General features: G+C 44.2%; 2 protein-coding genes across 2 annotated transcripts in view; both read right to left on the bottom strand.

Moving 5' to 3' along the window:
• Positions 1-6,364, bottom strand: part of Cmtm6 (CKLF like MARVEL transmembrane domain containing 6) — a 21,675-nt gene extending 15,311 nt beyond the window's left edge. The window contains exon 1 of the mRNA XM_059268821.1: positions 6,153-6,364. Within this exon, the coding sequence (XP_059124804.1) occupies positions 6,153-6,290 (138 nt within the window). The 5' untranslated portion in view covers positions 6,291-6,364. The remainder of the gene's footprint in view (positions 1-6,152) is intronic.
• An 11,632-nt stretch (positions 6,365-17,996) lies between these two features.
• On the bottom strand, positions 17,997-50,910 carry Dync1li1 (dynein cytoplasmic 1 light intermediate chain 1). Its single transcript, XM_059268820.1, has 13 exons — positions 50,640-50,910; positions 50,389-50,462; positions 35,343-35,459; positions 34,445-34,675; positions 31,652-31,821; positions 28,633-28,726; positions 25,916-26,051; positions 25,297-25,408; positions 23,665-23,724; positions 22,215-22,259; positions 21,445-21,565; positions 19,732-19,884; positions 17,997-18,360 (listed from the first exon to the last, which is right to left on the bottom strand). The coding sequence occupies exons 1-13, from the start codon at positions 50,783-50,785 to the stop codon at positions 18,248-18,250; spliced, it is 1,572 nt and encodes a 523-aa protein (XP_059124803.1). The 5' UTR covers positions 50,786-50,910; the 3' UTR covers positions 17,997-18,247.
• Between the last annotated feature and the right edge of the window lie 21,179 nt (positions 50,911-72,089).

The following is a 72,089-nucleotide window of genomic DNA, read 5'->3' as shown; positions in this document are numbered from 1 at the left end:
TAATGAAGGAATCAGTGGGAGAGTTAGGCCGAGGTATAGTTGAAGGCAAATGGCGAGACTAGTCTAGAGCTCAGCAGAAGTGTGGCTACAGAGAGAGAAATCTCAGCATTTGGGAGGTCAAGAATCAAGAGTTCAAGGACAGCTTCGGCCTATAAGAGACTGTCTCAAAAAAAAAGTTATATCCAAAAAAGAAAAAAGCCCTGTGAAAGGTTGTTCAACTCCCAAAAGGGTTTGCAACCCACAGGTTGAGAACAACTGTTCTAAGGGAAACGTCCCACCTCACAACTAAAAACATTTTACGCCAGAACAAAAATAGACATCTTTGCTCTGGTTTCCTGTGAAGTTAACCAGACATAAAGTTGTTATGTGATATTTTGATTGTGTTCTGTCAAATAAAGCTCGCCTGAAGTCAGAGGGCGGAGCTAGCCACTAGGTGATCATAGAGGTTTGGAGGACTATAGACAGAGAGGAGACAGGAAGTAGTAAGGCACGGCAGAGAGAGGATCTTGGCCTTTTTGGACAGAGGAACAGTAGAGACAGGAAGCAACTGGCAGCTGCTCCCTGTTTCTCTGATCTTTCAGGTTCTTACACAGATATTTGACTCCCAATTTTTATTGATAAAGATTAATTAGATTAACACTTCATAAAGTAGACACCCCATCATGAACAATGTTGATGGAGTCATTCCCTACCATCAATCACATCACAGGATATGGAGTGACACACTGAGACAAATCACATGTAACTGTTTCCTTAACCTCCTGTGCTGGTAGCAACAGTGTGAAATTTCAGGATGAGAGTCCAATGAATCCTAATGGCTAAGGTTCTACTTACTGTATTTGTATATGTTAAGTTTATCCAAGTTTAAGAGTCTAGGAAATAAGCCAGGCGGTGGTGGCGCACGCCTTTAATCCCAGCACTTGGGAGGCAGAGGCAGGCGGATCTCTGTGAGTTCGAGGCCAGCCTGGTCTACAAAGCGAGTTCCATGAAAGGCGCAAAGCTACACAGAGAAACCCTGTCTCGAAAAACCAAAAAAAAAAAAAAACAAACAAAAAAAAAACAAAAAAAAAAACAAGAGTCTAGGAAATATCTGAAAAACATACCTACATGGGAGTGGAGAGATGTCTCAGAGTTAAGAGCACAGACTGCTCTTTCAGAGGACCCAAGTTCAATTCCCAGCACCCATACTGAGGCTCACAACTGTTTGTAACTCCAGTTCCAGGGGATCCAACACCCCCTTCTCGCTGTCCTGAGTACCAAGCATGCAAAAAGTACAGACATATATGCAAACAAAAAACTCATACACATAAAATAAAAATACACCTATGTGTATAAAAGTCAGTTGAAGCCAGGTTGGTGAGAACTCCTGTAACCCCAGCACCTGAGAAGCAGAGGCAGGAAGATCAAGAGTTCGAGGTAATTCTTGGCTAGAGTTCTAAGCCAGATGACTGAGAAAACTTTCAATTGAGGATTCTGTTTGGCTGCTCTTGACACACTCCTGTGAGAGCAGCAAGACAGTGATGCCTGACCTGCAGCACAGACACAGCGTGCCTGTCTGGAAAGAGGGCAGGACTGCTCCCCAGAAGCAGAGGGTCCCAGGCCACCAGGAGCCCTGCTCTATGTACTAACAAGAAGCATTCTTACTGACAAGAGGCAGGCTCTGCCTGGCCATCCTAGAAGAATGATGGGGTTCAACGTCCAGGCTAAACACTTATTAGTTCTATCTCTAGGTTTTAAAGGTCAAGAACTTAACATCACACACTACTGTCAATGTGAAACTCTCCTCCCTCTACAGTTCTTTTATAATCACCCTCAGCATTATTCCCTCTTTAGTACCGAGTATGCTTTAATACTATGCAACAACAGTGGGTATGAATATGAGCATGTAATGATAGAGCAACACAAGAAACAATAAGCAACAATGCTTTATACCACACAACTGAGCAGTCCTCGTGGAAGTTGACAAATTTTCAGGGAAATGCACAGAGTAGCTAGAGAAGGATGGATGAACACACAGGACTCAAACCAGGGTTGAGACACACATGAGTAGGAGAGGACATTCCCAGTTGGAGGAGAAAGGACAGACTCATGAGGGCAAAAACTTGCCCGGTGAGTCCAGAGGGGTACTGACCTAACTAGATGGGAATGGCAAGAAATTTGAAAGGAGTGGGTGTGGCTATGTGATGAGAAATACAGGACTCTGGGAATTAAGGGAGTTCCCCAGTTCAAGAGTAGGAGTTAAAGGGACTGGTAGTGGAGCATGCCTTTAGTCCCAGCAGGGGTAGATGCAGGCAAATCTCTGAGAGTTCAAGGCCAGCCTGGTCTACAAAGCCAGTGAAGGACAGCTAGGGCTGTTACACAGAGAAATCCTGTCTTGAAAAACAAAAAACAAACAAACAAAAAAGGGTAGGAGGTAAAAGAACTGAAGAGCACAGAATAAGTTAAGTCAGGATATGTTGGTTTTGTTTTGTTTTTAAAATAAAAAGGGAAACTTGTAAAGCAAGTAAAAACACTCCAAACAATTTACCCAACAGTGATGCCTAAGAGTGAGTCTGATGGGGATGTTTTATTTTATTTTAATCATATTTTAGTTGTTTGTTTTGGTAAACAGATACTTTCTGTATTAAATAAAGAAAAAGAATGTGCTCAATCAGAGAAGGAAGAATTTCAAGAAATAGTGGTCACCAGCATTTCACAAGTGGTCAGAGGCAGGAAGCAAGAGTCCCTATACAGCAAAGAAACAAATTCGATTAAAGGCTCCTCGCTGTTCTCTTGGTAAACACATCCATTACTAACAGCAAGCACTTATCATACCAGAGACTGTTTAGTGAGCACTGAGCCAAGGCACAATGCAGCTAGCTCTCTAAGCCTATCTACCTAGACATGACTAGAGGAAACAGCATTCAGAGCAGGGATCATCGGGAGAACAGTTTCCCATCTGGGCTTACAGAAGAACCTGAGCTAGTCCTGTACGGTGTAAGTCTGTCCCCTTAAACATCTTTAAGTGTCTGGCATTAGTTAGAAGGCATCAACCTCTATAAATTACATGTACTTAGAGAAGAACACACTATTAAAAAATAGTTTTAAGAAGCTGGGAAGAAGGCTCAGTGGTTAAGAGCACTTACTGCTCTTGCAAAGGATCTATCTGAGCTCAATTCCCAGCATCCACACAGGGTGGCCTACAATCACCTGCAACTCCAGACTCATGGGATCTGACATCTCTGACCTCTGCAGGTACCTGCATTCATATGCACATAGCCTCACAAAACACACACACACACACACACACACACACACACACACAGAGACAGAGAGAGAGAGAGAGAGAGAGAGAGAGAGAAAGAGAGAGAGAAAGAGAGAGAATAGAACTAAAAAGAAAAAAAATTAATAACATATAACTGAAGCCAGGCACAGTGGACATGCCTATAATCCCAGCACTCAGAAGACCAAGGTGGGAGGACACTGTAAACCTGAGCTACACAGCAAGCCTCAGGCTAGTCTGGGCTACACTGTGAGATCCTCTCTCAAACAAAACAAAAGCTGGACATGGTGGTACACCCTACAATCCCAGGGCTTGGGAGATAGAAGAAGAAGGATCCTGAGTTCAGGGACACCTTCAGCTATTTTCTGAATTAAGGTCAATCATTTAAACAGGGCTACATGAGACCCTGTCTCAAAACAAGAAAAACCAGTAAGGCTGTGCAATTACAAAGACCTAAGTTTGATTCCCTAGAATTCACATTAATAAAAAAAGAAAAAAAAGCTGCAAGCTGAATGTGAACAACTATAATACCAGCACTCAGGAGGCAGAGGCAGAATTTAAGACTGTTTCCCAGTTACATGGGGAATTCAAGGCCAGTCAGGGCTACACAAGACTTCGCCACCAAAAAAAAAAAAAAAAAGAGGAAAAGGGGGTACAGCTGCACCACCCAGGACCAGAGCCTGGGGAGGTAGAAACAAGCCCGCCAGTACAACCCAATCAGCAAACTTCAAGTTCCAGAAGAGACCTGTCTCCTTGAGGCAGACACCCAGCATTGACTTCTGCCTTCCACACACACAGCACATGTGGGCGCACACACAAACCAATATAGTTCACGCAGCTCACAACCACCTGTAACTCTAACTCCAAAGGACTTGTCTCGAAAAACAGAACACAACAACAACAAAAAAAGGTGTGTTTAAAGTTCTGTGTTAAAAAAAGCATGCCTGTAACATACAAGTTACCCATAACGAATGAATTTAACAGAGACAGTGTTTTGTTCTATCCCCATTTCTCCTTAGGAATGATGGCAAATAGCTAACAACCTTTTCAAGGCAAACTGACTTCTGTGGTCCAACTGTAAAGTTCGGGCAAAACTTCTGGTTGGGTCTCTTCTGAAGATAAAGAACTAAGGCCTGGTGAGTTAATAAAGTAATGAGAACTTTTACTTTGGCATTTTTTATTAGAAAGAAAAATCAAAGCAACTGAAAATAAGAGATTTAATGGACAGCAGACTCATAGGGATGATTTCCTTGGAGCAGCGAGAATGCTTTGGTGGTACAGTAATTTCTCTCTGTCCAAAGTCTCATTAGAAACATGTGCTTTCCTGCAGAGAAGCACAGCAGGTATCTAGAAAATATGTGAGGACTACAGAGAGGAAGAGCAAAAGAAAGTGAACCTGGATCTATGGGAATGGCTCAGTTGGTAGAGTGCTTGCCTAGCACACACAAGGTTCTGGGTTCAATTCTCAGCACCACATAAACTGCATGGAGCACACCTGTCATCCCAGCACTGAGAGGTAGAGGCAGGAAGATCAGAAGTTCATGATCATCCTCTACAATACAGTAATAAGTGTGAAGCTAATCCGTACTACTAAGACCCTATGAAGAAAGTGTGGGACAGATGGAGTGGGAAGAGGGAGAGAGGAGGAAGGGCAAGAGCAGGGAGGGAAAGAGGGAGACAGGGAGAGAGGATGAGGGAGAGAGGAAGAAGGAGAGAGGAAGAGGGAGACAGGGAGAGAGGAGGGAGGGAGAGAAGGGTAAAGGGAGAGGGAGAGGGGAAGGAGAGAAGGGGAGGTGGAGGGAGGGAGGGAGGGAGGGAGGGGAACAAAACCACACCCATCCGTGTAAAAGGAACTGGTTCTGTAAAGGAGCAATGCCAGGAGGGAACCCGGGTGCCTAGGAACCTAAAGGTGCCCACTGTGGCCATTCCAGGAGGGCGCGGAGGGACACACAGGACCAGATCCTCTAGGGTTGCACACACCCTAGAGGTTTTATCTCACTTGTCTCCACATGATTTCCTCCTCTCCCCAGCTTCTATCCCTCTCGCAACTAAAAACAGTGCCAGTTTTCTAACTGCTGTTTTTCTACTCCAGGAAAGTAGGTCAGCTGAGTTCCAAGAATGTTGAGTTCTGGTTATCAGAGTTTTAAGAATTTCAGATCTTCCCAAGGAAACCCATGGGCTGGTTTTTTGTTTGTTTGTTCGGCAAAAAATGGTTCAGAAAACAAAGCAAAAACCATAAACATTCTAAACAGTCTAGTTTCTCCTAGAATTGTCTTCTTGAAAAAAGTAATATCCATTGGCAGCTGAGTTAGGACCCTGAAACGCCACATGAGTATCAATTAGATCATAATTTAAATATCAAAGATGTCTGTATTTTCACACCTCGGCTTAACTGCCAAAAATAAAGAGAAGCATGCTGTAATCTAGTTCTGTCCCCGGCACACGCGAACCAGTAAAGATGCCCTTTTGACTCTCTACCTCGAACCCACTGTACAAGTTAAACCCAAACACAAATTGTCCGACAAGTTAAACTGGGCTAGCACCCGGAAAACCGCAAAAGCCAAAAAAGATAAACAGAAAGCACTTCGTTGTCTAAAACACAGGCTCTCACGGAGACAATGAAAGAGTGTTAGCTCTGAGAAGGGAAAGGAGGTTTCTGTGGATGGGGGAGATCAACTAGGGCCCGGCCACGGGAAGGAGGCGGACGGCAACGCCCCCTTCCCTACTGGAGAGGGAAGGAACTGCGTTGTGGAAACGGCTGCTTCCCGAACGACGAGGCCGAGCAGCAGCCTCGAGGCATCCTCCCTAGCCCACAGGTCCCGGCCCTGGTTCGGGCCCTGGCCCTGACCCGACCCCGACCCAGCGCCCGCTCGTCCGCTGTTGACCTCACCAGCTGCAAGCCCTTGAGAACGCGCTGAGACTTTGGGAGCCGGGCCAGGGTGAAGCAGGCGGCCAGGCCGCTGAGCGCGCCCCTGCCGGCACCCGGGGCCGCCTCGGTAGTGGGACCGTACACCGCTCGGTTCTCCATCGCCGGCTAAAGGTCGCCCGCTTAGCAAAAGTCTCCGCGGCGCAGCAGGGGGCGTCACTTCCTGGGACTCCGCCCCCGCTTCCGGTCAACTCCGCCCTCGTCACGCCTTTGCCACGCCCACTCGTTCGTCACACCCCAGCTCGTAGAAAGTCCCTTTGTTTGTCACGCCCCTTGCTTCGCCACACCCCTTGTTCGCCACGCCCCCTCCACCTTTCCGGCTCTCCTTTAACTCTTAAAGTGCTGGTAATTGACAGTTCCATGTTTTCTGTGGACTTTTTCTGTTTGTTTGGTTTGGTTTGGGTGGGTTTGTTTTTTTTTAATTACATTTATTTTTTAATCTACGTACTTAGTGAGGGGCGCCGTGTGGAAGTCAGAAGACTATTCAGGGAGACAGTTCTCCTACCCTTTGAGTGGGACTGAATCATCATTAGGAGTGGCTGCTGGTGCCTTTAGCTACCGAGCCATCTCCCTGCCCTGACTTTTATTTTGGTTTCGGTCTGATTTTTTTTTTTTTTTGAAACAAGATCTTATCTGCCCAGACTAGCCTAGAACTTGTAGTAGCTCCAGGAACTAGTACCAAACCTCTAGCCTTGATTTCTAGTGCTGGGATTACAGGCATGCACCCCTACATGCTCGACCTGTTTGGTTTTTAAAAGGTGCCAGGGTTCGAACTCAGGGCCTTCTGCATGCTAAAATCACACACCCCTGTTGATGCACCCCCAACCTCCTCCAATGGAGTTTTGATTTATTTCTCACTTCCCACTGTTGTGGGATATCTGTTCACTGTATGACGATGTATTTGCTGTGATTGATGTAATAAAAAGCTGACCAGCCAATAGCTAGGCAGGAGGTATAGGTGGGACTTCCAGGGAGAGAGAGGAAGAGGAGGGGAATCTAGGTATACCAGAGAAGCCAGGAGACATGGGAGAAGCAGGAAAGGCAGTACATGACAGAATGCAGATTAATAGAAAGGGGTTAATGTATGTGATAAGAGCTAGTTAAAAAACAAGCCTAAGCTAAGGCCAAGCTTCCATAATTAATGAGAAGTCTCCATGTCATTATTTGAGAGCTGGCTGGCGGGACAGAGAAAGACTTGCTACATCCCATGCTCGTCCATTTTTCAGATAGTCATCTTTTCTTTCATTCATGGGGGGTGGTGCACATGTGTATAAAGGTGCAGGCTCACGTGTGTGAGTGTGGAGATCAGAAGTCAACCTTTGGTATTAAGTTTACTGCCATGTGCCAACCAAAGACACAAAATCCTTCCTGGCAGGACACTAAGTAGAATAATGAAAGTTCCAAATTAATAAACAGATTAATTAGAATATCAGATATTGATAAATGACATGAAGATATTGACCATGCCAAGCTATAATGATTCAATTTTAGATTTTAACTTAATGATAGTATGGAATCCATACATATTCAGCAGAAACCACTTTTTGGACCTGGAAGTTGGCTCTTTTCAATAAATTATATGAGATAGTCAACTATTATTTTAAAAATTTGGATTTATTACTTGAAATTTTTCCCAAACATATGCTAATGTAGCTGTGTTTAGGAGTGGCTAAATAAATATACTATATTTAACAGGGTTAGACACATTTGCAACTGTTCATAATTTTTATGAAACAAATCATTCTATCAATCAACAGACTGCTGAACTGGCCAGACAATTCTCAAAAGAAAGACAAGTGGCCAATGAGTACTTGAAAAAGTGTTCAACACTCTTAACCATCAGGAAAATGCAAATTAAGACTGCTGTGAGAACCCATCTCACCCCAGTCAGAATGAGCATCATCAAGAAAGCAAATGTCGTGAAGGACTAGAGGAAGACAAAACTCTGTTCTCTGCTACCAAGAGTGCGAACGTGTTAGTCACTATGGAAATCAGTGTGGGGGTTCCTGACCACGTATACCATTCCTGGGTATACACAAAAGCCTCTAAGTCAGCGTACCACAGAGACTCTTACACATGTTCCCAATAACCAGGAACTGGAACCAGCCTAGATGTCTACCAACAGATGAACGGGCATAGAAAATGCAGTACATACACACAGTGGAATTTTACTCAACAGTTGTTGTTGTTCTTTTTAGTGAAATCATGACATATGCAGGAAAATGAATGCAACAGAGTATATATGGTAAATTCAAATATATAAGGTAAATTCGAAAGACGAAGACTATTATGGTCTCTTATAAGCAGATCCTAGATTTAAAATTATATAAATGGGGCTAGAGAGATGGCTCAGTGGTTAAGAACAATTTCTGCTCTTTTATAGGAGCTGAGTTTAGTTCCCAGCACCCACAGAGTGGCTCACAACCAACCTATAACTCCAGTTCCAGGATATCCAATGTCCTTTTTTGGTCTCCCCTAACACACCCATACATACATGCACACACACACACAGAGAGAGAGAGAGAGAGAGAGAGAGAGAGAGAGAGAGAGAGAGAGAGAGAGAGACAGAGACAGAGACAGAGACAGAGAAAGACAGAGAGAAATACAAAGAAAAAAGTGAAACAATAAAATTTTAACTTTAATGTTTGCCTACATGTGTATCTGTATACCACAAACATGCCTGCTACCTGCAGAGGTCAAAAGAGGGCATCAGATTCCCTGGAACTAGTGTTATAGTGCAGTTGTTTGTTATTTTACTTTCTGGCTCTTTGCTATTTTTTTTGGGGGGGGGAACACTCAGCTCCCAAATAAATACACATGGAGACTTATTTAAATGCCCAGCGTTAGCTTGGCTTATTTCTAGCCAGTTTTCCTTAACTTAAATGGGATCATTTACCTTTTGCCTCTGAGATTTTTCCTTTTCTTACTTCTGTAATCTTACTTTCACTCTTACTCAGTGGCTGGCTGGGTGGCTGGGTGGCTGGGTGGCTGTGTGGCTGTGTGGCTGTGTGACTGGCCCCTTCTTTTCTTGCTCCTTGATCTCTCTTGCTTTTTCTCCATTTATTCTCTCTGCCTGCCAGCCTCTCCTATCCTTTCTCCTGCCTTGCTATTGGGCCGTTCAGCTCTTTATTACACCAAGCAGGTGTTTTAGGCAGGCAAAGTAAGCAGCTTCATAGAGTTAAACAATGCAACATAAAAGAATGCAACACATCTTTGCATCATTAAAACAAACGTTCCACAGCATAGACAAATGTAATACATCTTAAAATAATATTCCACAACGATATAGGTAGTTGTAAACTGCCATGTAGGTGTTGGGAATCAATCCTGGGTGCTCTACCAGAGCAACAAGTGCCCTTAACCACTGAGCCATCAGTCCAGTCCCGAGATAATTTTTAATTTAAATTTGTGTGTGTGTGTGTGTGTGTTTACATAGCTGTATTTGTAGATCATGAAATTAGAAAGGGCTCATGAGAGGGAGGGAGATGCTGAGGGAGATAGGAGGGAGGACAATGGAGCGCACAAAAGCAGAATTGCAGCCTGAGGGAAGAGAGCGAGCCAGCTGAGGGGGAGGGGAATGAACGAGGCCCAAGTACAATGACATACATGTAAAATGCCACAATGAAAACCACACTTTGTATGCTGACCTAAAATATTAAGGTAGGGCTGGAGATGTAGGTCAGTTGGTAGTGCTTGCCTAGCATACATGAAGCCCTGGGTTGGATCCCCAGCTACACATAAAACCTAGTTGATGGCACACACCACTAATCCCAGCACCCTGAAGGAGGACCAGAAGTTCAGGGTTACCTCTGGCTACACAGCAACTGAGTTTGAGGCCAGTCTGGACTACATGAGACTCAGAAGCAAAAATAAATAAATAAATAGATAGATAGATAGATAGATAGATAGATAGATAGATAGATAGATAAATAAATAGATAGATAAATAAATAAATAAATAAATTAGTCCAGCAAGATGGCTCAGTCAGGAAAGGTGTGAAACCTCACAAGCCAGTGGACCTGAGTTGAATCTTTGGAACTCATAGTGGAAGGAGAGAACTGACTCCTAAAAGTTAACCTCTGTTCTTGGTTGCAGAATAATCTTTTTGTACACTGTAAGGATGCTGCGGGCTGCAGAAATATGAAGTAGGAATTCAGCTGACTATGACAAAGCTATACCTGGAAGAAGCCAAGGGCCTTCCAGAGGATAAAGCCAAGGCTTAAGGAGTCTTGGTGATGTTGGCTTTTGAATATTAGCCATTTCCTGCTATGAATTTCCCGTGTGCTATTGTAGCTTTTCCATTCCTAGAATAGTGTGTTTGATCATCCATTGGGCACAATTTCCCCTATACAATGAAAGTATTTGGATATACATCTCCCAACTGTGCGGAAAGCAGTCACACAGCCAGACCCCTAATTTCAGGCCTTTCTGTAATTATCTTTACTGGCAACACCAGCTAGGGCCATCTCTGGACAAAAGGATTTTATCTGAGATACCTCTCAGACTTTCTAAGGACAGACTGTAGATAAGACAAGCATCCAGACCACCTGCTGTCTCCCGAATTAAGGTAAATATCCATATGTAGACAACCGCTAAGGCCAGGAGGATGTTAGGTACAAACCTTTGCTTCTTGTGGAAATTAAGCTTAACCCTCCTTTCTCTCATAGCCCAAATGGTATCTCTAGACTTCCCCTTTAACAACTAACTCAGAACAAAAGGGCTTCACATACCAGGTGCATCAAGCTATGACACAGGCTTCCTAACTACTGAGCAGACTTGGCCCACCCAAGCAGAAAGAGGCAGGGCCAGAGAATTGTGGATTACATGTGTGTTTAAACTGGACTGGGGAGAGACAAAGATGGAAGGAATTTAGAACAATGAGAGGACAGGAGAGGAAGGGACAGAGAGGAGCTAAGGATGAGAACAGAATTGAAGCTGTGTAGAGAGATTTTGACTTAGAAGAATAAAGTGAGTGGACTAAAGGGTTTTGTATACCTAGATTTATCTGAGAATCACAGATTAATTAATCCGCTGCTCATAGCATCTCTTCTGGAACTCTGGGAGAAGACTTAGAGGGGTTGGACCCCAATAGTCTTTGTTATGAGGATATGTCACTCTGATTGATTTAATAAAAATCTGAACAGCTTAGGTAGGATTTCCAGGCAGAGAGATGCTGGGGAAAAAGTGGAGAGGCCAGGAGACACAGAACAAACAAAACAAGCAGGATGGGCAGTACAGAGTAAAGGTAACAAAGTCATGAGGCAGAAAGTAGATTAATAGAAATGGGTTAATTTATAAGAACTAGTGAGAAACAAGCCTAAGCTATTGGCCAAGCTTTCATATTAATAATAAGTCTCTGTGTCATTATTGGGGAGCCGATGAAAAAGTCTCACTACAGTCCTCCATATGTGCAGTGTGTTATGCACACACCCACACCCATACACACACTAATAAGAATACATTTTCATTTAAAAGTTCGATATTTTAAATTCATGGTGGGTTTACAGAGCCCCTGTCCTGGTGATACGGTGAAGAACACACACCTGCAAATGAAAAGGTCCCTTCATAAACGGGCGGTGGGCAAAGGTGTCTCTGAGCACCAAAGTATTTGTGCTGAATGAGACCCAATGTTTGGGCAGGCCCTCAGGTTTACACTTTAGAGTGAGAGATAAACCAAAGAGCAACCAGGCAAATACACAGACAAACAAATACAGAAATATTTAAAGGAGTTGGGGAAGAACACAAGAAACAGTGTTAGGAAAGGCAAAGAAGGAGTCTGAGGTTTAATTCCATAGAATGGATGAAGGAGCCCTTTAAATGGATCAGACATCTGAATTTAGCAAAGTTCAAACTACGTTCCCAATCTGCATGCTCCATTTCTACCAGCAGAGGGCGACAAAAAGCAGAGGACTGATAGAGAGGCCTGTGGGCTGGTGTGTTTATTCACTGTGCAAGGTGAAGGCCAGAGCCCTACTAGGGAAAGAAAAGGCTGAGGGGTCAGCTGCCTCCTGTGAGTACTTTAGTGCAAAACAGTTTGACCACTTTGGGTGGGAGGCAGAGTTAGCTTCTAGTTTCCTGGGGATGGGAGAGGGTGGGGATTCAGTTTGGAGTTTGGATTAGAGGGAGCTTGGGCACTAATTTGTAACTATTAACAGGAAGCCTTGTCTCAAACAAAGTGCCACCCCAGCTAGCTAGAAATCCACCTTAGGGTGGTTGGTTTGTTTTCTTTCCTTCTTTTCTCTACTGATTACTTTCAGTTCTTAGAGGCTAGAGAGCCGGTTCAAAGGTTAAGAGCACCGGCTCTTCTTCCAGAGGACCCAGGTTCTGATCTTAGCACCTGCCTATGGTTCATATTTGCAATTCCAGTTCCAGGGGCCCGATACCCTCCTCTGGTCTGTGAGGACACCCGGCACACAGCGGTGCACAGATACATGCAGGCTAAACACGCATACACAGTAAAATAAATAAACGAATAAGAAAAAATTCAGGTCTTGAAAATGCGAAGCATTGATACGGGTTAAAAAGTGAAAGCAGCCAGGCATAAGTGGCACACACTTTTAATCCCAGCCTTGGGAGGCAGAGGCAGGTGGATCTCTGTTCCAGGCCAGCCTGGTCTAGCAAGTTCCAGGACAGACAGGGCTGTTACACAGAGAAACCCTGTCTCAAAAAACCAAAAAAGAAAATAAAAAGTCAAACAAGGGCCAGGGGTTGGCTCAGCAAGCAAAGGTGCTTGCTATACAAACCTGCCCAGGTGAGTTCAGAGCCCCAGCACCCACATACAAGCTGGAGAGATGCAGTAGTGCTTGTATCTGAATTCTCTACCTACCGCTCTGGGAAGGTCAGAGGTAGAGACAAACAAGTCATAAACTCGTGGGCCAGCTAAAGCAGTGGACAGGATGACCCTATCACAAACAACGTGGACTGTGAAGAGCCACGTCTGAAGTTAGTGCAACTCTGACCTCTACATGAATGCTGTAGTGTACGCACACCTATACTCACACAGGAACGTTTACACACACAGCACACATGCATATCCTACTGCAAACCACTCATATACCAAGTGAAAAACAAGACCAGATGTGGTATACACCTATAACCCGAGCACTCTGGAGGTAGAGGCAGGAGACTCCCAAGTTCAAAGTCATCCTCAGCTCCATAGTGAGTTCCAGGCCAGCCTGGGCTACTGCATGAGACCCTGTTTCAGAACAGAAAAATCAAAGCAATTGGTCAGGTGATGGTGCACACCTTTCGTCCTAACACTCAGGAGGTAGAGACAAGCAGATCTCTGTGAGTCTGAGGCCACCCTGGTTTACATAGTGAGACCCTGTCACACACACACTTCTCCCACAAAAGGAAGCAACTTCTACAATGAAAAATATGAATCAGAATCCCTTCTGCTACATTCCTGCCCAACCCTCTTCCACAGGTAGCAAAGTTGGTTAGTTTCTGGTCATCTTCCTTGTATTTAAGATTATTTTTTATTTATGTGTATGTGTGTTTATGTGAACCATGTGCATGCAGGTACCCACAGAAGCCAGTAGAGGGCATTATATCTCTGGAACTAGAGTTACAGGTGGTTGTAAACTGCCCAGTGTGGGTGCTGGGAACCAAACTGAGGTCCTCTGTAAGAACAGTAGACACTCATAACAGCTGAGCCATCTCTCTCCAGACACCTTTCTTGTGTTTCTCTAATAGAGACACAGAAATGTGTGTTCATTGGTGTGAGCACACACATGTGGGCTGAGAAGTACATTAGAAGTTTTGGTGCTGGGAATGTTCTCTTATTTTGGTGTTGGTTATATGTGGTCATTTTGTGATATTTCAAATCATAATTGTAACATACACTTTTCTGTATTTGTACAGTTGACCAATATGCTGAAAAAAAAAAAAAAAAGATTAGCTGAGTGTGGTGGTACCTGTCTGTAAACCCAGCACTTGGGAGGCAGAGGCAGGAGGATTAGGAGTTCATGGTCATCCTTTGCTCCTAGCAAGTTGTAGAGAACAGCCCGGGCTACATGAAACCTTGACTAAACAACAAAACCCCAAACCAGAAACAACCTAGTTTCAAAGCAAAATTCTAGGGCCAATGAGATGGTTCTGATGATAAAAGCATTTGCCAGGCCAACCTGACCACCTGAGTTCGATCCCCAGATTCCCCAGTACAAGAGAACCAAATCCTGGATGTTGTCCTCTGGCCTCCACACATGCTGCACCCTCACAATGATAATTATAATAAAATTCTAAATTCCTGTATTGCTAAAATTGCAGAATCCTTTCTGGTCTAGATTTTATCAATGATTCTACCTCAACACAATACTGAGTATTTAATCTGTATGCCACACATGTTCTCACTGAGCTTAAACATCACCAGCCCATTTATTTTAAGATGAATCTCACTACTAGATAGGCCTTAACACTTTCATCTTTCTGCCTGAGTCTCCCCAGCAGCTGGGATTACGGATGTGTATCATATCCAGTTTTAACAGCTTTTTTTCTTTTAGATCAAATAAAAAAAATGTTTTCAAAATTTTTTCCTATACCCAGAAAGTTTTCCCCATGTAGAAACAAATTATTATTCTCTTGTGTATTTATCTTTAACAGTTACATCAAATTACAGGGTGTCGAAATAGCACTGTAAAACTCCACAGATTTTAAAGAAGTTTCTTGTTTGGTTCTGCTTGAGGCAAGATCTTACATTACTATATAGTCCTGGCTACCTGGAACTTGCTATGTAGACCAGATTGGCCTCAAACTCAGAGATCTGTTTGCCTCAGCATTCCAAGTGACAGGACTACAGCTGTGAAACACCATATACAGCCTAGATTTTAAAGTTTTAGTTAACAGATAAGGCTATGCCATAGAAGTTTGTTTTGTTTGTTTGGTTGACTTTTCAAGACATGGTTTCTTTGTGTATTCCTGGCTGTTCTGGAACTCGCTCTATAGATCAGGCTGGCCTTGAACTGCCAGAGATCCTACTGCCTCTGCCTCCCGAGTGCTGGGATTAAAAGCATACACCACCACCAGCAGCATAGAGTCTTTAAAACCAAATATTTATGTGGAAAAAGTCTTTGGAATATAAAAGCCAGATACGGTGGCTCATGCCTGTTATCCTAGCACTGGAGAGGCCGAGGCAGAAAGATAACTGAGAGTTTAAGGGTAGCCTGGGCCACATAGTGAGTTCTAGGACAGCAACTTGAGTTACAGAAGCACCATCTCAAACAAATCTTTGGAGTATATGAAGCAGGAAAAATGACTGATGTCACATTCCATCACTATGACAAAATACCTTTGAAAAGAGCATAAGTATCTTTTTATTAATTTCTTAAATTTTTTTTAAAGATTTATTTATTTATTATGTATACAGTGTTCTGCCTGCATGCCAGAAGAGGGCATCAGATTTCATTACAGATGGCTGTGAGTCACCATGTGGGTGCTGGGAATTGAACTCAGGACCTCTGGAAGAGCAGTTGAGCTGTCTCTCCAGCTCCCTTTTTTTATTAAATTTTAAAAATTTCATATACTACAGAGTGGTGCACATTCCACAGATGATATGTGGAGATCAGAAGACACTTGCAGAGGTCTGTGTCCCCCCTCCACTCTATGGACGCAGGGATTAAACTCTGATCCTCAGGCTTGGAGGCAAGCCCTTTACCCACTGAGCCCTCTCGCTGGCACCGTAGTGTGAGGATTATTCTAGCCCACAGCCACTTGTCCCTTGCCTCTATTGTGGCAGGCAATGCGTGGAGGGATAAAAAGGCTCGACTCACGGTAGACAAGGAGGCAAGAGAGAGGAGCCTGGGGACAAGATGAGCTCTTCAAAGGTACATCTCCCATGACCTACTTCCTCCAATAGGAATCAACTTCTAAGGAATCAATAACAGCCACCACCCCCCAACTAACCCAAGAGCACTACCAGGGAGAGCAAGTATTTAAAAAATAAACCTATGGGGATATTTCAGATTTAAATCATAACAATAAAGACAACAAGTCCATCTGAAATGACTAATAGGCCAAATGTGGATGTCTTTTCTCAGCTGAATTTCAATAAAAACACCACCTTATTAAGGACATTCTAAAACAAGCATTAAAAACTGAGTTCATTAAAAGGGCAGAACTGGTCACACTTGCTTTTACCTATTCACTATTCTAGTGCAATTGCCAAGTTTTAAAAACAGCTTCTAATTTGGGGTGGGAGCAGGGAGGTACATGTCTGTAACCCCAGCATTTGGAAATCTTAGGCAGGACAATCCCCAATTCTAGGCCAGGCTGGGCTACACAGCAGAATTTGGTTTCAATGTTAGGCAAGAGGTACCAACTAATGCAGCAGTGGTATGAGTGTTAAGGGAGTAATCAACCACTTTCTGATTTAATCTGGGGCCCCACTCCCCAAGAGGATATCCAAGCTTGGTTCTGTAAAACTGGCCAAAAGCCCTTGGCCAGGGAAGTCATGTTCTTGTGGAGAATCCACTATTGTTCTGCAAGATAGTCATGTTGTCCAACTGCTGTCTAAGTATTATATTTATGGCTGTAGATTTGTGCTGCTCTCAACCTTGGTCAGGGAAGCTTCTGCTTGCAGTGAGGAATGGTTAATTCAGAGACTTGCACCTTATCAAAGTGATGGCTGAGTGTTCAGCTCTGAATGGGACACCTAGATCAACATCTGCTCCTTAAGCTCAAGGAAGATCACCCAAGATGGGGCAGAGATAATGTAAACACTGGGCAGGACTGTTATTGAAGGCTGTCTTCTGGATTTGACATAGCTGCCACACCTTCAATTTACAGTAGCCATGCCTGCAAAGGTCATGGGTCAACATTCCAGCAGGGATGGGAAGGGGCTCACAAGGCCCCACTCTTAGCTAAGGACTTTGGACGATTTTGTTGCTGTGGGAAGGAATCATTTTTCTCCAGGCAGTGGTGGCGCATGCTTTTAATCCCAGCACTCAGGAGGCAGAGGCAGGCAGATCTCTGAGTTTGAGGCCAGCCTGGTCTACAGAGCTAGTTCCAGGGCAGGCTCCAAAGCTACAGAGAAACCTTGTCTCTGAAAAAACAAAAACAAAAACAAAAACAAAAAAACCAAAACAACAACAAAAACAAACAAACAAAAAAAACCACAGAAAGCAAAAAGCAAAGGGGTGGGGAAAAATTAGTACTGATCCGGAACTCCCAAATTACATTTGCCTCTGAGAAATATCAGAATGCTTTGTAATCCTATTAAGTCAAACAGTTCAAATTACTAACAAATTTCATTCCTTATCTGACAAATCAAACTGGAATATAAGAAGAGGCAACACGTTGTTTGACCCTGACTGCAGAGAATAAATACTTTATTAACTGATTACAGTTGAAAGTCACGAACAAAAAGGAGTCTATTAAGGCAGAGCCATATATACATACATACATACATATATGTATAGACAACTGCAAAGCCGCTCTCTCTTCACATGTTCCTAACTCCCGCAGCTCTCACCCTCAGGTGGTGTGCTTTCTTTCGTGATTAGAGGAGCATCTTGGCCAATGGTTCTCGTCCTTTCGATGGTGACTTCAGAATCACGGAGTGAGACGACTGTGCCTCAGGTGTGACTACACTGCCGTTGGTGTGAGACCTGACAGCTGATCAGTGTTCTTCAGAAAAACATGGTATCTTTAAAAATGATTGGAATAGTCTTACCTAAAACAAGTTTAGACTTCTGAGTTAATCAACTGCCCAAATTACATATTTTTCTGCCCTTCCCTAAATGCTCCTGTACGGCTTATATGGCCCACAGAACAGGATCACCTAGTTCTATTGCAGTCTTATACAGTTTGAGATTGTTTTTTTTCAAAATCCAAAATTACTTCCTTTTGCAGAACAGCAATGCAAACAATTATTCTACATAATGTAAAATTGTCTTTCTTCTGTGTCGCTCCTCTTTTCAAAATGGGCAGCCACAGGGGAAAAAAAAAGGGACATAAACTTTGTCTGTAAAAGCTTCCAGTCCCCTAATTCCAACTTGGAGGAAAAAGGCAGAGGCAAGCTGACGTTACCCAGAAGAACGAACAAATGGCTTTGTTTGGTATCTTCAGGAGGCTTCTCCTTCCGTAGGAGACGTAGGTGTCGTAGGAGAAACGGAAGCAGGTTTCCGTGTGATTCTGTCTAGCTCTGCGTGAACGTCTGAGAGCACAGGCTTCTGGCCTACAGTGCATTTCAGAAAGAACAAGAGTTAGACACAGTCTTCTCCCTAAAACTGGCCAATGCGTTCACTGGCTTTACACTTTCTCCTAAGGCTGCCCTGAGTGGCTAAGGCAGACAGCTGCTGAGTTCAAGGCTGAGGAGGCTCCACAGCAAGACCCGGTCTTGGGGGTGGGGGTGGCAAGAGAAAACAATAGCTAAACAAGGTGGCCCATACCTATAATCTCAGCACTCAGGAGGCTGAGAAAGGTGAACTGCAATAAGATCACAGCTAACCTCGACTACATAATGAGTTTGAGGCCCTATCTCAAAAAACAAAAACAAAAAACCCCAAAAAGGGGTTGGGGATTTAGCTCAGTGCTAGAGCACTTACCTAGCAAGCGCAATGCCCTGGGTTCGATCCACAGCTCCAAAAAAAAAAACAAAAAAAACAAAAACCCCAACAATAAAAAAATGCTATGTAGCCTACTAAATTATATAAACATCCTTAAAAATACAGGTCCTCCTTTAAACTGAGGGCAGTGCACTGGTAGCTATCATTTAACCTCACATGTGGGGTTGCTGTTTCTATTTTAGGGCACAAGGCAGTGAACAATCCAGTCAACAGCAGAGCTGGAGATCTGGAGAGAGGAGTGAGAACTGCCTCAAAATGAGCAGTGAATAGAGGTCAGAGGCCCAGAGCCCTCCTAACCTGCCGAGGGGTAACAGGTCCAACTCTCTGAGACTCCAGCCATTCTCCAATCTTTAAATATAGAGGTTGGTGTGAAGGCTCAGCAGGTAAAGACACTTGCCAACAAGACTGATGACCTGAGTTTGGTCCTTGGGACCCAAATGATAGAAGAAAACTGAAACCAGAAAGTTGTCTTTTGACCTCCCCACACAAATTTAACATAGAATCAGGACAAGACCCAGGAACTCCAGTCTCAAATATTGCCCCAACTAATTAAAAATGTAAGTTCACATAAAAATTAACATTCATAGCAACATTATTCAAAATGGCCAAAAGAGAAAGAAGGAAGAAGAAACAGCAGCCAAATGAAATGTGGCTTTTATGCACATCACTAGGGTGTGTTATTGAGCCATGGAAAGAAAGGAAGCTGTGACACAGGTCACTACATGAAGGAGCCTGAGAACACAGAGAACGAGACACACTGCTAAGACTGCAGGGGCATGACGGCCAGCTAAGCAGCCCCAGACAAGGCAACCAGCGGCCTAGACACTGGAAAGCATGTAAAGTTTGAATTTCTTCTGAGAGATGAACATGATCTGAAATTAGATTCTGGGACAGTTTCTAAAGCCACATGTGACTTCATCTGTCCGTCATACCCAGTAAGGCTACACTCCAAGAACAGTGCCCTGCTCAGGAAGCTCTACCTGACTTTTTGGCGGAGGGTGGCAAGCCGGTGCTTCCCCCTGCAGCCCCTCCTCCAGGACTGCCCCCGACCCCGGGGCCTCCAGGGGAGCCAGTCTTCTTACTCAACAGACTGTTGAAGAAGTTGGCCAGGACACCTTCGCTCGTTGCTCCAGCTTTAAAACAACAAACAAAAAGCATTTTAGAACAAAGATTCCATTTTTTCATAAGTTATTACAAACTACTTATACTTTCATCAACTCATACACAAAAGTAATTGCAAGGATAGATTTTTACTCTTAATTTTATTCATTATTATTGTGTATGTGTACTATCTGTCCTTCTGTACACTGTGAATGTGTTGCTCTCACCGGTTGATAATAAAGCTGTTTGGCCAATGGTGAGGCAGAATAAGGTCAGGTGATACAATCAAACTGAAGATGGAGATGAAGAAGGGCAGAGTTGGGGCAGATGCTGTGAGCAGCCCATGAAGCAAGATGCGAAGGCACCAGTAAGCCAGGGGTCATGTGGTGATACACAGATTAATAGAAACGGGTTAATTTAAATGTTAAGAGGTACTCAGTAATAAGCCTAAGCCATCAGCCAAGCATTTATAATTAATATAAGCCTCTGAGTGGTAATTTGGGAAGCAACTATTGGGTATAATCAGGCTTACAGGACAGAAAGCTCCACCTCCAGTTACATATGTGTCTGATCTATAGATCTATGTGTGAGCGTGCGGGTGGTAGTGGATGTGGCAACACTGTACATGTGTAGGCCAGAGACAACTTGATGGAGCTGGTTCTCTTCTTCACATTTAATGTGTTCAGGGTCTGTACTCAGGTAGTTGGGCTTGTGCAGCAAGTACTTTATTTGCTAAGCGATCTTGCCAGCCCTAAAGCGGTATTTTAAAGGGCCAAAAGTATTTTTTATTTTATTTATATTATAGTGTGTGTGTATGTATGCATGTGGACCACATTGTGTAGGAGCCCACAGAGATCAGAAGAGGCATCAGATCCCCTGGACTCAGCAGCCATGCAAGTAATGGGAACTGAACCCAAGTCCTGAACAAGAGCAGCCAGTGCTCTTAACTACTGAGCCATCTCGGCAGCTCTGGTCCAAAATCATTTAAACATATGTGTTAGATGCTAATATATCTTTCCCTTCCCTTTTTAAATTCTTATTTACTCATTCATTCAGAGATCCACCTGCCTCTGCATCCAGAGTGCTAGGGTTAAAGGCATGTGCCACCACTGACCAGCTACCTCTCCCTTCTAAAAGAGCTTCATAATCTTTTTTACATTTAGAGTGTGTGTGTGCGTGTGTGTGTGTGTGTGTGTGTGTGTGTGTGTGTGTGTGTGTGTAGGTTACAGGACAACTTGCAGGAGTGGTTCTCTCCTTCCACCATGTGGGTAGTTCTAGGGATTTAACTCGGGTTGTCAGGGTTGGTGGTAAGTGCCTTTACCAGCTAAACCATTTCACCAACCCTAGGTTACCTATTAACTATCAGAATTAATTTCTCCAATGTCTCCCATAGGAGAATAAGTAAAGCTTTCACCATGAACACAGTGATGTACTGAGAAGACACTGTGTTTTTACAGCTGATTATGAGCTCCTATCTACCAAACAAAGCTAAGGAGTATGGAACAGAAAAGAAAAACATTTTAGTAGATTCCAGACAAGCATATTCATTATAAAATGTACTGCACTGCTTCCTCCAAGAGACAGAGCTATACCTTTCATGTTCGGATCAATTTTTTTTGATCCTGCAGGGATGGGGGACACACTGGCAACATTGGATGACACAGATCTGTTTGGTGTTCGAGGGGAGCCTCCAGGGACTCTTGGTGAGGCATCCTAGGTAAAAATGAGAAAAGTACAAATACTAAAAATTAAAACCTTCACAATATTAAAAAAACATTCTGCTACCATCCCTACCTATACTACTAGCTTTTACACTACAACTCATTGATAAAAATGCCAATAATCTCGGTCTCATTATTAGGAACAGCACAGACCCATCATGTTTAGGATACCAATCACTGCACTAGTGGAGAGGGAGTAATGCACTGGATAATGAAGTGCAGCTCTGAGCACAAGCTTGGGAGACAGAGCTCGTTTCCCAGCTGCATGATCAGGAAGTCATGATGTCCTCCTAGTCCCATGACCCATCTATATCGTGGAACTATTCTGTAACAGGACTCCTCTGTAAGGCTGTCTTGAGGGTTTGTAAAAGAATACACACACAGTTTGTGTGGTGACATACAGTAATACACAGGTATAGAAGGAACATGGAAGAGATTTTTACATTTCAGTGTTCTACAAAGGAGTACAGATTCTCTAAAAACATCTCACAATTCCAGAAGAATTACCAACTGAAGTTTATATTGAAGCATACACACTGTGTGTGTGTGTGTGTGTGTGTGTGTGTGTGTGTGTGTGTTTAAGAGAACTACAACAGCATGTATTGAACATTAATAGTTTTGTCAAAGTCTATAATACTGACCACAGGCCTTCCAGCTGCAGTTGGTGGTTGCTTTGCTAAAAGGGACTGGGGGGAAAAAAGAATTCTAGTTTAGACATGCATAGCTTACATTACTGTCTTTTTAAAGACAATATACACAGTTTTTTTTATTTTTTAAAGACAGGGTTTCTCTGTAGTCCTGGCTGTCCTGGAACTCATTCTGTAGACCAGGCTGGCCTCAAACTCAGAGATCTGCCTGCCTCTGCCTCCCGAGTGCTGGGATTAAAGGTGTGTGCTACCAGCACCTAGCCACATCTTAATTTTTACATCTGTATGCACAGTAACCTTAAAAGTAACCATGGGCCAGGCATAGTGATATACCTTTAATTCCAGCACTTCTAGCCCTCAAGAAGAGGCAGGTAGATCCTTGTGAGTTCCAAGCTAGCCTGGTCTACACAATGAGTTCCAGGCCAGCTGGGACTACACAGTGAGACCGTGTGTCAAGAATAAATAAATTAGCCAGGTGATGGTAGTGCCCAACTTTAATGGAAGGTAGAGGCAGGTGGATCTCTGTGAGTTCAAGGCCAGCCTGGTCTACAAAACAAGTTCCACGACAGCTAGGACTGTTATACAGAGAAACCCTGTCTCAAAAAGCCAACCAACCAACCAATCAATCAGTAAGTAAATAAATAAGAAGCTGGGAAGGTGGCTCAGCAGTTAGGAATACTAGTTGCTCTTCCAAGGACCCGGGTTCAATTCCCAGCACCCACACAGTAGCTCACAACCACCCAAACTCCAGTTCTAGGAGATCCTATAGCTCTCTTCTGACTTCCTTGGGCAGTAGGCACACACATAGTACACATACATATGTGCAAGCAAAAAACTCATATACAGAAAATATTTTTTTTTCTTCTTTCTTTCTTTTTTTTTTTTTTTTTTGGCCCGGAGCAGAGGACCGAACCCAGGGCCTTGTGCTTGCTAGGCAAGCACTCTACCACTGAGCTAAATCCCCAACCCCTCAGAAAATATTTTTAATTAAAATAATTTAATTTTTAAAAAAGTAAAAGCAGCTAGGTGTTGGTGGCACATGCCTTTAATCCCAGCACATGGGAGGCAAAGGCAGGTGCATCTCTAACCTGGTCTACAGAGTGAGTCCTAGGACAGCCAGGACTACACAGAGAAACCCTGTTTCACAAAACTAGAAAGTAAAATAAAATAAAAGCAATCTCTGGCGTGATGGTTAAGAGGGTAAAGACATCTGCCATCTAGCCTGATGACCTGAATTCAATTCCCAAGAGGACCAACCCCCAAAACTCATCATCAGTGGCATGCATGCACACCTCACCCCACCTGATACACGTTAAATAAACAAATAATGTAATAAAAATTTAAGGATATGATAGACATATAGATATGCACAGGGCTTGAAGGCAAGTTAAATCATCTTTGCATAATTAATTCTACAAAGACCACCCCTAATATGACTTCATACCTGTAACTTCATAAGAAACACTTGGTCATCTTCTGCCATGATCTCCTTTTCATGCACAAACTGAAAGGAGTAAGGTGAACGAAAGGAGTAAGTTGAATACATTTTGCTACCACCACCCATAACTGTGTGTCTTAGACTAACTGAAAGATAGTTCAAGAACTTGAACTTTATCTCTTCTTACATAAGTGATGCCCTAGCGTGGTGTGTAATTTTGCTAGCTTTATACTGAAAAGCTACACACAACCAGTGACCAGGACCGAGCTGTATCCCCAGCTCTGACACTCTCCCTTCCTGTCTGAGCGGCCACTCCTACAGCAGACCCTCAGGCCCAGTCTTCTAGTGGCACCACACCCTGCTCATCTCCACACTTTCCATCACCACTCACGACCCATGTATTAGAGCTCATGTTGTTGTTTTAAGGCGGCATCTCACTCTGCAGTCCAGGCTGGTTTGGGACTCATTATGTAGTACAGGCTGGCCTCAAACTTGTGGCAATCCTCTCAGCTCTGTTTCCAAAGAGCTGGGATTACAGGTGTGTACCACCAGGCCCAGTTATATACCTTATTATTATTATATGTGTATCCTTCTCCTTCCTGTTAGTACTTTGTACCTAAACAGTGCCCGAGTGCAGTGAATGAAAGAGAAGGACGCCTAAAGCGTAATCATGTTGGCTAAAAGGGGGGTGGGGGAGACGGCTCAGCAGTTAAGAATGTGGACTGATCCTGCAAAGGACCTGAGTTAGGTTTCCAACACCAACACTGGGAAGCTAGCAACTCAACTCGCTCTAACTCTAGCTCCAGGGGATCCAATGCCCTCTCCTGACCTCTATAGGCAACTATGTTCCTGTGTACATACACCCACACCAACACACATGCCTATATACAAATAAAAAGGGGAGCATTTTTGTATGGTTTTCTTTTTTTTATTTATTTAATAGATATCCAAACCAAATTAACATGCTGATTCATTTTTCACTGGAGCTTGCTTTTCTCACTACTTAACAACCCACACACAGAAGACAGAAGGTTCATAATATTTATTATAGCAATATTATTTTTTCCTAAAATGCTGCATTAAATCTGAGGAGAATTGCATGTAAATATTCATTTTATGTCACTTCCAGAAACATCTATATCTGTATCTACCGAACATTACCTATGTACAGCTTAATACAAAGTCATGATGTATACCTTAGAAAAGTACCTTCTGGAACCTGATTTAACAGTCCTAAAGTAAAACCTTAGCCAAGACTAAAACAAAATGGGAAGTTTTAGATAGCCATGAGCCAGTACGGTGAGTATGCCTCAATGGGTAGAGTGGAGGAAACTACTGTAGCGTTGCCTTGGCTCTGGGAAGAGCTGTAGCCTCCCAAGTCCACAATCGCCATGTACTCTAAGTGCCCAGGATCCACACGTCCACTCATGTGGCTTCCAAAGTATGTTAAAAAGTGATTCAGATCCAGGGTATGAAAATATAAGGAGGGAAAGACTAATGTTCAGCAGTTGAGTAGTCAGCTGACATTTGCTGGGACAGGTGCATATGTGACACACCTTCTTCTGTACCCTTAACATTACAGATGACAGATTAACTCTCAGCTTAGGTCTAGATACTAAGACCATTTCTAAAGCTTACCTTTCGGACAGGAGGTTTGGTTATGATATCTTCAAAATTATCTTCTATTTTCAAAGTTTGAAAATTTTCATGTAATATTCCTATTTTCTTATCATTATCCCACCCTGCTGGACTGGAGAGAAATGCACATAAAACTATCAAATAATTACACTATCATTTTTTTCACTTAACCCATGGAACATTTTTGGGGAGTTAAGGGAGCACAGCACTACGGATTGGACATGTGGCAGCTTAGTGCATGCAGTGAAGTGCTCTACCATTGAGCTAGAGCCCCAGGGATCAATCTCGGGACCTCATGCATGCTAGAGACGCATTCTAGCAGCCCCTCCCACAAAGGACTGTAAAACCAAGTCCACACTCCATTTCGGTCATCATATACTGTAACAGCTGAATACACAGATGCACTAAAAAGGCACCTCACAGACAATTTAGCTAAAACAGCTCAGAACTTGCAAAAGACAGGCAGTAAACTGAAAGGCAGTGAGATGTAGGTCCGGACAGGTTATAAACAAACTATCTATCCCCACCCACTTGTCACGAGGGCCTCCCAGTCCCATCTCAAAACGGAACACGGAGCCTGAGCAACAGCACATTATAAACTGTGCTTGAGCACACTTACATAAACACTGCATCCTTTTCCACCACCACCGCAGGGATCTTGTAGGGGAACCCATACAGCTTCTGGACGATGTATTTATAAACTAAGTCTATGTTCTTGTTCTCTTTTACTGAAGTGTAAATAAGCGCTGCACCATCTAGTCATCTCATTAAGGAAAAAAGCATGAGATTCATGAAGGTACCATAAACCATGTTTTCAGCTTAACATGCACATCCATATGCACAGTGGCTTAGGAGGAAGTATCCAGGGTATCTAATATGATGATACACTTAGCAAGAAGTTCTGAATTACCCAGCACTGAAGAAGGAGAAGCAGGAGGACCAGAAGTTCAAAGTCATCTTCAGCAATACAGAGAGTTTAAAGACAGTCTGTGATATGTGAGACTGTCTCAAAAAAATTTTTTTTCAAAAATAAAAAATACTTACGTGCTATAAGGAAAATAAATTTTTTTTTATAATTTAGTTTAGGAGGGTAGGTGTTTCATGAGGCTAAGAACTATAAGTAAATTTAACAATAATGATACCACTACCATATTTAAAGCACATGAAAATGCTGGGCATGGCAGGACACATCTGGAATCGCAGCACCAAGGAGGCTGAGGCAGAAGGATCATTAGTTTGCAGCCAGCCTGGATCACATAGTAATGCCTTGTCTGAAAGGGGAATGAACGGGAGGAGATCCTTAAGAGATGGTATGAGGGGTAAGAGTGCTTCCTGTGAAAGCAAGAGGACCCAGGTTCAAATCAAGCAACCATCTGGATCTAAAAGCTAAACATGTGGGAGGCCAAGACAGGTGGACCCCAGGAGCTTGTTGGCTGGCCTAGCCTGACTGGTGATCTTCAGATTCAGTAAGAAACCCTGTCTCAAAAGATAAGGTGGGCAGCAACAAAGAAGACACCAGCATTCCCTGTCTGTTACACATATATGGCATGGACAAATACAACACACACACACACACACACACACACACACACACACACACACACACACACATACACACGGACAGACAGACTGACTGGATGGATGGATGGATGGATGGATGGATACAGCTTTTTGGATTTTGAGATAGGGTTTCAGGATGTAGACCAGACTGGCCTTGAACTCATGATACAGCCCAGGCTAGCCTCAAACTCCATTCTATTGTCTCAGCCTCCTAGGTGCTGGGATTGCAGGCATGCTCCACCATGCCTGGCATAGTTTTCAATCAGGTAAACTGACAATATACTACATTGTAATTTTCCACATATACCTGTGTATTAGTTGCTTTTTTGTTGCTGTGGTAAAGCACCAGAACCAAGGCAACTTATAGAAGGAACAGTTTATTTGGCTTACAGTTCCAGAGGGAGAACAGCCTGGCATGGCAGGGAGGCATGGCAGCAAGCAGCAGGATGGAGCAGGATGTCAATTCACATCCTTTACCACAAGCACAAAATAGAAAAAAAGTCTGTGTGTATTTTAACGCTAAAATCAATCTATCCATTTATCTATCTATCTATCTATCTATCTATCTATCTATCTATCTATCTACGGCATATACTTAAAGGTATCATACGTAATTTTAGGTAAATATAAAATACTGTGGTTCCTAGGCTCTGTTGGGGGCTTGCTTGCTTGCTTTTTCTCTACAGTTTAGCTGGTTGATATGTGTGGAGAGTGTGTGTGTGTGTGTGTGTGTGTGTGTGTGTGTGTGTGTGTGTGTGTTTTGGAAACAGACTGTGTAGTCTAGGCTAGCCTAGAACTTCAACCCTCCTGTGTCAGTCTCCAGGTGTTTGGGTTACAGGCTGTCCCTCTACACCAAGGCCATCTGCAGTGACACACTTCCTCCAACAAGGCCGCACAGTCTAACCTGCTCCACCAGCACTACAGCTGGGAAGCAGCATTCAAACAGATGAGCCTCTGGGGACCAGCCTCACTCAAACCACCACAACCTGCAATTACCTTCTTAAGCACAATTCTTTCAATGTGGCAAATTAACGTTACATATTTCAATGCTTGCCTTCACATGTAACAGAGCAGGCAAGAGTCATCAGTTCTGCCCCTCTTCCCAATCTTTCCCCCAGTTTTTTAATGAACCATCCCTTTAGTGTGCTACTATAGACAAAAAGAGGCTTCTGTAATGACCCTTTTTCTTCAGCTCACATGAACTGACTTCAGAAAAATGATGTGTCTGTTCAAAAAAAAAGTCAACACTGTAGATGCTGACCCAGATGGCTTTTTTCATGGGGAGATGCCCACCCAGAGCTGAATGTAGAGGTACAGCCCATATCTCTCTCTCTCTCTCTCTCTCTCTCTCTCTCTCTCTCCCTCTCTCTCTCTCTCTCTCTCACACACACACACACACACACACACCCCCCAAAACTCCAGAGAAAATCAGCCAACCCCCTCCCCCAGCCTGGGGATGTCCTGCTCATTCTCTCACTGGACACCTTTTGTGTCCCATAAAAGCCCTTTGTATCTCTGTGCCCTTCTCCCAAGACAGAGACTTGAGAACAAACCTGCTCAGGACCAGCTTTGAATAAGTCTGTTTTCTCCCATTTACTTCTGTCTCCATCTCCCATATTTTCAACAGAGCAGAGAGCGCAGCACAAACTTAACACTACAGGAACACCTCAGACACCTGCATGTAAGTGACCTGGCAGGTGGACCGGTGGACTAACACTCACAGACTTTCTAAAGTCATCCTAATGGGTCTGCTTGTGGGGCACTGTTAAAGGATACACTGTAAACAGAACTTGCGGATGTGTGACTGGATAAAATCAAAGTGTTCATCTCTGTAGTCATGCTCTTTCTCCAATACACTAATGGCATCACACTGTGGATATAAAGCAATCGTAAGACGGCATTACAGTAACTTTAAACACTGAAATCCAATAGGATAATGTAAACAACCAACAGTTCAATGTTTGAGAAGAGAACATAACAAGTTACCAGTACACTATGGTAACCGACTAATAGAACCTGGAATATCAACAGAGACATCCTAAACAGCACTGGCTTCTGTGTTACACTCCATCTGGCCAGGATGCTGCAGACAGTTCCACTACATGAAAGAATAAAGACCAACAGACTTATGTCCAGTTGTCACATCTGCCATTCAGCCACCAATCTCCTAAATGAATGAGCTCATCCAACCCGACGTCAGCTCTACAGAACACAGCTATGTATTCCCTTCCACCCGTGGCCCTTCCCTCTTTCCTGGTGCTTCAATCACCTCATCACAGTCTCACCATAACAAAGCGAGGCTGCCTGTGAAACACCACCTGCACAGTTAACAAGAATAGTTTTTCCTTGCTACAGAAAAACACTAAGGACAATACCACGAGGCATGTTCAAACACCATGACATCCAAATAATCTCACTGAAACCCTTCCAAATTCAAAGTGTAGAATATATGGGCTGAAGAGATAGCTCAGGGGTTGAGAGCACTGGCTCTCTTCCAGAGGTCCCAGGTTCAATTCCCAGCACCCACATGACAGCTCACAACTGTCTGTAACTCTAGTTCTAGGGAACCTGACACCCTCATACAGACACACATGTAGGCAAAACATCAATGCACGTAAAAATAAATAAATCTTTAAAAAAAAGAAAGTGTAGAATATAAAAAAATAAACACTGTATATTGTTAATTATTATACGCAACAGTCTGGAATCAAATTTCATATATAGATTTGTAACACATGCATACATTATAGAACAGTCTTCCTAGATAATCATGAACACTAGCTTGACCATTTTAAATACTACTGGGTGACATTTCAAATGATTAAAGACATTTTATTATACTGTTGACATACTGGTGAAGTTCAGCAATTTAGTAAACAGCTTTTAACCTAAATAAGGGACTGGAGATGTAGCTCAGTGGTAGAGTATGTGTTACCTCCCAGCATCCTCTCACTCCTTAGAAAGGGTTAACTGAGTCGGGCGTGGTGGCGCACTGTATTTCATAAAATCTTAAGACACCGTGAGGTGTACTTTATATACATACTTTAGCGTATGAGCTTTAAAAAAGTGGGGGGGGGGGGGAGAAAACAAAACAGAACCTGGAATATCAATATAAGAATACCAAGACTGTGTGTCCTTAAAGGGATGAAATGTGACTCAACTACATCAGCCTAAAGAACGACAGTGCAGAGGCTGCTGAAGTGGCTCAGGGGGTGGCACTTGCCAGTTGACATCAGGCATTCTATTCCCAGGTCCCAAATGGTCGAAGAGAGAGCTGCTGCCCACAAATTGTCCTCAGACAATTTGGTCACTATAGAAAAACTCACACACACATAAGACACAAATGCTTTTATGAACTTAGTTCTAGTTCCAAAATACTGATGTATTTACCAATAACCAGGGTCAAACAAACATGAACTACACACAGATTCCAGTGTATATAAAATAATGTTCTACAGAAAAGATGTAACAACGCATTACACCAAAATCACCACTTGAAAATCAGGTAACAGGTTTTTGGTTTTTCTTCTTCTTTTTTTTTTTTTTTTTTTTTGGTTTTTCGAGACAGGGTTTCTCTGTGTAGCTTTGTACCTTTCCTGGAACTCGCTTTGGAGACCAGGCTGGCCTCGAACTCACAGAGATCTGCCTGCCTCTGCCTCCCGAGTACTGGGATTAAAGATGTGCACCACCACCGCCCGGCCAGGTAACAGGTTTTAACTCATCTAAAGACTTCCATCCTACTCCTTAGTTACTGATAAGTTTTATAAAATTTAAAATAAAACTTAAGCCAGGTCATTAGGGGTTTGTTTTGTTTTTAATCATTTTTATCCCAAAGATGAGCAGATTTCTGCACTTTCTTCTCATTATATGCACCTTTTCCATAGTATAAAAAGCAGGAATAAGGCTGGAGAGATGGCTCAGAGATTAAGAGCACTGGCTACTCTTCCAGAGGTCCTGAGTTCAATTCCCAGCAACCACATGGTGGCTCACAACCACCTGTTATGAGATCTGGTGCCCTCTTCTGTCCTGAAAGGACACATGCAGGCAGAACACTGTATATATAATAAATAAATATTACAAAAAAAAAAAAAGCAGGAATAATTTCAGGCCTTTAGGGTTCTGTTAGTTCTAGGAGTGGGGCTCAATGGCAGAACATTTGCCTAGCATATTCAAAGCTCTGTGTTTTGATGGAATGGAATAGAACAGTTTATGTCCTGACACTTTCTCAATTATTCCACAATGGACAAATAGTAAAAACACATTACTTAGGACTAAGTGGAGAGAAAATGGGCTTAGCAGATAAGCTATACTTCAAAAGAAGTATCTTTTCATTACAATATATATTCAGTATAAGATAAGGTCTAGCTATGTAGCATGTTCTGGAACTCATGAGCTTCCTGCTTCCTAAAAGCTGGGATCCAGGTGTATATGCCACCATGCCCAGTAAGCCAACAGACTTTGAAAACGTGATTCTGTCAGCGCCTTTTAATAAATACACAACTAACAAGTTCTTAATAATGGCATACCAACATTACATAACAGGTGATAAAAGTCAGCTGTAGCCGGACAGTGGTGGCACACGCCTTTAATCCCAGCACTAGGAGGCAGAGGTAGATGGATCTGTGACTTCAGGGCCAGCCTGGTCTACAGAGTGAGTTCCAGGACAGGTTCCAAAGCTACACAGAGAAACTATCTCAAGGCCCCCCCCCCCCCAAAAAAAAGTCATCTAGGAAAACTAACACTCCAAAAACAAAGCAGCTGCGTGCTGTTCGAGACTCCCAGGAAGCAAACTGACCTTTGTGCAAACCACGAGTACTGGGAGACCCAGGTTGTGTGTGAGTGTGTCTGCACCCAGGGGGAGGACAACGCTGTCATCTCTGTCCTCCTGTGCAGCTGTGGCTCTTCGCTGAGGGGAAGCTGGGAAGTCTTCTCCTGGCTCCACATACTCTTGGAAGTCTCTAATCACTGCAAGTCCAAGTAAAGATGGTTTAGAAATGGCACAAGGTGAGCCTCCACTATTTCTGCCACAATCTAAATCTATTTTTTTCTGGGCTTAGATACCATCTTACATAGGAGAAGAAACAAAAACTGACTTTATGGGCCCATGTTACTGGTTTTTTGTTTGGTTGGTTTGTTTTTGGTTTTTGGAGACAGGGTTTCTCTGTAGCTTTGCACCTGTCCTGGAACTCACTCTGTAACCCAGGCTGGCCTCAGACTCACAGAGATCCACCTGCCTCTGCCTCCCGAGTGCTGGGATTAAAGGTGTGGGTCAGCACCACCACCACCACCACCACCACCACCGCCTGGCTCACATTACTGGTTTTACAGCACAATTCCCCACTGATGACTACACAGTGGGGCTCTGTGCAAGGTCAGTTAGTTGTATAGGACTTTGGAGGCCAGAGAGAAGGCTTAGTAGTAAAGGTAGCTGCTGCCAAACCTGGTGACTGAATTTGAATTTGATACCTGGGACCCACGAAGTGGAAGGAGAGAACCAACTCCTACCAATTGTTCTCTGACCTCTGACCTCCACAAGCACTTGCACCTGGATCCACACACACAAGTAAAAAATACAACTGATTGTATTTAGTGTGTATCCTGCATACAGTCTCCACACGTGCGCGCGCACGCGCGCGCGCGCACACACACACACACACACACACACACACACACACACACACACACACTGAACCTTACACCCTCTGCCTTCTTTAAGGCCAGACACTGCAGGAATTAGAGAAAACTAAATAAGGTAGAAAAAAAAATCTACAACTCAAGCATAGTGCTGGGGCTGGAGAGATGGCTCAGCACGTAAGAGCACTGGCTGCTCTTCCAGAGGACCTGAGTTCAATTCTCAGCATCCACAAGGTGACTCACAATCATCTGTAACTTCAGTTGCAAGGGATCTGATGCCCTCTTCTGGTCTCCATAGGCATTCCACACACATGGCACAAAGACAGACATGCATGCAAAACATCCATACACTGTTTTTTGGTTTTTTTTAATTTAAATTAAAAAAAAAAAAAAAACAGTGCTTACTGAGCATGGGAGAATACACCTGTTTTTCTAGCATAACCTGAGTGGGAATAATTCAGAATGTCCTTAAATCCTCCTGCTTCAGCCTACAGAGTGCTAGGATTATAGGCATGAGCCACCACATTCAGCTGGGTACTTCTTTTTCTTGCAAGAGGTTTTCCCTATGTAGCTCAGGCTGGCCTGGAACCCACCTCAACATCTTGAGTCCTGGGATCATAGGTGAGCAACCATGCCCTGCATGAATACAGCTCTTAATCAAGTATGTCCACAATTCCTTACCTACTGAGGAGTTTCTAACAGGGGCTGGGGAGACGCCTAAGTTGGAAAAGCACTTGTTGGGCACGCATGAGGACCTGAGTTCAGATCTTCACACTCATATAAAAGCTAGGCCCAGTGACACATACTTGTAATCCAAGCACTTGGGATGCAGAGACAAGCTAGCCAAGCTGAAGACGTGAGCTACATGTTCAGCAAGAGACCCTGTCTCAAAACATAAAGTGGAGAGGCTGGGAAGATGGCTCAGCATTTAAAAGCACATATTGCTCTTGCAGAATTTGGTTCTCAGCACCATGGGCAGTTCACAATGTTGTAACTCCAGCTCTAGGGGATCCAAAGTCTTTCCCTGGACTCTGTTAAGGATCTGTATCACATGTGTACATTTCTTTTTTTTTTTTTTGGTTTTTCGAGACAGGGTTTCTCTGTGTAGCTTTGCGCCTCTCCTGGAACTCATTTGGTAGCCCAGGCTGGCCTCAAACTCACAGAAATCCGCCTGGCTCTGCCTCCCGAGTGCTGGGATTAAAGGCGTGCGCCACCACCGCCCGGCCAACATGTGTACATTTCTTAAAACATGCACACGAAATTAAAATAAAGGGGATCTACATGCACATGTCTACACAAACTCACACATAACACACACAAGAGTATGAACTAGAAGCAAACACAGTTCTAGTACAAGCATGGATTAGGGGTTAGGGGAGGGAAACAACTCTACAGGCTATGACCATCAATGAAAGAAAACTACAGATTAAAATCTTTTAGGACAGTCAGGTATGTGGCATATGCCTGTAATCTCAGCACTGGGAAGAAAAGCATGGAGATTTCAAGTTTGTGTCCAACCTAAGCTACAAAGGGAGACACTGTACCAAAACCAAACAAACATATATGTAACACTCTAATGTACTCTATAAATAACAAAACCAACTTAACATCTTTTTATTTATGTTAACATCTTTTCATATTGACAAAGTTGATAAGACTACTAGTCACAAAACCTCTGGAAGTGAGCAACTGAAGAAAGGTTCACATTTTTAGCCATAAAAATGATCTTTCAAAATGAATACACAGCAATAAAACACACTTCTACCAAAGAATTTACTATATTATATATATTAAATATTAAAAGTCAGTGCATCATTCAAGTTGAATTTCAAAATGATAGTCATACTATATTTCCTTCACTGAATCTTGTTTGTAAAAAAAAAAAAAAAAGACTTTTATAACCAGCTAAGATAGCTCCATCAGAAGCCCACGTTAGTATTTCTTGACCACTCACACTTCTGCTCCATTTCTTTCATCTCCTCAGGGGGTATTTTCAGCTTGTCAACGTGCTCTCTCACCACACTTGCCCATTTCTGTAAGGAATCCAAAGCAGTCCAAGGCTTTGACATATCAACGACCAGTATAACCAGAGTGTCCTTCAGAGAAAGAGCATCCAGGGAGAACTTGAGTAGCCCTTTGTGATACAGGTCTCCATCCAAGATCCATACATTACATCTCGTTTGATCTATAAAGACAAAAGAATCCACACCATTTCTTCTAGCAGCACTATTAAGTCATTTCATTATCCACAAGAGATGTCTGTTATAATCGACAAAGTTCAACTATTTGGGTCAAGTATGGCAATTCAGAAAGGCCTAAAATGATGTAACAGGTAACTATAGGACAGAGCACCCCTTCTCTATTTCCTATTCCTTAATCAAGGACAAGACATTACATACCAAGTTCACATTTTACCATCAGCAGATAGAGATGTACATACTCAAGAAATTACACAAAAAGGACAATGGCCTATAGAAGAAAGAAAGACTGAGCAAATGAAAACAACTATGGGGATGATTACATTATTACGGGAAAATGAGGAAGAGGTGAAAAGGGGGTAGACAAAACAATCACCACTGTGCAGGAGAACCAACTTCAAAACTGAGGTTGTTTTTTTAAGGATGGCGAGAGGGCTAACATTCCACATGAGGGTGCTGTAAGATGCTTAAAGCCATACAATCTGAAACCCAACTTCACATCATTAGATGTCTAGACATAACTATTCACTGACCCAAGTGACATCCCAGATCTGCTGAGCAATGACAAACTGGAGAAAAGCCAACTGCAGTGGAGAATAGCAGGGTCCCCCCAAGTTGACTTCAGGAGGCCAGTGTCACACAAGCCACACTTACCATCCCTGTCTTCATCATGCACGTTTAAATACAAATACTCCAGGCCTCTTCCTTTCTTGTACTCCTCTATTCCCTGAATTTTTCTTATTAAGCTTGTTTTTCCAGCTCCATCTTCACCTAGATAGATAATTTTTAAAAAAGAAGAGAAAAAGTCTGTTTTAATTCTAATATGGACCAAGGACACCTCCTGGCACCATGTGAAAAGCCAGCTCAAGTGGCATCAGCCACAAAAGTAATCCGATGGAAGATAGATAGGCAGCTGCACCATTGAAGACGAAGTCTCCATACCAGACTCTCTTCTCCCAGTACTGCTATCACTCTTGGTAAATCTTTTCCATTCTGCTATAAATGGTGTCTTCTGTGGGGACAAAGTGTAATGCTATGGCATCAGGAAATGCTACATTTACATCATCCTAGTTTAATCTATAAGGAGCAAGGGGCTCCCTCTTAGACTTCAGTCTGAAGAATCTCAGCTACAAAGAGACAGCGTTTTTATTATGTGGTGTCTCTTCACAGCAAAAAACCCTAAGACAACCACATAAACCTGGTATGATGGTGCACAACTGTAATCCTATACTTAGTAGGTAGAGCAGAAGGTTCAGAAGTTCAAAGTCATCCTCAGCTACGAAGTCTGAACCTAGGCTACGTGAAACCTTGTATATTTTTCTTCACTTTATTTTTATTTTATGTATGCAGGTACTTTGCCTGCATGTATGTCTGTGCACAAGGTTCATGCCTGGTGCCAGTGGAGATGAGAAAAGGCTGTCAGATCCCCTGGAACTAGAGTTACACATGGTTGGTTGTGAGGAGCCACATAGGTGCTGGGAACTGAACAGGGGTCCTCTGGAATAGCAGCCAGTGTTCTTAATGGCTACGCCATCTCTCTAGCCTATTTTCATTTTCATGTTAAGGAGGAGGAGGAGGAGGAAGAGGAGGAGGGGGGGAGGAGGAAAAGATGATGAAGCAACAGCAGCAGCCAAGGCCACTTGTGTCGTAGATCTGAATGACTGCCTCTATTCTCTGAATGCTGACACAAGATGATAGTGGCCACCTGTCCATTGTTCATTAGTTTTTTTTTTCTTCCTTCCTTCCTTCCTTCCTTCCTTCCTTCCTTTTTGGTTTTTCAGTATAGCCCTAGCTGTCCTGGAACTTGTACTGTAGACCAGGCTGGCCTCAAACTCACAGAGATCCACCTGCCTCTGCCTCCTGAGTGCTGGCATTAAGGGTGTGCATCACCACACCGGGCTCACTGGTGTTTCTAATCATGGTGTCAAGAGGAAACCGAGGTGAGACAGGAAAAAGAGAAGGGAATGGCAACACAGGCACATCCAACTCAAAACAAAGTGTTCCTGGGGGTTTATTGGAGAGATGGCTCAGTGTACCTGAGTTTGGTTCTCAGCACCCACAACAAGCAGCTCAGAGCTATCTGTAACTCCAGTCCCAGTGGGATCCAACAGGCACCAGCACATACTCATACGAAGACACACACACACACAAATTAAAATAAAGTAAACCTAATTAAAGCTTAAAAAAGCAAAGTATTCCAGATGCCAAGTGTCTTAGGTTTCTAATGCTGTAATAAAGACCATGACCAAAAACAACTTTGGTGTGTAGAGGTATTTCACCTTAGAGCTTAGAGTCATCATTCAGGGAAGTCAGGGCAGGAACTCAAGGCAGGAACCTGGAAGCAGGAACTGAAGCAGGGACCATGGACCAGTGCTGCTTACTGGTTTGCTCTTTCTGCTTTCTTTTTTATATCTTTATTTTATTGTATGAATGTTTTGCCTACATGTATGTCTGTTCACCATGTGTGTGCCTGCCCTGTGCAGGTCAGAAGAGGGCATCAGATCCCCTGGAACTGGAATTACAGGCTCTGCAAGCCTGTATGCATGTTGGGAATTGAACCCGGGTTCTCTGCAAGAGCAGCCAGTGCTTTTAACTTTTGAACCATCTCTCCATCCCTCGTAGCTTTCTTATAACCATAGGACCAACTGTCCAGGGAGGGAATGATCCATAGTAGGTTGGGATTTCCACATCAATCAAAAAAATGTTATACAGCTTGCCTACAGGCCAATCTGATGGAGGCATTTTCTTAGTTGAAGTTCCCTCTTCTTTGATGACTCTATGCTGTGGGATGGTCTGTATGTCAAGTGTGTTGCTGATTGGTCAATAAATAAATCACTGATTGGCCAGTGGCCAGGCAGGAAGTATAGGCGGGACAAGGAGGAGAATAAAGCTGGGAAGTGGAAGGCTGAGTCAGAGAGACACTGCCAGCCGCCACGATGACAAACAGCATATGAAGATACTGGTAAGCCACAAGCCACGTGGCAAGGTACAGACTTATAGAAATGGATTAATTTAAGCTGTAAGAACAGTTAGCAAGAAGCCTGCCACGGCCATACAGCTTGTACCCAATATAAGTCTCTGTGTTTACTTGGTTGGGTCTGAGTGGCTGTGGGACTGGCAGGTGAGAGAGATTTGTCCTGATTGTGGGCCAGGCAGGAAAACTTTAGCTACAACTCTAGCTTGTATCAAGTAGAGAAAAAAACTAACCAATACACACCAGAAGTAATGATGCTTGTGTAGCTGGATTTTTCTTGTAGGGTCCATGATGCTGGGCAGGACTGGAGAAAATTCCAGCTACATGCATGCCTATAATCCCAGCACTTAGTAGACTGAGGCAATGTAATGAGAGCTTGAGGCTAACCTGGCCTACACAGTTAATTCAAAACCAGACTATAGATACTACAAGCAAAAGAAGGTACCTCACAACATTTACTACCATATTATATCTGTAGTTGAAGACTGGTTATTTTCATGAATCATTTTCCAACACCTCATTATTAGTAAATACAACCATAAGTATCTATCAGAATTTTGACATTATATACATACTTACATACATATACACATAAATAATACATACATACATACATACATATTAAATGAGATCGGCATGTTGAAAAGGTATTTACACTCCATTGTTCATTGCAGCATTATCCACAACGCCACGATATGAAACCCAACTTAAGAGTCATCATGAGATGAATAATAGATAGAAAATTCAGTAAAACCAGGCATGGTGGTACATATCTATAATCACAGCATTTAGGATTTGGAGGCAGGAGGATTATAAATTGAAAAACAACCTCAACTTTATGAGTTTGAAGCCAGTTAAGGCTACATGAGACCCTGCCTCAAAAAATAAAAAGAGGGACTGGAGAGATGGCTCAGAGGTTAAGAACGCTGGCTGCTCTTCCAAAGGTCCTGAGTTCAATTCCCAGCAACCACATGGTGGCTCACAACCATCCCTAATGAGATCTAGTGCCCTCTTCTGGCGTCCAGGCATATATGCAGACAGAACACTGTATACATAATAAACAAATCTTAAAAAATAAATAAATAAAAAGAAGCATATAGATATACAGGAGATTGCTACAGAGTCATAAAAGAAATCCTAAATTTGTGAAAACATGAAATGAACTAAGAGGACACAATGTTAAGTGAGATAAGCCAGGCACAAAAGACAAATACCACAGGAATTTCCCTTCTATACGGAGCTAGAGACTGAGCCCACAGTGTGCAATGCTTGTTCCCAGGATCTGGGGAACTGGTGAGGCACAGATCACAAAGATCACAAAGTCTCAGGTAGGAAGGGAAAGTAGTATCAGGGTTCTCCTGCGCTGCTGTAAGCACCAAGACTTGCAGCATTCTGCAGCGTGTGTGAGGACTGCCCAGAGCATGTGGAGGCTTCTCATCACAAGACTGGCAACATACGACATGACAAGCCATTGCCCAGGGTGCATATGTCCCACACAGTATGTTGTGCACAGCAAGCATGTATAATTTTACCTAATTAAAAAAAATGTGGCAATTAAATGAGTATTCCATGCTACTTTTATGGTATACTATTAAACTAGCCATCAAAACAATAGATTAGGTTAAAAACAGTAATATCTATGATAATAACAGTAATTCCCATGATAAACCATCATGCTTAAATCTAGAAATAAAGCTAACTGCTGCAATGTGGGATATGTTGAAAGTGTTTGCTGTATTAGTCTTGCGATTCAAATTCTCTTAGCTCTATATAGCATTATAGCATTTAACTTACAACTTTCAAGCATTTAATTGCTTGAAAGCTATAAGGAAGAGAATTTCTATCCATCACCTCAGGAGGCTGGAGTAGATCCTCACACTAAAGATAATTTGAATCACCATGTTCGAAGAGCTATAGGAAAGCTTAAGAGATCTGTGCCTGCCTACAAACCACCAACTAGAAATTAAAAAAAAATAATAATAAGCTGTGTTAGTTTTGGCACAAGCCTTTAATCCCAGCACTTAGGAGGCAGAGCCAGGTTGATCTCTGTGAGTTCGAGGCCAGCCTGGTCTACAGAGTGAGTTCCAGGACAGCCAGGGCTATACAGAGAAACCTTGTCTCGAAAAACAAAAGAGAAAATACAAAACTCCACCTGCCCCAGTCACTGTCCTAAGAAGTAAGGAGCCTAGCGATGCCTGAAGTCAGACAGCTCTGCAACTAATGCAACACTGCAGCCAAAGCTTGCAGGCCTCATTAACCACCCGAGTTAATCATTCAGGAAGAGAAAAGGAGTGCAGAGACCCAGGCAAAGGAGTGTCCTTCTAACAAGGACAAATAAACACTTGGCATGGTGGCACAGCCTACAGTCCCAGCACTGTGTGAAGTGAGGTAGGATCCCAAGTTTGAGACCAGCATGGGCTATGTAGAAAGTAGACCAAGGAGGCAAGCTGGAGGCCAGCATGCCAGGCTAAGAAAGTTAAACTGTCCTTAAGACGACGGGGAGCCACCAGCAGTTTAGATATTTTAGAAAGATTGTGTGGCAGAAGCCAGGAAGCCAGACTCACGCAAGATTAAGTCTGGGACAGGCCTAGTGGCACAAGTCTGTAGCCACTGCTATTCAGGAGGCTAAGGCAGGAATATTTCAAGTTCAAGTCTTGCCCTAATTACAGAGTGAGTTCAAGATCAACCTAGGCAACTTAATGAGACCTATCTAAAACAAAAACAAAACTAAGATGGCCAACAGGAGTAAAGGTGCTTGCCACCAAGCCCAACAACCCGAGTTTAGTCCCTAGGACCCACAAGATGGAAGGAAAAGAGAACTGAGTCCTGTAAGTTGTTTTCTGACCTCCTCATCATGCCAGGGCATGCACACCTGTGTACAGGGGGTGGGGGATGAACATATATGTATACACAGACACAGACACACACAGACACACACACACAGACACACACACACACACACACACACACACTTTCTCTCTCCCCCAAAACAAATTAATGAGAGAGAGAGAGAGAGAGAGAGAGAGAGAGAGAGAGAGCGAGAGAGAGAGCGAGAGAGCGCTAAGGCTCTAGCTCTGTAGCTCTGTGACAGAGCACTTAGCTAGATGAATCTGGCAGCACGTTCTATCCCTAGAACCACCACAGTAACAACAATAATAACAAGTCAAACAGGAACTCTGCCTGCTAACCGACCTCGCCTCTGCTGGCTCTTCTCACAGAACTCCCCAGCACACACATGCTGCACTGAGTCTCCGACTGGAAGCTGCAGAAGGCCGAGTATTCTGATGGTTTTGCTCACTGCCCCACTGCCTAGAAAGTGTGACAAAACTATCTACTCATCTCTGTCTTTGTAGAGTGGTCACTGAAAGGTGCCATCAACTCAGTACTAGCCCAGATTCTTGTGAGTTTCACAAATCCCTTTTCCTATTTTAAAGACTAGTTAAGGCTAGATGTGATGATATCAGCATACCTTTAATCCCAGCACTCAGTAGGCAGAGGCAAGTGGATTTCTATGAGTTCTCGCCAGCCTGGTCTACAAAGCAAATTCCAGGACAGCCAGTGCTGTTGCACAGAGAAACCTTGTCTTAAAAAAAAAAAAAAAAAAAACTAACCAAAGTGCTGAGAAGCCAGGGCAAAAAGATGACATGGCAGGAATGTTGTCACGCATGTTTCCATTTCCTAAAATACTACTCTTAAAGTAGGTAAGTGGCCTCTATAAAACTGGGAAATGGGAAGGGAAAGATGGCTAGGCAGTTAAGAGCACTTGCTGATCTTGCAGAGGACTAGAGTTCAATTCCCAGCCTGCCTGTAGGTGGTTTCAACCACTTGTAACTCCAGCTCCAGGAACGCAACATCGTCTTGGAGCCCCGAAGGGCATCCCATCACACATAAACATACTCAAGTACAGAAGCATACACATATATACACCCATTAAATAAATAAACAAACTTATGCTGGTTGGTGGTGGCACACTTTTAATCCCAGCACTCTATAGGCAGAGGCAGATGGATCTCTGTGAGTTCAAGGCCAGCCTGGTCTACAGAGCAAGTTCCAGGACAGCCAGGGCTACACAGAGAAACCCTGTCTGGAAAAAAAAAATTTAATAATGAGACACAGAATTGGGATATAGCTCAGTGGCAGAGAGCTTGCCTAGCATACACAAGGCACTGGGTTTGATTTCCAGCAACAGAAAGAAAAACAAATGTATATAGTGTTCAGCCTGCATGCCAGAAGAGGGCACCAGATCTCATTATAGATGACTGTGAGCCACCATGTGGTTGCTGGGAATTGAACTCAGGATCTCTGGAAGAGAAGCCAGTGCTCTTAACCTCTGATCCATTTCTTCAGCCCCCTCACTTTGGTTTAAATTTGAACTGAGGAATAAGAATTGACAGCTGTGGTTGCATTAGAAAAAAAACTGAAGTCCGGTAAGTGCTGGGTCTTGTGCGTGGCTCATGTGAGCACAGTACTGACAAACGACTACAGTCAGCTTACTCACAGTGGAGACTTCACTGTAGTCTGCAGCAGTGATCAACAAGCCTGTACTCCTTTGCTCATCCGGTGGTCAGACAAGGCTCTTCCCTGGCCGTGGCTAGGGCAAAGCAGTTCCCAACTGACATTCAGGGACTGTCCCCTGGTGATTTTGAATGGCCAACAAGCTAAAAATGTTGTGGTGCCGGAGAATAACTTGAGGGGCTCAGTTCTCTCCTTCCACCATGTGGATGCCAGGGATTTCTTTTTTTTTTTTTTTTTTTTAAGATTTTTTTTTTATTACATATACAGTGTTCTGTCTGCATGTAGGCCTGCAGGCCAGAAGAGGGCACCAGACCTCATTATAGATGGCTGTGAGCCACCATGTGGTTGCTGGGAATTGAACTCAGGACCTCTGGAAGAGCAGCCAGTGTTCTTAACCTCTGAGCCATCTCTCCAGCCCCCGATGCCAAGGATTTCTAACCCAGGTCATCAGGCTTGGCAGGAGCCTTTACCCACTAAGCCATCTCACTAGCCCATATTAAGATACTTTGTAACATCAACTTACATATGAAGAATGTGAAGATTTGGATGTGACCTCTAACTGTGACATCCCATCACCAGCTGTGTGAACCCGGACACATCAGGGACTATGTCCACAGTGGTGGACTGAAATTCTGTTACTATTATTATTTATTAGATCCGTGACAATGTAAGAATGAAACTCCTGTAGGACCAACAGCAGTACTTTAAAAGAACATCAAGGAAACATGAAGCATGTGAAAGTGAGAAGCCACACACAGTAGGTGATGTGACTGCTATCCTAAACACTGAAGCACAGCACTGTTCCCAGGGTTTCACAGAAGTTACTGCATATCATGCTCACAGGCCAGAAAGTGGGTGGCACTGTCTGAAATGCAAAGCAACTCATGACCCAAAGCACTCATGAACACACTAAGCCACATTACTACCTTGTGCCTGGATCAACCCCCTGTCATTCATGACAATGAGCCAAATTAAATAGCACTCTGCATTCTTTTTTCTCTTTCTTCTCTTTTGCTGAGACACTGGACTCCTGCTTAGCATAGGTTTGGTGCCACAAACCTTCTCTGCAGAGCTTTGGCTGGCATCTCCACACCCCTGATAGATACATCAGGGTACACATCATGATAAATAGGTGAGAAGGAATCCCCAACCTGCCATATAAAAACAAGATGCAATTTTATTTGGTCTTGCATGATATAACATAAACCAACATGTTTCATCTGAACCTTCTAGTGACAAAAGCCATGAGGGACCTTTCTTATTTTTTTTGTTTTTTTTGTTTGTTTGTTTTATTTTTTGAGACGGGGTCTCTCTACCAAGCCCTGACTGTCCTGGAACTCCCTATATAACCAGGTTGACCTTGAACTCACAGAGATCTACCTGCCTCTGCATCCTAAGTGCTGGTGTGCACCACCACACCCAGCCTCACGAAGGACCTTCATTCAACTACTTTTAGCTCAGATCTTCCACTTAGCCCTCCACATGTTATATGGAGGATCCAGAGAGATGGGGGCTTTTGATCTGCTCCCATCTCTCAGTGGGCATCTCCCTCCCTGGTGGGGTAAAGTAGGAATAGGCTGTTACCCAGCTGCAGCCATGGGTAACATTGGTGCACCTGTTCAGAATGAATGCTCAGAAGCATCAAGGAGTATCTGTAGAGCAAAAAGACAAAGCCAGTCTTGAATACTAGTGAAACTGTGAAGCCTGAGACACAAAGCCCTTGTCTGTAAAACAGCAGAAACACTCACTACACATCACATCACCTAGGAGAACCTCAGCATGAGTAACTTGGCATAACAGGATAGTTCCTATCACATGAAAATTAGAACTTATTCTCAGTTATTTTTCTGACTCTCACAGACTGATTAAAAGTACATTAAAAATCAGTTTAATTCAATAAACACCAAGGCCAGTAAATGCTGATCCCAATGCTGTCACTAGCTCCTCTGCTCCAGAGGCTTTTTATCAGAAGCTATGGTATGCATTACTTAGCAATGTCACTCGTAGGGATTTATTTCAAAGATAATACTGGGTACATGGAAAATAAGATGTAACAATAATGGCCTGTAATCAACCATAATTACGATACAGCCAAATATACTATTATTCAATACAGAAAGATAAAGCTGGGCTGGTGAGGTGGCTCAGCACATAAAATGCTTGCCGAGCAAGCCCAACAATCTGAGTTTGATCTCTGGATCATACATAAAGGTGGAAGGGTTTCCCATGTGTGGGCTCATGCAGAATTTCTGGGAGTTTCAGCTTTATTATCAACCAACACTGATTTTACACGCTTATGCATGCTACTCTGCTAGACCTTTTGGTTGTCATAAAGATGTGCAAGTAAGTTAGCATACATAGACTCAAGGGCTTTATTTAATGACTAGTATTTGGAACAAATACCTCTTTCCATTCAGCTTAGGAAATGTTTTGTAGAAAAAAAACCTAAAATGCCATAATCTGCTTCTTATGTTCTTATTGTTTTAAGTTATTTATTCACTGCTTTTTGCTGTTGTAAGAGGGCATCTTGCTATGTGGCCCAACTGGCACACAACTCTAGCACAGGTTGGTCTCAAACTAAATTCCTCAGCCTACAGAATGCTCAGATCACAAATATGTAACACAAAACTTGGTTGTGATGCAATATCTTTTAACAATTCATAATAAAAACAGTGTCAATTTTCAAAGTAAAAAAAAGTAGGAGGAGAAAACTGGCTCAACAAAGTTGTCCTCACTCCACACCACACAGATAATACATATTTAAATATATAGTTATATAAATAAATAATTTATATGATATATATGTAGTTGGTTTTGTTTTTTGTTTTGTGTTGGGTTTTGGTTTTGTGTTGTTTTGTTTCCCATAAGACCTCTCACTATGTTAATCTGGATCTCACTCTGTAGACCAGGCTGGCCTTGAACTCACGGAGATCTGCCTGCCACTCCTCCCAAGTGCTGGGATTAAAGGCATGCGTCACCACACCTGGTAGTTGGCTTCATTTTTTTTTTTTTTTAACATTTTTATCATGTACAACTTTTAAGTTAGTGACTTCCAACTTTAAAGGTTTCTAGACATAATGTCTTTTTGTTCTTTTAATATCATGAAGTATGAAATTATCTCAATTTATAGGTCAGGAAGTGGTGTCCACAATGCCAGAGCTTCCAAAGACGGACAGAGTCTCCTCCAAGCTGCCTGGCCTCTAGGTGGACTCCTTCACCATACCCGAGGTCCCTCGGCCTTTCTCGCAGGTATTTGCACCTTTCCTCTGTCCCTCACCATCTCCTCCCCAGTGCACTTCCAGCAACCGCCTTCTCATGGGCACTGCTTCACACTGACATTTCATCCGACTCCTGCTACTCTGTCATCTCTCTGCAGGACTTTACACGCTTCTGGAGGGCAGAAAGGGAGTCTCAACCCAGTTTTCCTTGGATGACTCTGCACAGTGTAATTCTAAAACTGCTGAAGAAATGAACGAAGAGGTGATCGATTAAGCCAGAGAAGATAGGTTTGCCCAACAATTCAGGGCTCTGCTGTTCGTTTTGTTTGTTTGTTTGTTTGTTTGTTTGTTTGTTTTTTAAGTTGTTTTTGAGACAAGAGTCTCATGTAGTCCAGGTTGGACTCTGATTCACTATTCAATGAGGATGACTCTGAATTCCCAATCCTCTTGTCTCCACCTCCCAAGCACTGGGAGTGTATGCCACCATGTCCAGCTACTCTCCTGAATGTTCAAAGTGCTTCCGCTGGCACTCTCTTTCAGTGGACTTCACTGCAGCTGAAGAACCATTCTACCAGTCTGTATCGATCACTCTTGCAGCTCTGCTCTCTGTTTTGACAGTTTATACAACACTGCCATGTTTCATTCATTCAGGTATTATCTGTGGCTGTTTGGGGACTAAAGAGCAGAACTGAGGAATTGCAAGAGACTATATGACTCACAAAGCATACAGTATTTAGTATCTGATCCTCTACAGAAAACTTTGCTGGCCTTGACTTTTTGTTTCCCAAGACAGGGTTTCTCTATGTAGTTTGGCTGTCTTGGAATTCACCCTATAGACTAGGCTGGCCTCGAACTCAGAGATCCACCTGCCTCTGCCTCCAGAGTGCTGGGATTAAAAGCGTGTGCCATCTAGCAGCCCTGACTATTTCTTTTTAAGATTTATTTATTTATTATATATACAGTGTTCTGTCTGCATGTATACCTGCATGCCAGAAGAGGGCAACAGATCTTATTATGGATAGTTGTGAGCCACCATGTGGTTGCTGGGAAATGAACTTAGGACCTCTGAAAGAGCAAGCAGTGCTCTTAACCACTGAGCCATCTCTCCAGCCCCATGCCTTATTTTAAGATAACAATATGCCATCTGATCCTCATAACATTTTGTATTTGGTATATTTTTTAGTAACAACATATACTAAACACATAATTTCATGCTAATCCTCAACTCAGGATATGAGAGACGCTCTTCTTTGTATCATTCTATCACTGGCATCATAGTCTCATAATCACTAAACCAGAAAACAGCATCAACATAACTAATAAAAACATGTTTCCTATGGTTACAGAACCCTGGTGATCTTTAATCCCTGCTCCTTAAAAGAGTAATAGTTCAGGAGCTTAGGATCATCTCAGTGGTAAGAGTGTCTGCCTCTTATGTGTGAGGCTCCAGGTTCAATCCCTACTACCCACCCCACCTCCACTAAAAAAGGAATAAGATACAGATATAGGTAGAATGATTAAGTACTATCATAGTCCTTCTGGGCTTCACTATGAGCCAGGCCTAAGTAGATTAATAAGTCTGCTTATTCACAAGTGTCAATAAGCCACATCCAAAAGCCCAATAAGCACTTGGATTTTCTTCATCTTCTCCTGTTAGGTATTTTTTGTTGTTGTTGTTGTTGTTGTTCTGTTTTTTAGGAGTTATTTTTTGTTTGGGTTTTTTGGGGGTTTGTTTTACGTTTATGAGCGTTTACCCTGCACATGCATATGTGCTCCACTTGTGTGCCTGGTGAGGAGGCCAGAAGAGGGTGTCAGATCCCCTGGACCGGGAATTACAGATGGCTGTGAGCCACCATGTGGTCCTGGGCCCTCACTCTTGGTTTGCTTTGGGTTTTTTTGGTTTGTTGTTGTTGTTGTTGTTGTTGTCTTACTATGTAACTGGGAATGGCTTTGCATTCCCGATCCTCCTGCCTGAATCTCCAAATACTGGAACAACAGTCACTCGCCACCAAATCTTTTTAAAGACAAGGTCTCCCTATACAGCCCTGATTTATGTTTCTCATGCTTTAGCCTCCTGGATTAAGACCAGATTTTTTTCCTTTAAATAATTACTGGTATTTTGGGTCAAAAATAACTAATGACTAGTAAGAGTTTTGTATATGGCATTGTCTTCCTTGAAGGGACTTCAAACCAGTTGGAAAGCTATACCAGGGCAACACCACACAGGACCCTTAACAACAGTATGAGTTTGGAGACCCTACTGAACTGTATCTAAATGCCATCACCTCGTCTATAAATTGGTGCTACCATCTACCTTCGAGACTGGGTGATAGGCCTGTAGATGAGATGTGTATGAAAATGTTTTTGAGAGATAGCTCAGTGGTTAAGAACACACACTGTTCTTGCGGGGACCTGAGCTTGAATCACAGCATCCGTATCAGGCAGCCTACAACTGCCTGTGTAACCCCAGCTCCAGGGGACCCTGACACCTCTGGCCTCTGTGGGCACTTGCATTTATGTGTATATAACCCCACCCACCCACACACACATAGACATAATTGAAATAATAAAAATAAATCTTTAAAAGGCAAAAGAAATACTTTTGATAATCCCTTACATATAGTTCTGACTCCTTTATCCTACTGGAGGAAAGGTGAACTAGCAAGCTAAGGGTTAAACTGTGGTGTGTGGCTATGCAGTGTAGCTATGCAAGGGATTCAGACAAAGGCCTACATCATCCCTCCTTACTAGGCGAATTCTGAAATACAAAGCCTTGTTAATGGGCTCAGACTTCTTTTTTCTTTGAACACAGACTCCAAAACACCACCCTCACTCATGAGTGACATAATAGAGCCAGGCACCTATCCCCCTGGCCTGACTCTCTCAAACTCATAACAAAGACAACTGTACACCTACTGTGTGTTTCCTTCCTCTACCACCACAGACTGAACACTGCTATAACACCTGATAAGTAAATGTCTCTAAGAACTCCCTAGAGGAATTTTGGAAAAGTAACTGTATTTTTGCATAAACAACATTTGAAAATTAATGATTAGCTTTTTCCAAAGCTGAAAAAGACTCAAGAAAACCCTAGTAGTACTGAAAGAAAAACATGACATTTCAGGCTTATATAACTTGACACCAGATGGAGCTTTCTGAACTATTAAGTTCATAAGAAAGAAAATCTAGCCTAGGTAGAGGGGAGCTGAAGAAGTGTGGGGCCTCCAAGTATACCAAGTCTTATAGACTGACCCAGTGTGAGAAGGATCTAGAAAACACCAGAAAGAAACAAGACTGCCACTTTTTACTGGTGAGTTTCAAATGAAAAGAAATCTATATAACAGAGTAATTAAAACAAAATCCACTTCAAGGGGGTCATACAGTCTTAAAATTCATTGTAGCAATTAGTAGTAATCTGTCTACATTAGTAATTAAAAGCATGCTCTGGAACTGGTTTTTGTTTTGGTTGTTTTGGGACCCTCCTTTACCTCTGCCCTATCAATACTGCTTATGTAGGCAGTAATCCTTTCTTGGGTTTTTTTTGGTTTTTCAAGACAGGGTTTCTCTGTGTAGCTTTGCACCTCTCCTGGAACTCACTTGGTAGCCCAGGCTGGCCTCGAACTCACAGAGATCCGCCTGGCTCTGCCTCCCGAGTGCTGGGATTAAAGGCGTGCGCCACCACCGCCCGGCTCTCCTTTCTTGTTTTTAAGGAAGAGGACAGGTTTACTGGGCACACTGCAACAGCAGCGGGCACAAGAGCGACTCAAGTCCATCACACAGTCTCTGCTGCCCAGCTTTCCAGTGTCTCATTTGACCCTCCCACAATTCCAGAAGGCAGGCACTGTTATTTCCACAGCTCGCATTTGAAAGATGAAGGAACCCAGGTTTACAGACAGCAATCGACTTGCTTAAGATCACACGGTTAGTATGTGACGGGGCCTCTATTCAATCCAGGCTATCTGCACATGGTGCTTTCAATCACATGAAAAGAAAGGTAAGGTACAAAGATGATTTTCCAACTAGCTTGACCACAGCTTTATACAACACAAAGATGTACATATATAATGACAGGTCATAGAAAATGAGTCATTTCTTCCTACCTACCCATTCACAGTCAACTGCGGAGCCTCTCAGGTAGCAATTCTTAGGCACATATAACAAAAACTCTTCAGGCACAGCTTCCCAGCCTTTTGGCTAAAATTCAAGAGTCTAAAGTCTTGAGACACCCATATCAAAGTTTTAAAATCTGTCATCTTATTATACACTCCAATATCTTGCATGTATTTAAAAAAGAAAAGATAACAAGAAATTTCTCCTGGAGCTGGAAAACTTGCAAAAATGTGAGGCTGGGATTGTCTGTTGGCCTTCGGTCTTTTATCCCCACTTTCCAGCCAGCAGAGACAAAAAAAAAAAATACCTAAGAGAAGGAGAAGAGACAGGTCTCCCTTATTCTAGCCATTCAGCTGAAGGAACTCAATGAGAACGCTGTTCTACTGCCCTTTACAAATTTCAGAGTTATTAGGTGACAGTTAAAAAGCCAACTGCAACCCGAGCACACAGCGCCGAGAGAACGGGAGAACGCTGATTCAAATAACACTCATCACGACCCAGTCTCTGGCTCCTGTCAATTACACAAAAGAGTCAGCTATTAAATATTAATGGCATGCATTTGCGCTGGAACCCTCCTGCTACCAATCTCTGTTATGAAAGGAAAAACTGTCCCCGTTTGTCTAGGTAGAAGCTCAGACCACTAGGATTCCCTTGGGTGGTTATGTTCATTCTGTCTCTCCCAGGGGAGATGACAGGGCCACCCCACATCCCAGGGAGGAGAAAGGACGGGAGGGTCCAAGCCGGGAGGACCTGGTCCCCTTGTCCCCCAGCTGTCAGCCGCAGGCTGGGAGGCGGGGCGCGGCCGGGCCCCGCTGTCCGCACAAAGGGAGTGGGCGAGCGGATGGGTGACCCCGCAGCCCCGGCCACGGCGGAGAGCACTTACCCAGCAGCAGCACGTTCTTCCCGGTCGGGAGCTTGGAGCGCGAGCGCGTGGACACCTCGCTGAGGATGCAGGACCTAACGGGGAGCAAAGCGCAGGCTGAGGCCGGGCCCGGCCGAGGACGGGAACCGCCGGCCCCAGCTCCCGGGAGGCCCCGCCCGGCTCCCGGCTCCCGCGGGGCTCTGGGATCCCGAAGGCGTCCGCCCGGGCGAGGAGATAACCCGCGGGGGACCAGAGAGGGGTGCGGTCGTTACCAGAGGTTCTGTCCGTCCTCGTCGTCGCCCGCCGCGGGGCCGCTGCTGCCCGACGCCAGCTCGTTGGCCAGAGGCCCGCTGGCGTAAGTCGAGGCTAACCCGGGTGGAGATGAACCGAACGAGCCGACTCGCCCCACGGCCGCCATCTTGGTCGGGAATCACACCACTCCTGACAGGGCTGAAAGAGCGAGGCGGCGGCGGCGGCGGCGGCGGCGGCGGAGGGAACCCGGATATGGGCGTTCGGGGCTCTGGAGCTGACCGCGCCTGCGGGGGCGGGAACCAAGCCTGAGGGCGGGGCCTGGGCGGGGCTGTCTGAGGAGCGGGACGCTGCTGCGCGTGCGCGGTAGTCCAGGCCCGGGCACTGCGCGTGCGCGGACTCATGAGGCGCTGTACTCAGTGGCGGTGCTCCCTTTCCCTGGGTCTCCAAGCTGAAACGCTGCTCCGCGTGCATCACCTGTCACCCGGGCTGCAGCGGTAGGGCGGGCAAGGTGTGTTAGGTGTGCGGCACAGCCGCCCACCCTTCAACGGGGCGGTAACCTGGGACCAGCGTGGATCCTGCGCTGCCCACCATTCAGTCGGTCCAAGCGGGGTTCGCAGCCTTTAACTGCGCCCAGGTACAAACCGGCTGTCCCCGTCCCCGCCGCCAGGGTTAGCGTCGTCCTGGATTTCTGGCCTTTCCTCTCTGCATTCTCAAGGGACGATGAGTACCTCAAGCTGGACCCACATCTGGAGCCGGTTCTTCCAGTTTCTAAGCAGCTGCATGACAGATGAATGTTGGCAGCGCTTGTACAATTAATGGTCTTGATGGGTTTCTGGTTTTGTTTGTTTGTTTCGGGAGGGGAATCTAATGTCGCCCAGGGTAGAGTCTAAATCTTCCTGCCTGCTTGTCCCAAGTGCTGAGGTTAGCAGGTGCACGTCACCATGCCCGCCTCTGATCTTGATGTCTGAAATGTCCCCTGTGAGATTTGAAAAGACCCCACCCTCACCCTACCCCACCCCCGGCCTCAACACGAGTCGTCTTTCCGTCACCTTCACCGTCACCAGCAAGCACAGAGAACCTAAGCTAGCACCTAGATAATTAATTGTCACAACTTTATTGGCTAAATATATTGGAATGTCTGAGGGCCATTTCGAGAAAGAGTCGATGGCTTTAAGGCTCTGTCATGCACCCTGTAAGAGCAATAGCTGAAAATAGTCTGGCTTTTGTACATTTTTTTTCCATATTTGAAGATCGTTTGTTCATGTGACCTGAACAATGCTGTTATGCTAGCAAGAAAGTCCACCACAAGCACTGTATTTGCTGCAGGTCACTTGACACTTACTAGACTCTGTAGGCTGGCTAATCTGAGTTCAGTTTATTGGCTTTGTAACCTCATGATTTACCCTCTCTTGAGTTTCAAGTTTTTAACTGTAAGTTGGGTATAAAAGGAAAATTAAATGGGGTGATTCATGTAAAGGTTTAAAACATTTTTTAGAAAATCTTGTGCTCAAAGAATGTTAACTATTGTTTTGTTTTTATTTTTAAATCTTTTTGTAAAGATGTCTGTATTTTTGGCCGGGGCAGTGGTGGCCCACGCCTTTAATCACAGCACTTAGAGGCAGGCAGATCTCTTGAGCCTGGTCTACAGAGGAGTTCCAGGACAGCCGGGGCTACACAGAGAAACTGTGTCTCAAAAAAACAAACCAAAAAGATGTATTTATTTTTATTTTATGTGTATGGATGTTTTGCCTGGATGTATGTCTGTGTACTACATGCATGCCTGTGCCTGGTGTCAGTGGAAGCCAGAAGAGAACATTGGATCCCCTGGAACAGGAGTTACAAACTGTTGTTAACTGCCGTGTGGGTGCTGGGAATCAAATCTAGGTCCTGTGGAAGAGGAACCAGTGCTCTTAGCTGCTGAGCCATCTCTCCAGCCCTGTTAATGTGTGTGTGTGTGTGTGTGTGTGTATTCTCAGAAAGTCAATGTTTCATTCTGGTCTCTTGTGGTTGTTTATTTGTGATTTGCCACTGCGTATCTGCCAGGCTACTTGGCCCTGTAGCTTCCAAAGATTCTTCTGTCTTTGCCTCCCACCTGACATAGGAACACTACTCATCTGGCTTTATGTGGATTCTAGCCATCGTCCCTCAGGCCCTCTAGCCGCAGACGCCTTACCTGCGGAGCCATCTCCCCAGCCTATTTTACTGATGTGGGAGACAGTCTCACATAGCTATGGCTTGCTTTGACTCTCTTGTGTGAATGATGCTAGTCATGAACTTCCAGCCTCCAACCTCTCAAGTGCTGGAATTACCGCTGAAAACCACCTCACCTCGTGAATTATTATAAATAATTGTCTTTTATTAACCTTTCGAACCATATCTTGCCAACCCCTGGTAATGGCAGCCGTAATGAATTCCTGGAGCCAAAATTCCTGTCACTGTGACTAGGGAAGGAACCGGAGCCCTCCCATGCATCCTAGGTTTCTCATGATGCCAAACAGCCTGGGACCACCCAAGTCACAGCCATCAAGGAAAGCTCTGTAGAGCTGTGGCCGGTCTGGAGATGATTCGCTTTCTGCCCTGCTTTCCTGCTTCAGCACTCTTTCCTCAGAACATTTTCTCAACTGTGTTTATACGCAGGGTTGTGGTTTCCAGATCAGATTTGCTTAGTCTGTGAAGGGTTTACTTTCATAACAATGTCAGGCCTTCAGATGGCTAATTAAAGACTTAAACTGAGGTCAAAGTTGTATTCCTATGGGCCTGGAGATGGAGCTCAGTTAGTAGAGTGCCAGTCTCCCATGCATGAAGCCCCGAGTTCAGTCCCCAGCACCGAATACACCAGGTGTGGTGGTATAGATCCAGAATCCCAGCGTATGGGAGGTGGAGGCAAGAGGATGGGAAGTTCAAGGTCCTCCTTAGATACACAGTCAACTCAAGGGCAGCCTGGGATACATGTGATCTCACTCCCAAAAAGAAAAGAAAAAGAAAAAAGGGGAAGTTGTGTTCCCTGACTTTGCAGTACTGAAATGTATCATTCTTCTATTAAGAAGCCTGATTAAAATGATTACTTATAAATTCCTACCGTGTACCAGGCTGCGTTCTATGTACTGATTTTCCGTCTTCATCTTTGTTTTTAAGATTTTATTTTTTTAATTTTATGTGTATAAATGTTTACTACATGTTTGTATCTATACCACATGAGTACCTGGTACCTCTGAAGCCAGAAGGTGTTGGATCACCTGAGACTGGAGTCACATGGTTGTAAGCCACCATGTAGGTGCTGGGAATTAAACATGGGTTCCCAGGAAGAGCAGCTAGTACTCTTAACTGATGAGTCATCTCTCCAGCCCCTCATTTAATGATTTTTAAAAAGATTGTGTGTGTGTGTGTGTGTGTGTGTGTGTGTGTGTGTGTATGTGTGCACGTACACTCTCACATATGCACACTTCTTTGAGTGTATCTGCACTATGTGCATGCAGGTACATTTGAAGGCCAGAAAACTTCATTAGCTCACCTGGAACTGGAGTCACAGGCATCACCACCACTGCCTGGTATTAATGATTTTTTTTTAATGAAACGTTAAGTTAGTAACTTATATAGCAACTGTAAAAAAAAAAAAATCAGGAGCTGGAGAGATGGCTCAGTGGTTAGGAGCACTGGCTGCTCTTCCAGAGGACCCAGGTTCAATTCCCAGCACCCACAAGGCAGCTCACAACTGTCTGTAACTCAATTTCTAGGAGATCTGACACCTTCACACCAATGCGCATAAAATAAAGTTTAAAAAAAATCAAACAGTCTAACACATACTATCCAAAGATAAAGTAATTTGGTACTTACATGCTGAGGAATGATAGTAGGGAAATATTAAAAGTCTTTTTTTTTCCACTGGGTAGTGGGGGCTCACACTTTTAATTCCAGCACTCAGGAGGTAGAGGCAGGTGGATCTGTGTGAGTTCTAGGCCAGCCTGGTCTGCAGAGTTCCAGGACAGCCAGGACCACACAGAGAAACCCTGTCTCAGGGGGAAAAAAAAAAACCTGTAATTAATCTATTTGATTTCTATAAGAGCAGAAAATTTGTTCATGGTGTAAAATAGTGTCAGATTTAAGCTGAGGTGTCTTAGGCAGCTTTCACTAGCTTTACATAGTGTAATACCATGCACCATGCAAAGTACACATGTGTGTTCAGAACCATGGCTGTGGTGAAGTCCTTTGATGCAACACAGGTAAGCGGGCCTAGAAACATCTTGGATTCATTATGCTTTTGATTTTTTTTAAATTAATTTGGAGTTGCCTGTTCAGAACCCTTTTACTGATGCCAAATTTTTCATAACCCCAATGCAGTTGTGAGACCCTATGTAGCATCCCACTCCACAACTGAAGAAGCTGAGACTTAAAGAACATAGGATGGGTAGAGTGGCACAAGCCTGTAATCCCAGCCCTAGGAAGGCTGAGACAAGCCAATTGAAAGTCTAGGACATGCAGAGATTATATGCAAATATGGCACTGTTTATACCAGAGACTTTGGCATCATCGGATGGTGGTACTCACAGTGGGTCCTGACACCATTCTCCACTCACACCATACAGATACCAAAGGACATCTGCATATGGTACAGGTTTCTACATTTATCTCTTCAGCCCAGAGATTCTTCTGGAATTCAGATTAATATACCCACCTGCCAACTTCACATCTCCACTCAGATGTTTAATAGGCATTTCAAACTCAACATACCCCAAACTAAACTAGCCTACTCCCATAAAAGCTTCATTACCCCACTTCTCCATTACAGAGCAACCCTTTGTGGCTCAGGCCCAAATCCTGAGTCATTTTTAACTTCTCTATTTCTCTCAAACCTCAGACTGAAACTTGAAACCATGAGGAGTCCTGTTGTGCCTGCCTACCTTCAACATAAACCCACAATGCAACTTCTTTTATTTGTGTGTGGGTGTGGGGGGGTGTACACGCACATCCGCATGGGTGCTACAGCACCTATGTGGAGATCCGAGAAGAACTCTGTGGATGGAGCTGGTTCTGTTCTTCCACTTTCACATGGGCTTGTGCAGCAAGCACGTTTACCCATGAGCCGTTCGAAAACCCCACAAGGCAATTTGTTTTCTTTTGTTTCTGAGACAAGGTTTCTCTGTGTAGCCCTGGCTGTCCTGAAACTCACTCTATAGACCAGGCTGGGCTCAAACTCAGAGATCTGCCTGCCTTTTCTCCCAAGTGGTGGGATTAAGGCGGTGTGTCACCACTGCTGGGCTCACAATACAGCTTCCTTTTACTCGTCTACTGGTAGCCCCTGGGTGTGAGCTGTGATCCATTTTTTTAGCTATTTGATCTCATGCACGGATAGAATGAGATTTAGCCATGCACACCTCTCCTCTTATTCTCTCCCTCTCCTTCTGAAATGCTCCTCCCATCAAGTTGCTCCCGTACTTTCTGGTTACTTTTTTTTTGTTACCCACTGAGTTTAGTTATAGTTGCTTGATTGAGCAGGAATGGAGGGATGTTTTATTGGCAGTGGTTTTTGAGACAGGGTCTCATGTAGCACAGGCTAGCTTTACACTCACTATGTAGCTATAGCCAAGGCTACCCTTGACCTGCTGATCATCCTGCCTCTACATCAGGTATTTGTATAACAAATGTGGACCACTTCTAATCTCTTGTCTCAATTACTATAAAAAGCCTTCAGTACGGCATCTAAAATGATCTTTGGATGGGGATATAGCTTAGTTGGTAGAATGCTTGCCTAGTCTGCAGGAGGCCCTGGGTTGGACCCCCAGCATTGCATCAACCAGGTATGTTCACCTGTAATTCCAGCACTCGATAGGTAGATACAGGATGATTAGAACTTCAAGATCATCCTCAGTTACACAGGAAGTTCAAGACAGCCTGGGCCAGAGACCTTGCTCAATAATACAATGAAGTGATCTTTTGACATTATACAGACAGTATCACTTTTTTGCCCAAAACACTACAGTGATTCACTTTTATTTTTTATTTTATGTTCATGTATGCAGACATGTTCACACATGCATGCATGTGTGGTACACATGTGTGCACCTATGTATAGAGACAGAAACCAATGTTTGGTCTTTTGCTCACTTGCTCTGTATTTGTTGAGATGGCTGTCTCAATGAACCTGAGGTCTACCCGTTGACTAGAATGAATGGTCAGCAAATCCCTACTAGTGCTGGGATTACAGGTATGCTGCCTGCCATACTTGTTCTGTGGGGACTGGGAACCCAAATTTAGGTTTTTATGCCTGCTTGAGTCATTGTCTCAGCCCTGTTACTCCTAATTTTGATCAGAGTACAAGCCAAAGACCTTCTAAGGATCTGTAAGGCCATGCAGGCTCTGACCTGCTCTGCCTGGCCGTTCTCTGCCTAGATTTCCCTGTTGAGCCTTGTCAGCCCTGCTGCTGTCCCTTGAAAATGTGTCACTTTGCTTTGGGCCTTTGTTCTAGCTCTTCCACTAGGGAGGAAGATGCAGGCAGATCTCTGGGAATTCAAGGCCAGCCTGGTCTACATAGCACGTTCCAGGATAGCCAGGGCTACATAATGAGACTGTCTCAAAAAATAAAATAATAACTTCAAACTACAAATCCTTGAAGAATGCATTGTACACACTTGCTATTCTGGGTTATATAAATACAGATTTATTTTGGAAAACTCTGGGCTTCCTGAGGTTCATCAGAGTCAGGTTCTACTGGATTATCTCAGATGTACCCAAGGTGGCTCTGCGTTTTTGGTTTGGTCTTTAATTCAGCTGAAGCACAGGAAAATGTAATGCTCACCAGAGGAGAACAGGGCCTGCTCACTCAGCTGTCTGTCTCCCAGGTGTCTTCTCTGCCTACTTTTCTTCCGTCTGTATGTCAGCATCCTCTGCCTACTCATCGGCTTCACGGGAGGACACAGTTGGGTATTTTGACACAAGAACTCTGCCAAAATTTGGTTCGACTGGGAGGGGACCTTCCTGAGGTCTAGGATTGGGGGAACGGAGAGCCACTTCCTCTCACTGCAGGAGGTTTCTCCCTCTGGGTTTGGAAACTGGGACAAGAGCATCACAGCTCAAGCTGTACCAGCTCTCATAGGCTGCCAGATAAGGCTTGCCTCATCCACTGTGCCAAATGCAGGCAAGTCACAGTTGATGTTAAAGCGTCACAAAGCCAAGAACAGAAGAAAGCAAAGGGCCCTTATGGTTTGAATGTGTGGGCAAAAAGGACATGGAATGGGTCTCAGAATTTAAATAGTCCATCACCTACACAATACTGAAGATCTCTTCCTCCTTTCTTCCCTCCCCACCAAAACCTAACATCTCTGATGTTTGAGGAAAAAAAAAAAAAAAGTAACACCAGAGTGGCAATCCTTGCATCCTCTCTGAGAAGACCCAACCTGGGACCCAGGAGACAGCAGTTCCAAAGTGCTTGTTTAGCTTATCCTATTGTGAGTGCCTCTTTACAATGAGGGGAGTGATGGGTATTTGCTTCCTTTTCCTGATCTCACTATCTCTAATTACACCTCTAACACCTCTCCTTTCTTCACCTAGGAGTGTGTCCGTGTATGTGGTGTCCTGGTGTGTGCATGTGAGTGTGTATCTGTGTGCACATAGCAGTGCCCCTGCAGAGGGTAGAGGCCATTGCTCTTTTGAGACAGGCTCTCTCACTAAACAGGAAGATCACTGTTGGGGGTAGACTGGCTGGCCAGCAAACGTTTGGGATCTGTCTGTCTCTACCCCAGCAATGATGGGACTGCAGGCACACAGACAGCCTTGGCCAGCTTTTTATGAATGCTGGGGATCAGAACTGAGGTTCTCATGCTTACAGAGCAAACACTCCCACCCACTGAGCCGTCTCCTCAGCTCCTCAGTGGTTTGTATCAGGTGAACCATCACTCAACTTCAAATCTTATTACCAAGAAGTGTGGAAGGGCCAGACGAAAAGTAGAAATTCAGAGCTGCGCATTCCAACACACAGAGAGTGGAGGCAAAGAGGACCAGGAGATGGAGGCCAGCCTGGGCTACATGAGACTCACTCACTCCATCTATCTATCTATCTATCTATCTATCTATCTATCTATCTATCTATCTATCTATCTATCTATCTATCGAGACTCGTGTGTGTGTGTGTGTGTGTGTGTGTGTGTGTGTGTGTGCAATAGAGAATTGCCCCTATTAGTGTATTTAAAATGGAATTCCCTGTATTTGTTCCTTTGGGATTTATTTTGGCTCAAAGCTCCAGGGTACAATCCTTTGTTGTGGGGAGACACGGGAGCAGGAGCAGGAGGCAGCTGGGTGCATTAAATCGACAATCAGGAAGCAGAGAGAGATGCATGCAGGCTTCCTCATTTTCATTGAGTCAGACCCCAGCCCATAGGATAGCACTGCTCATTTTTAGGAAGGGTCTTCTCACTTCAGCTAATGTAATCAAGATTATTCTTTAAAAAAAAAATTATTATTCATGGCCCGGCACACACTGTTAATCCCAACACAAAGGAGACAGGGACAGGCAGAGCTCTGTGAGTTTGAGGCCAACATATCAAGTTCCAGGGCAGCCAGTACTACATAGAGAGACCCTTTCTCAAGAAAAAAAAAAAAAAAAAAGCTAATCCTTAATGTCCAGAGGCTAGCCTAACCTAGAGAACCCCTCATAGGCAAGCCCAAAGCCTCCTTTCCTAGGTGACTCTAGGTCTTGTCAGGTTGCTAATCAGGAGGAGCTATCACATTCCCACACTAGTTTTGTGTTTGGATATAGGAGTCCCCTCTAGCTCTGGCTGGCCTATAACTCGCTATGTAGTACAAGCTACATAGATTTACAACAGTCTTCCTGCCTCGGTGTCCCCAGTTCCAGGATTACAGAGGGAGCATTAGACTGGGTCTTCTGAGGTGCTGAGGTTGGAACCCAGTGCCCTCTGCATGCCAGGCGGGCACTCTGACAGCTGAGCTACATGTCCCGCTTAGTGGTGATATTTTAATGGCACTTCTTAGATTCCCGGTGTTACTATTCTGCAACCATTTCTGCTTCCTAAAGGAAGAGATCTCTATTCAGGGTTCTATAGGTGGAGGTCTGCTGACTTTGGGCACAAAGGTAAGTAAGTCTTTTTACTTTAGAGGCTCTGTGTTATGCATAATGGAAAAAATATGAAATTTGTTATTTTTAGCAAAGTGCTACCTTTTGTAGCCATAGGTGATGTCATATTCATACTAATCTACTTTAGTCTAAAGCTAATTATGATTTCTTGTCACTCTTGAGAACCAAGCCTGGAATCCTAACCTGTTTTATCCTGTACCTATGACAACATCAGGTGGGAAGAGTGTAAGAGAGCTGCCCTGTTGGGAACTCTTATTTGCAAAGTACATTCTGTGTCAAAACAATCGAGTGAGGAAAATGCCCCACATAAGCCTGAGCTTCACACACATGTGCACACATTTGCACCTACATACACACATGTACACACATACATGAATCTGTGCATACACACAAAATGAAAATAAAATCCAGAGCAATACAGGCCAAGACTACATAGACAGACTTTGTCTGAAAAAAGCAAAAAGCAAACAAAAAAGAGAGCAGAATTGTTCTTCCTAATCCTTCTGATCTTTCTTTTTTAAGTTCTTTTTTTTGAGAGGATGAGGGCTTCAAGACAGAGTTTCTCAGTGTAGACCTCTGGCTGTCCTGGAACCCGATCTGTAGACAAGGCTGGTGTTGAACTTACAGAGGTCCACCTGCCTCTGGGATCAAAGGTATGGGTCACCACTATCTGCAATCTTTCTTTTTCGTTGTCTTGTTTTGTTTTGGTTTTCGAGACAGGGTTCCTCTGTGTAGTTTTGGTGCCTGTCTTGGATCTCACTCTGTAGACCAGGCTGGCCTCAAATTCAAAGAGATCTGCCTGACTCGGCCTCCTGAGTGCCGGGATTAAAGGTGTGTGCCACCACCGCCTGGCTCTTTTTTTTTTTTTTTAATTATTTTTATTTTATGTGAATGAAGTGTCCGCCTATGTATATATGTGTATGACATGTATTAAGTGCCCCTAGAAGCCAGAAGGGGGGCATCAGATGAAGTTATAGGTCACTAAGACCACTTGCTGCTCTTCCAGAACCTGAGTTTGCTTCCCGACACCCACATCAGGTGGCTCACAACTGTCTGTGTAACTCCAGCTCCAGCGGGCCTGATGCCTCTGGCCTCCATAGGCACCAGCACTCATGTGCACATACCCACACATGGGCATGAACATACACATAATTAAAAATACTAAAAATAAATTTTTAAAAATGTTTGGACTCAATGTTTAGAGCAAAGTGCGTTAGACAGCGACTACAGAACAGGATCTGGAGTCACTCCAATGTGAGTGCAGCTGAGCCACTGGACCAGCAGTGTAGCCCTGGAGCTCTGTTTCCTCAACTCTGACTAGGGTTATTGTGAGAAATAAGCAAATACATCTGGGATGTGGTGAGGACTCCCCTCTCTCACTCTTTTTGTACAGGGTCTCATGTAGCCCAGGCTGGCCTGTAGTAGGTAGCTGTTCCAGCTTTGACCTGGAAGTACTACCCCTAGTGAGGCTTCTGGTAACTGTCATGCCTACCTATGACCTGCCCCTGGGACAGGGCTGAGACAAGAGCCCTTAAGACTTGAGATCCGATCGGTTGCAGGGCCTCTTGGTTCCTTGTGATCCTGGATGCTGAATGGCAGACTGAGTCAGAGTTCTCCAGAGAACCCTGATGGACTGCACCTCACCTCTCCCGGATCCTGTAACCAACCCCTTTACTGGCTGTAAGTTACCCCAAAATAAACCTCCTTTTTAACTACATGGAGTTGTCTTGATAAATCCCCACATTACTGGCCTCAAACAGATTGTAGTAGAGGATGGATCCGAACTTCTGATCCTCCTTCTTTTACTTCCAGAGTGCTGAGATTACAGAAACAGCCTGACATGCCTGTTTTACACTGTACTGGGGTTAGAACTCAGGGCTTTTGCATGCTAGGCAAGCACTCTACCAACTGAGCTACAGCTCCAGCCCAGTCCCTGGTTATTCTTATTCTTATTTGAGATATATTTATAAAGCTACTTTATAGAGCAGTTTTTCTTTCTTTTTCATCCACACGCAGTCCTGCAGCCGCTTATAAAATAATCATTCAGAGGCTTAATATTAATTACTAATTACATGGTCTATGGCAGGCTTCTTGCTAGCTAGCTCTTATAACAACCCATTTCTATTCATCTATATGTCGCCATATGGCTGTGGCTTACTGGTACTTTCACATCTTGGTTCTCCTGGTGGCAGCTGGCATCCTTCCTCTCTGCCTTTCTTTTAGATTAATAGAAATGGGTTAAGTTATAAGAGCTAGCTAGCAAGAAGCCTGCCATAGACCATACAATTAGTAATTAATATTAAGCCTCTGAATGATTATTTTATAAGCAGCTGCAGGACTGCGAATGAGAGAAGTTTGTCCTGACAGTGGGCTGGGCAAAACATAGGAAACCATTTGACTACAAACTGAAGCAGAGACCATGCGGACAGAGACATGCTGTTCACTGGCTCATACAATGGGCCATTCCTAGGCTTAGGCTCAGCCACCTCTTGTACATCCCAGGCCCACCTGCATAGGGACAGTGCTGCCCACAGTGGGCTGGGCCCTCCTGTGTCAATTAGCAATCAAGACAATCTCTCATAGACATGGCCACCGGCTACTCTGATCTGGGATATTCCTCTATTGGGGGTCTTTCTTTCCAGATGTGTCAAGTTGATAGTAAAAACCAAGCGCACACACAGGAATCCCCACGGAAATCCCTTAAAACCAAAAGTCTGACTCAAGGCCTGTGGCAGCACAGCAATTGAGCTTCCATCTCTAACACTTTCTGATAGATGGCCGTAGCTGGACCACAAGCCAGCAATCTACAGCAGAAAGAAACAGGCTTTGTTGGTTTGCTTTGGTTTGGTCACAGGATCTCACCGTGTAGCCCCAGGCTGGCCTGGAATTCAGCCATCTTACAGGGTGACCTTGAACTCTCCTGGCAATCTTCTTACTCAGTCCCCTAAGCTCTGGGATTATACACCAACTGAAATCATGTTATTGAGCTTACCGTTTTCTTTCTCTTCCTTTTTATTATTATTATTATTGTTGTGGTTGTTGTTATTATTATTGAGACAGGGTCTCGCTGTCTCATCCTGCTGCTGGTCTGATCTAGAGCTTGCAATGAATATGTTTCATATGATAGAGGGAACCACAAAGCTTGTCTTAGTTTCCTGTCACTGTGGTAAAATACCCCACAAAAGGAGTTGAAGGGAAGAAGCGTTTGTTCCCACAGTTCAAGGGCATGGTCCATCACTGTGGGAAAGCCAAAGGGGCAGGACCTTGAAGCAGCTGGTCATGTCACATCCACAGTCAGGAATGGAGGAGGATGAATGCAGGCTGATGCTCAGCTCCACTGTCCATCTATATGACCCAGGATCCCAGCCAGGGAATGATGGCACCCACAGTTGGTCTTCCCCCTTAGTGAAGGCGATCGAGATGCTCCCCCACAGGCATGCCCAGAGCTCCATCTCCCAGTGGAGTCTGTCAAGTTGACAATCAACTCTGACAATCACAGAATTGAAGCAGCCTCGTTGTCACCGGGAGGAACCTGCAAGCAAGCACCAGGAAGTGCAGCTGCTCAGGCTTGGGAAGTGGGATTAAACTGTCTCTCCTAAACTTCAAGTACAGGAAATTGCCAAACGATCATTTGAGTTCACATGCACAGTGATCTGATTTGTAAGTCCCTACATGGAATATACACTGTGTATACCTGACAGAGTACCTAACAACCTAGCTCCCCCACCACCTGCACAGAGCACGCAGACACCCCACTTCAGTCTCTCCTCTTTCAGCAAGCAGCCTCAAATAACTCCCTTTGTGTGGGTCAGTTTGCACTCAAGGCAAGATCACTCATAAGAGATGCACCCAAGCCGGGTCGTAGTGGCGCACATCTTTAATCCAGCACTCAGGAGGCAGAGCCAGGCAGATCCCTGTGAGTTCAAGGCCAGCCTGGTCTACAGAGCAAGATCCAGGACAGGCACCAAAACACAGAGAAACCCTGTCTCGAAACCCTCCCCCCCCCTAAAAAAAAAAGAGATGCACCCAAGTTCCAGGCCCATCTGGCCTGTAGAATGACTTCAAGGTCAGCCCAAGCAACTTAGTGTGACCCTCTCAAAGTAAAAACTACAAAGTAGACTGGGGATATAGTTTAGTATATATTAGAGATCATTTCATGGCATGGGGCCTCATGAGCCCCTCTCCAAGGTGAGAACCTTTTGTTGGTCTTCATGCTTTTGTGTCCATACTGAGCTACTGGGCTCCAAGGTAAAGTTGAAGTTCAGTGTCTTTTCCTGGGCTCTAGAACAAAAGGAAATGAATATTTTTGGAATCAATTGTTGGCCAGGTACCACACGCCTCTCAGATTCTTTATAGCATGCTAAACATTCTTCATGCATTATCTCTCGAAATCCTCAGACTCAGTCTCCCTGGGAACTAGAGCAGCAAATGACAGAAGGAACTGGGATAGAATTTATGTCACTTCATAGATAACTATGCTGGACCGTAAGCTTCCAGGAGCTTCTCTCTCCAATGCCCATCTCCCCATAGGAGTGGTTGGGATTGTAGGTGCCCCCACCTCCAGCATCTGCAGCATCTGGCTTTGCTTTTTCTTCTCTTTTCTTTTTTTCTTTCTTTCTTTTTTTTTCCCCCCTAGACAGGGTTTCTCTGTGCAGTTTTGGATCCTGTCCTGGATCTCGCTCTGTAGACCAGACTGGCCTCGAACTCACAGAGATCCGGATGGGATTAAAGGCGTGTGCCACCGCTGCCTGGCCGCTTGGCTTTTTCTTAAACTTGGGTTCCAGGGATCAAACTCAGGCTGTCAGACTTTTGCAGCAAACAAGTGATTTTACCCCTGAGCCGCCTCACCTGACTTTAGGACTGTTCTAGTTTGCCTTCTATCGCTGTGACAGAACTGACAGAACCGACCTGTGGAGGGAAGGATTGATTTGGCTTCCGTGTCCCGAGTCACCGTCCGTTACTGAGGAATGTCAGGACAGGAACTACAGCAGAGATCTGGGAAGAACACTGTTTACTGGCTTGCTCCCCATGTCTGGCTCAGCTTGCTTTCTTATATTACCCAGGACCACTTGCCCAGGGCTGACCCTCCCTCCAGTGTTCAGGTTCCTCCTATATCATTTATGAATCAAGAAAATACCCCACAGATTTCCCGACAGGCCAATCTGAAGGAGACATTTTCTCAGTTGACATTCCCTCTTCCCAAACGATCCTGGCTTGTGTCAAGCTGACAAATAAGAAAATAAGATTTAAAAAAAAAAAAAAAAAAAAACCAGCACAACAATTTCATTGACTGTATAATGAGATGTCTCAATCTGGTCATCCTGTATCTTTCCATTCTAATTTTCTATTACACTGTCTGAGACGTCTCACTACAGCCCAGGCTGACCAGGGACTCTGTGTAGCCGGCTGTTAATCCTTTGTTTATCCCTCACTCTCCTTCGCCTCGCCCTTCTCTTCCCTCCCTGTCTTATCCTCAGCCATTCTGTGCCATTGTTCGGAAAGCCTAGGCCCTGCCTTGCCCAGGCAAGACAGCAAATTATTGCATAATCCCTTCTCTTCCTGATCGGCTGCTCCGGAGGTGGATGTATAGAACCTACCACCTCTACTTGTAACCCACTTGGGAGTGAGGGTGTTATTTTTAGGCACAGTGATGTAAAAAGCTCTTGCTAGACTGTTCTAGGGGGCAGGGGAGTGTCCTCAGCCCTTCAGGGAAATGAGGGATTTTTTTCTGTTCCAGCCAGTAGCCAGAGTGGGTTGTCTGTAGGAGCAGGGACAGTTCACTGCTCCCTTCTACCCAGGTTTTAACAGGTGCTTATTAACCATCTTAAGTGTTGAGAGCTTTAAACCACTGGGGTTTTAGGGTGTCTTTCTGCTTAATGGCCTTTGTTTGCGAAGATAAAATTAATAGTCCTAATTCTACTATAGCTTTTTCTGTTTTGTTTTGTTTTTGAGATAAGGTTTCATGCATCCCAGACTGGCCTTACTCACTATGTAGGTAAGTGCAGCCTTGAACATCTGGTCCTCCTGCCTCTGCCTGTGAGTACTGAGATTACAAATCTTACAATTTTCAACCTGCCCGGCATCCTGACATAGAAGCCTCTTCTTAAGGAAAAACTCCACCCCTTTCTCTCTCTCTCTCCTCTCCTCTCCCACGAGGTGTGCGCCCCTTGACCTCTCTCTCTCTCTCTTTTCCCTCTCTCTCTCTTTCTCTCGTCTCTCCCTTTCCTATCTCCTCTTTGTCTCTCTATTATAATAAACCATTTCTGCCCGGATGTAGCATCTGGGTTGTGAATGTCCACCCGCCACCCTGCCGCCATGCCCACATGGAGTGGGTCCCTTGCCAGCCTGCCGCTGCATCTGCCCAGCACGCCAGCATGGTTCCTTGCACACGTGGGGTACCCTGGCCCCACCAGCTGGGGGTTTCTCACTCATGAATAATTCATAACACTCCCTTCATCAGGTTTGTTGGTAAGTGCCTTTCTCGCTGAACTATTTCACTGCCTCTTCCTACTTTGTGAGTGTGTGTGTGTGTGTGAGTGTGTGTGTGTGTGTGAGTGTGTGTGTGTGTGTTCTGAGATAGTCTCATGTAACCAAGGCTTGCCTCAGACTCAATATGACTTTTAATTCTCCTGCCTCAACCTGTCAAATGCTGATTTACAGGCGTACGCCACCACACCTGGCTTCCACACCATATACTTTTACTGAGGAATACAGGGCTTATTCTTTTTTAAGATTTATTTATTATTTATACAATGTTAGAAGAGGGCATCAGATCCCATTATAGATGGTTGTGAGCCACCATGTGGTTGCTGGGAGTTGAACTCAGGACCTCTGGAAGATCAGTCAATGCTCTTAACCTCTGAGCCATCTCTCCAGCCCCCATGGCTTTTTTTTTTTTTTTTTTTTTTTTTTTTTTTGGTTTTTCGAGACAGGGTTTCTCTGTGTAGCTTTGTGCCTTTCCTGGGACTCACTTGGTAGTCCAGGCTGGCCTCGAACTCACAGAGATCCGCCTGGCTCTGCCTCCCGAGTGCTGGGATTAAAGGCGTGCGCCACCACCGCCCAGCTTATTTTTTTTTTTTAATCTTTTTTGAACTTACTTATTATGTGTATATAAAAATATGATAGGGTCTTTTGAATATTTTTGAATATTTATTTTATTTTTCATTGTGAGTATGTGTCCATAAGTACAGGTGCTCAGAGCACCTGAGCCATCTCTCCAGCCCGAGTCAGGGTCTTTTGAAACCCACTGTTGCCTTGCCCGATCTATTTGACTTTAAGTAGCAGAAATAGCTATTACTGTGGGCCATAGGGAAAAAGCAATTTGTAATCGTGTCTTACTTACTAGTCTATTGCTTTGATAAGACACTATGATTAAGGTATCTTATAAGAGAATGTGTTTATGGTTAGAGTCTATGATTATCAGCAGCCAGGCAGCCAGGCAGTCACCTGAGCCATAGCTAAGAGCTTACATCCTGAAACTCAACCAGGAGGCAGAGAGAGTAATAATGGGGGTCTTTTGCAACTTCAAAGCCCACCCCCAGTGACACACTTCCTCCGACGAGGCCACACCCCTAATCCTTCCCAAACAGTTCCACCAACTGGGGGCCAACTATTCAAACATAAGAGCCTCTGAGGACCATTCTCATTCAAACTACCACAAATGGTAGCATTCTCCTTTGTGGTTCCCATCCCCCAACTCCATTCCTACTAAGAATAAATGATGTCAGCCTTTCTCTATAGAGTTATCAAGTATGGGCAGATGACCACATGGAAACTCCCCTGAAGACCGAGAAGGTAGCATTTGCAAGACAAGATCTCTGACTCCAATGTCACAGCAAGCAGTGAGGGGGTGATGCTGATTCCCTCTGACCATGCCAATTAAATCCAGTGAGTCAGAGATGACAGTGCAGTCCCTGGTGCCCACACAAGAGCTCTTGCAGACAAGCAAAAGGCCCGAGTGGACACTGTTTTCATGCTTCCTCTGAAGAGAAGAACATTTTCTTATCTTTGTTTTTCTTTTTTTTGGTTTTTCGAGACAGGGTTTCTCTGTGTAGTTTTGGTGCCTGTCCTGGATCTCGCTCCATAGACCAAGGTGGCCTGGAACTCATAGAGATCTGCCTGGCTCTGCCTCCCATGTGCTGGGATTAAAGGCGTGCGCCACAGCTGCCCAGCCTTTCTTGTCTTTTTTAACCATAAAAAAAAAAAAAACAAAACAAAACAGTATGACTTTTTGGTAACAATAGGACACTTAGGAAATATAAAAAGCCAGGCACAGTGGCTCAGTCCTGTAATCCCAACACTTGGGAGGCAGAGCAGACAAACTCTTGCAAATGAGGCCAGCCTGGTCTATGTAGTAAGTTCCAGGCCATCCAGGGCTATATCAAGAGACCCTGCCTCAAAAATAAATGAATTAAAGAAGGGAGAAGTTATAACTTCCTTTTGCAATATATAAATAAAATACACAAATAAATTTCAGATCTTTTTGAAATTAAATTTTTTCACTTTTTTATATTTTGTTTTATTTTATTTCGTTTTATTTTTTGAGACAGGATCTTATGGAACCCAAATCAGCCTGGAACTCTCTATACAGCTGTGGATGAAACTTGAAACTCCTGACCCTCCTGTTTCCACCTCCCAAGTTCTGGGGTGACAACATTACCATGCCTGGCTCCAGATCTTTTATAATATAATCATATACTGGAACCAGCTAGGATCCTTCTACATGTATGGTTTTATGTCCTGTTTTCTTTCTTTTAATAATTTATTTTTATTTTATGTACATCAGTGTTTTGCCTGCATGTGTGTCTGTATGAGGGCATTGGATCCCCTGGAACAGGAGTTACAGACAGCTGTGAGCTGCCATGTGGGTGCTGGGAATTGAACCCGGGTCCTCTGGAAGAGCAGCCAGGGCTCTTAACTGCTGAGCTATCTCTTCAGCCCCCTTATGTCCTGTTTTCTGTGACTCATACATAGTTTACAGGGTTCTATAAGTTATTTGGACTGAGGATGAAGCTCAGTGGTCGAGTATTTGTGTAACATGCCCAAGGCCCTGGGTTCGATTCCCTGGCTCCACAAAGAAAAAATTCTTTGAAGTGTTTCTATAATTTCAGTTATATTCTATACCTGACTTACTATAAATCATTTGGCCACTCTTCTTTGAGTTTCTATGACTGTAGCTAATGCTTTTTTTTGTGTCACTCAACACTTGGGTGTTCCCTTATGGGTTTACAGGGTCAAAAGAGGATGAATCCAGGCTGACAGGATGGCTCAATGGCTCTTCCAGGTTGGTTTCTAATACTGTTATAAACCACTGGCCAAAAGCAACTTGGGAGGAAAAGCTTTATTTGGCGACATGTCCATCATGAAGAGAAGTCAGGGTAGGAACTGAAGCACAGACCGTGAAGGAATGCTGCTTACTGGCTTGCTCCCCATGGCTTACTCAGCTTACTTATACACCCCAGGACCACCTGTCCAGGGATGACACTGCCCACAATGCCTGGGCCCTCCAACATCAACCACTACCAGAAAACACCCCACAAACTTGATGACAGGCCAATCTGAAGGTGGCATCTTCCCAGTTAAGGTTCTCTCTTCCCAAATAACTCTAGTTTGTGTCAGGTTGACAAAAACTAGCACAGTGGGCAAAGTGCTTGCTAGGCAAGCATGAGGACCTGAGTTTGACTCTACTATCCACTCAAAAGCTGGTCATGGCTCACATGTCTGATCCCCCGATCACCTGATTCCAAATAAACACACAGAGGCTTGTATTACTTACAAATGTTCAGCTGATAGCTCAGGCTTATTACTAACTAGCTCTTACAACTTAAATTAACCCATTTCTATTAATCTACATTCTACTACATAGCTCATGGCTTTACCTATCCTCCAGCATGTCTTGCTCCCTCTGCGGCTGGCTGGTGTCTCTCTCACTCTGTCCTCCTTCCCATCATTCTCAGTTTTGCTTTCCTGCCTAACTTCCTGTCTGACTACCGACCTGTCAACTTTTTATTAACATATTCATTGTACACAGAAGGATCATTCCACAGCACTCCAGCACAGTGGAGGTGAAGACAGATGCATTCTGGGGGCTTGCTGACTAGCTAGCCTGTCTCGGTGTTCAGGGAGAGAGTCTATCCCAAAAAGCAAAGTGGAGAAGCCACTGAGGAATACATCCCAACATCTACTTCTTACAGCTCTACACACAACTATGTGGAGCATATGCACCCCACACACATATGGAACACATGCACATATACACCACATATATGCACACATACAAACATACAGACAGACACACACACACAAAAGATAGTGAGTCCAAAAGTCTAGACCCTTTAGGCTGGGGATGTAGTTCAGTGGTAGAGTGCTTGCCTAGCATACACAAAGCCCTTGGTTTGATCTCCAGCACCACATAGACTGGGCATAGCAACACATGTCTATAATCCCAGCATTTGAGAGGTAGAAGCAGAAAGATCAGGAATTGAAGGTCATCCTGGGCTACATAGCAAGTTTGAGGCTAGCCTGGGCTACATGCCAAAAATGGAAAAAAGGAAGATTGCAGAGATGACTTTCTTTGGCTAGAGAGTACAAGGCAGGCCAGCAACATTCAGTCCCAGAATCCCTGAGCTTGCGAATACCCTGGACAGCTCCTTTAACGCTCTCTCTTTTTTTTTTTTTTTCCAGATAAAGAAAAGAAAGGGTAAAGGCATTAAGTCACTTGTCCTTTTTGGCAGTTCTCAGCCACTTGTCCAGAACACCCATGTCAGCCCTAGACAAACCTCTCTGAGAGCAGTCTTTGGTCCAGACTTGGCCAGGCCCTCAGACTCCAGGCTTAGGTTGTTTTTAGAAACTCAGTGGCATCATAACACAGAAAAGGGACATGCCAGATGACCAACCAGCCAGCTGTGTTCTTCTGGTTCTCAGGAGCCAAAGGCCATCTCCTTCCTCATCAGCTGACTCTGCCCAGTAAAATAAACCGTCTCTCCCTACACTGGGCTGAACTGTGAGGTTTAGAGGAATGTCTAGGAGCCGAAGTTAATGTTCATGAGGAGCCCAGTCTGCTGTCCTAGAACCTATGTGACAAAAGATGGATGTGGCAGTGCACACATGGAATCCCAGCACTGGGAGGCAGAGACAGGTGGATCCCTGGGGCTAGCTGGCCAGCCAGTCTAGCTGAATGGGCTAGTGAGAGAGCCTGTCTAAGAGAACAAGGTCAGAGGGGCTGGGGGGATGGCTCAGTCCTCTTACTGAAGGACCTGAGTTCAGATGCCAGTACCCATGTCAGTTGACTCACAACAGTGTGTCACTTCAGCTGTAGGTCTGACACTCTCTCCACATACCTGACTGATATGCACATAACCAACCCTACACACAGACACACACACACACACACAATTTAAAATAATAAAGATAAATCTTTAAAAGAGCAAGATTGATAGCACCCTAGGAACAATTGTTGAAGCTGACACCTGGCCCCCACCCACATGTGCAGAAGACACACACACCCTAACCAGGAAGAGCAAAGCGCCATACAAGAGCACCTAGTCCTTTTTTGTTGAAGACAAGACCTCCCAGGTCTGGGGTTTATTCTGCAGACCTTGTCAGAGCTGTGCTCACATTCTCTGAGCACACATCAACAGACCACTTCCTACTGCAGCACCTGAGACCACCTGAGCCCTGGCTCTGGCTGCAGCCTTGCTCAGGAGCATCTCAGAAAGCAGACCAGCCCAGGCAAGGAGAGCCACTGCTCCCAGCAACCCATGAGCAGTGGGAGCTGGGCTCCAAATGTTCCGTTCCCTTCTTATTTTGTCTGGTCTGGCCTCGTGTGTCTAAAGCAGGAGTCTGATCTTTAGCAACCCTGCCTTTGCTCCTTTCTCCCCCGACTTCACCTCCAGTGCTCCGAGCACTCCTCCGCCCCACCCCAGCTCCCCATCAAATCCTTGCACCAGAATCTGTGCTTGCCACAGCCACTCAAGTCTGTGACGGCAGGAGCCTAAAGCTACTGGTTCACATCCCGAGGACTAGCTGGCAGAGATGGACAGAAAGTGAGGTGGGGCTAGATACCTGAAGACCAGCCCCTCAGAGATCCACTTCCTCCAGTGAGGCTCCACCCATAAGCCTGTGGGCTACATTTTATGAACCAACCGTAACACCAAATGAAGACCATGGTAGCCTTTGAAGAGTAACTGTGGGACTCCCCCGACCCAACCTAAGCAACCAGAGTCAGAAACACAAATTGATACAAATGTTAAAGCTTACAGACACATTGGTGAGGGCATCAGCTGTAGCTCAAGGAGCTTATTCCTTGTTCCATATATGGAATAAGGAAGTGGGCAATGCAAAGCTAAATGGCTGTTCCAATGAGCCATCAGGGACTCAGTGTTGT

This window comes from Peromyscus eremicus, chromosome 7, assembly GCF_949786415.1.
Source record: "Peromyscus eremicus chromosome 7, PerEre_H2_v1, whole genome shotgun sequence".
Classification (NCBI taxonomy): Eukaryota; Metazoa; Chordata; class Mammalia; order Rodentia; family Cricetidae; genus Peromyscus; species Peromyscus eremicus.
The sequence above is the reverse complement of the archived record's forward strand: the minus strand, read 5'-3'. Positions and strand labels throughout refer to the sequence as shown.

What these genes read in the sequence shown, in the direction of transcription:
- Dync1li1 (XM_059268820.1), bottom strand. Translation starts at nt 50,785, where the DNA reads ATGGCGGCCGTGGGGCGAGTCGGCTCGTTCGGTTCATCTCCACCCGGG. An exon ending in GAGGACGGACAGAACCTCTG is followed by an intron (nt 50,463 to 50,639) that starts GTAACGACCGCA and finishes GCTCCCCGTTAG; the next exon opens with GTCCTGCATCCTCAGCGAGG. An exon ending in CCGCAAGTTCTGTTTACAGT is followed by an intron (nt 26,052 to 28,632) that starts GTATCCTTTAAC and finishes TGAGATGACTAG; the next exon opens with ATGGTGCAGCGCTTATTTAC.